The following is a 72,089-nucleotide window of genomic DNA, read 5'->3' on the forward strand; positions in this document are numbered from 1 at the left end:
GAAATATGAGCCAAGTATCTTATTTAACGATAGGTATCAGCAATGTAAAATTTTCTGTAGTAATACGAAGGAAAATAGGAAAAATTTAAAACGTCTTTGTCCTTTGAACATTAATATAGGTTTGATGACTAAATGTTTTATGTCTGGCTGTACCATTGATTTATCTTTGAATTTTCTCAATAAAAACCCTAACTGCAGAAATGTGAATCAAGCCATCCTGGTAAAGTAGTAAGATGGTTACAGTAAGCCATCCTGCTAAGGGGGTAACCCAGGGGGTGAAGGGTTTTAGGGTCAGGTGTTTGACTTATCTCTAAGTATAATTGCCTTGATCCAACCTATGGTGGTAAATAAGAAGAGGGGGGAGAGGAGACAAAGGTGAAGGAGAAAGTGGAAGCAGCAGTGTTTACCAAGCAGTTGAGTTCAACACCCAGAGTGCTTTTTTTTTTCCAGACAACACAATTATTTTATTTTTATTTATTAAAAACTTTTTTCCCTGTGCTATACAGTCGGTTCTCATTAGTTACCTATTTTATACATAGCAGTGCTTGTATGTCAGTCCCAATCTCCCAGTTCATCCCATCCCCCGCTTCACCCTTGGTATCCATACATTTGTTCTCTACATCTGTGTTTCTATTTCTGCTTTGCAGATAAGATCATCTATACCATTTTTCTAGATTCCACATATATGTATTAGTATATGATATCTGTTTTTCTCTTTCTGACTTACTTCACTCCCAGAGTGCTTCTGAACCCATTTTGGTTTTGGAAACTTTCTTCAAGTGCATGCTTACATGGAAGCCCTGTTTGTAAAAGAGATGGATCAGGAGTCTCTAGATCCCTGTTCTCTCAAGATGACTTCTGAGAGCTGCTGGAGCAGCTTTTCCTGTTCTGGTCTTCGGATAGGAGGCTAGGGAGGGATACTATCCAAGTGCACTTCTTTTGTGTGTAAGCTGACAGGCTCAGTGTGCGCCAAAGGCTCCTGGACTAGTTACATCATTAAATCACAAAGTATTATGTGTGTTCATTTGTACCATTTGTTTAGATTCCACATATAAGTGATATCACATGATATTCGTCTTTCTCTGTCTGACTTACTTAACCTAGTATGACAATCTCTAGGTCCATCCATGTTGCTGCAAATGGCATTATTTCATTCCTTTTTATGGCTGAGTAATATTCCACTGTGTGTGTGTATACATATACACACACACACACACACACACACACACACACATATACCACATCTTCTTTATCCATTCATCTATTGATGGACATTTAGGTTGCTTTCATGTCCTGGCTATTGTAAATAGTGCTGCAGTGAACATTGGGGTGCATGTGTCTTTTTGAATTACGGTGTTCTTTGGGTATATGCCCAGGAGTGCGATTGCTATATAGTACAGGGACCTCTACTCAATACTCTGTAATGACCTATATGGGAAAAGAATCTGAAAAAGAGTGGAGATATATATATATGCGGAAAGTAACACAATGTTGTAAATCAACTATACTCCAATGAAAATTTAAAAAAAATTTAAGAAGTAGTTAAGAATGAACCAAGTAGATAAGGATATGTACTTGTAACCTGGAAGAGATCCTCAGATTGTATTTAATAGGTAACCTTTTCCCTAAGGCATGGCCACATTCACTTCATCTAAACAGATAACTTAGAATGGTAAGTTATTCCATTGTTTACCTTGTAATGTTAATGAAACTTAGTAACCATCAAATAAGTTACTCTTCCTTCATACATATTGTGTAATTACCTGACACCAGTAAAATAACTCTAAATATCATAAGACTTTTCGCTTGTACTTTTTTCCTTTAATGTTATCTTTCTTTCTTCTTGACTGGCATACATTGTTTATTTTCAGAAAGAAATGGCAATTTTCAGGAATGTACTAGGATTTGGGTCAATGTTTGTGAAAATCACTTAAAATCTAAAGTTGTTTGTAATAACTCCGTTTATATGGACATCTGAATTATTTGCACGCCCTTCAGGTCATAAACTGAGTTATGTCGCACTGGCAAGAATCTTTATGAGATAAGAGCTATGGCTCGGATAGCTTATGATAAAAGGAACAGTGCATTGCATGTCTTAAAAATCACATGGAGAGAACCAGCGTATTCAAGAAGTTTCCTTAGAGTTTCAGCAGTTCAGGACCTGCTGTGCACATATCAAGGCAAAGGATCTTTATCACTGACTCATATTCTGAGAGGCATAGTGGGGTCTGCTTTTTTCTCCTTAGAGCCTAAGAAACGGTAGTTACACAGAACAATCGCAAAGCTAAAATTCTCTGCCAAATTGGCGATGCTAATTTGTTAGATGTGGGATGCAGTGCTCAATATTTACTCTGTGGTACAATTAAAGAGATATCACCAGTTTGTTTATTTTAATGTCTGCTTTATTTATGAGGAAGCATATAACTTACTATTAGGAAAGGGAAATACCATGTTCCTGATGTAATACACATTTTAAGTACTTGGCTCCAGTTGATAGCTCCATAATGAGGTTGGAATGCATTTATCTGTCGGTATTGTGAAAAGTCTAGATGTAGCTATGAGGGTACTGGCATTTGCCTTAGCAGACTTCTGGACCATTTTAGACCAGGCTGAATGCTGAGTCATTTCTGCCTTCTCCCCGACTGGGTGTGGGCAACTCAGTAGGGCAGCCAGGTGACCTGCTTCCTAATGAACGGAACTGGATCTGCACTGCAGGAGGACATCTTTAGTGTTGAATTAGTGGAAATAAGCCATGAGGCCTGTACATGTCCTTACAGGAAAGATTTCCTAACATGACGATGCAAATTCAGACACCCCAGGTATGTCCTGAGTTAGGATGCACATATAGGTTTCAGGCATGCGCTGTAACAAAGGATATTGGGGGAAGGAGTTTGGGTACTGAGCATATCAGAAGAGTGGTTTTGAAACAGAAGCCAGCTTCCATAGTATCTCCGTGGGGGCGGGCTCTAAGAAGACACGACAGGCTTTTCGGTTTCAAGAAGTAGTAGGCAAGCTGTAATTCCTATAGTTTTCCCAGAACTGTACGTATTTTTTAAAAAATTTATTATTTTTTTTGGCTGCGTTGGGTCTTTGTTGCTGCGCGCGGGCTCTCTCTAGCTGCGGCGAGCGGGGACTATTTTCGTTGTGGTGCGCGGGCTTCTCATTGCAGTGGCTTCTCTTGTTGTGGAGCACGGGCTCTAGGTGTGTGGGCTTCAGTAGTTGTGGCACGTGGGCTCAGTAGTTGTGGCGCACGGGCTTAGTTCCTCCTTGGCACGTGGGATCTTCCCAGACCAGGGCTCGAACCCATGTCCCCTGCATTGGCAGGCGGATTCTTAACCATTGCACCACCAGGGAAGTCCAGAACTGTACATATTTTAACCAAAAAAATGAACACCCTACATATGCGTGCATGTCAGTGAGTTGAGGGAGATTCCCTTTAGTACATTTTCTGTGTAAATACAACTCGAGAGTTCTGAGGGGCTGGGTCTCTGTGTGTTAGAGGTGTGCTCTAAGGCGCATCCAGTATTCAGGGGAAATTTGCTTCTGATACAACCATAAAAGCGAAGCTTCGGGAATTGCGGTGTCTGCCTGATGTACTGGGTCTTGGGAGAGGTCTTTGGGCTCTTATTTACTGCTCACAAGTCATGCTGAATTCCAGAGCTGGGATTTAGGTCGAGTCCTCTTTTCTGACTTCCAAATTTGTCTTCACTTCTAGTTCTCTAGTGTTTTTATGGTATAGACTGACGGGTAGTAAATCCAGAATTCTTAGCATTGAAAAGGAGAGGAAATTGGAGATATAAAATTATAGGGTCAAGAACTTGAGGTGATATGATAGAGTAGTTTAGGGGGGGAGGAGGGGCCTGAAAATTAGACACAGCAGGAGAAGATGGGGCTGCAGAGGAAGGTGACAGGCAATCAGGTGGCGTCTAAGCAAGGTGACAGGATTTAGGAGATGCACCTGGGGTGGGAGTAGGTGTCAGAGCAAGAAGGGACCTGAGAAAAGGCTGCAGGTAGAGATTCAGGCAGACATCTGGCATCCAGAGGCTGGTTTTGGACCAGCAGATTTATGACCATGGTTAACCGCTCCAAAATCAGACAGCAACTGTGGGGATGACAAGAGCAAGGTCAGGGCTGGGAAAGCCCGTCTTGCCCATTTGCCATCTAGGCTGAGACATGGCTTTATCTGAAGAGTCTCCGTTCAGTATGAATTTTTATTCTTGTTCATTCACAGCCCCTAATTGCTTTCAAGTCTCCCTCTCTTGTCTTGTATGGATATCTCAGGCAGGTCTACTTGCTTCCCCAACTAATTTTAGTTGGTAAAAGTCCAGTCCTGCCTGTTTAGAACGTGACTTTTCCTTTAGTAGAGGGTAGGGCTTAGGAACATAGACTCCTGGGGCAGAGCTAGAAACTTTTTTTGTTCTTTGCCAGTAGCTGTGTGTAGACTAAACTCTCTGCCCTCAATTTCCTGTTCTTTACATAAGAGCACTTGCATCTACCTCATAGTCGTTGAGGATGAAAGTAAGACATATAAGGCACTTAGGACAGTACCTGGAATATAATTACTCTGTGTGCTTGTGATGGTTCCTTTGGTTACCTGATTTAAATCTTGTTTCCTCTGCTGCCCTCGCCTGGTGGGGGACCTCGAGTGGGGTGGCAACACGATCTGTTGCATTTCTCCTCCAACTTTGGCATCTTGCGGTTGGGAGGTGGGTATTGCCTGGTCAGAGACATATTTTGCTTCTAGTTAAATGTCCTGTGTGTGTGTGGGGTGGATGTGGGGTGGTTGTGGATGTGAAATTGGGAGACGGAGACCATCTCGTGTCACTGGTCGCTGGCACTGCCTTTCTGGGTGACTTGCTAGCCATGGAGGGCCTTGGTGAGGCTGCTGTCCAACTGTGAGGTGTATGTGAATCCTTCTGAAGGTCCTATAGGCCTCCCAACTGCGTGCTGCTCTCACATGGGAGACCTGTTCCATCTCCCCAGATTTGGCCCCAAATACCCACATCCTCCTGCTGCTTATGACCAATGGTCTTTCTTCTTAAGCATCTTTCCTGCCTCATTCCCACCAACAAACAGTCTTAGTGTTTGGAATCTTAAAAATACAACCTTCAGGAAGTCTGTTTGCACAAAAGTCTGAGAGTTCTGTTTTAGAATATGAAGACCACGCTAATTGGAAATACTCAGATCCGCTCCTCTACGATGCCACTCTTACATAGTGAAGATGTTGGCCTAGGGCCATTTTGAAAAGGATGCTGTCTGAGAGGACTGTCTCTGAGGGGTACGTGATGTCACCTTGCCCCACCGTAAGCACCTGGTCAGAGGGACATAATTTGTATTAACGGAAAAGCTGGTGTGAGAATCCTTGTGATGAGAAGTTCTCCAAAGGATTGACAATATGTTCCAAGAGAGAATGTCAGATTTAGATACCATCTAAGCCCAGAAGCTGCTTCCAGATCATGATGGTACCAGGCAAGAACTATGCTGTGCCCCCAACTCGCCCCTCTCCCTTCCGCATGCTAACCCTAGAGGGTCAGAAGCCACAGTTGGCTCTAAATTGTGAAGGAGAAGAAGCCCAAGCCCTGGAATTGCAGACACTACCTTGCCCTTCCCTTTGCCATCATTGGCTTCTGGCTCAAAGTGGACAGAGCCAGGCAGGCTTGGGATGGAATTTATTTTTATTAAAAAATTTTTAAAATTTTATTTATGTATTTGAGCCATATTAATGATTTGCTATCCAACAATTAAGAATTTAAAAATTCAATATATAGCAAGAAATTTATTTTTAAATGAAGTTTGCTGTTAGATGAGACTGGAAAATGTAAATACTGAGCTGGGAATGTCCTTGGGATTAGATGTAACTTCTTGTTATTGAAGAGTAACCCAGACAGTTTTGGGTTTCACCTGAGATTTCACTCAGCCTTAGGGAGAAAGGAATAGTTGTGGGAAAGGATATAGTTGCTACGCGATGACACCCTTCCGTGTTTACTTGTTCACCGTAATGGTTATGTGCCCCTAGTTTTTAAGAATGATTAATGTGTCACTGATATTTTTATTGTTATTGCTGATATTTGTGGTGAATCTTAAACGTGAATTTGAGTTGGATGATTAAGTGACCTATAATTTAAAAGATGTAGGTACACTAATTTATCATCATTTGATAACACTATTTTGTTTGATTTTAAGAGACAGTAAGAAGAAGAAAACGTCTTTAGATCTGTGATGTTTTTCTGGGTAGTTGACCTAATTCTTCTGGGCTCTCCTTAAGCAGTTCTGCACCATTTTTGCTCCTTTCTATGCTAGCCCTTGTATTTCAGAAAACTATGTATCCAGGTACTCTTGCCAGCAGGGTTCTGTTTTGGTTCTGCCAATGAGAATCCTTCTCAAGAGATCTGGTGGATGGAGTGGAAGAAGAATCCATCATGCTGGCAGAGACAGCTGGTGTGTGTTTTGGCAGATGTTTAAATGTAGGGCTTCTTTAGACTCACAGACATAAAAAACAAACATATGGTTACCAAAGAGGAAAGGGGATGGCGGAGGGATAAATTAGGAGTTTGGGATTGGCAGATAAAAATTACTGTGTATAAAATAGATAAACAACAAGGTCCTGCTGTATAGCACAGGGAACTGTATTCAATATCCTGTAATAAACCATCATGGAAAAGAATATGAAAAAGAATATATATGTGAATAACTGAATCACTTTGCTGTACACCAGAAAATAACACGATATTGTATATCAACTATACTTCAATAGAAAAGATATAGGGTTTCTCATGGTAAGCTGTCTTGCTGGTGTGGGCTCCAGGTTTTGGCAAGCTTACACGATTTTGGGAATCTTCTTTAAGAACACAAATGTATTTTTTCAATGGTGCTTGTAAAATGGGGTGCTTATTTAGAATAGGCAAAAGAAATCACAACAAATATGGCTAGGTATAAAATTCTTGATTCATACCTCCGTGCTTCAGGAATTTGTGTGAACAGTCCCAGTGTCTTCCAAGGTTGAATATATCTGGAGAAGATGGAGGCCAGCCTGATTTTATTGTCCTCTTAGAACTTGACCTTTTCTTCTTGGCTGCACACATGATTCATTATCTTTAAAGTACACAAACTTTCCTAGACTATTTCTGATGTTTGCTCTTCTGGGTTAGTTTGTTTTGGGACATGATGTACCCTTTCAGTATACCTTCATGTTTTTCATTCAGGAATTAAAAAAAATTTTTTTTTTATTTTATATTGGAGCATAGTTGATTAACTATGTTGTTAGTTTCAGGTGCACAGCACAGTGAATCAGTTATACATATACATGTATATTCTTTTTCAAATTCTTTTCTGATTTAGGTTATTACAGAGTATTGAGCAGAGTTCCCTGTGCTATACAGTAGGTCCTTGTTATCTATTTTAAATATAGCAGTGTGTACATGTCAATCCCAAACTCCCAATCTATCCCTCGCCCCCCATCCTTTCCCCTGGTTACCATGAGTTCATGCTCTAAGTCTGTGAGTCTGTTTCTGTTTTGTAAATAAGTTCATTTCTATCATTTTATTTTTTTAGATTCTGCATGTAAGTGATATCATATGATTTTGTCTTTGTCTGCCTTACTTCACTTAGTATGGTAATCTCTAGGTCCATCCATGTTGCTGCAGATGGCATTATTTCATTCTTTTTTATGGCTGAGTAGTATTCCATGGTATATATATACCACATCTTTGTTATCCATTCATCTGTTGATGGACATTCTTAAGTTATGGCTCTAAGTGCTCAGCTCTACCTTGTATTCTCCCCCTTTGAGTAGCAAGTTATGCCTATGCCATCCCATAGTAACTGTCATTTTATTTCTAATTCTTTTACAACATTTACTTGCATTTCATTTTATTTACTTTTTCATTTCTACCCTTTATATCTCTTTCTGTATTTTCAACTGTGTCCTTTCTCCTTATGATTCTTTCAGTCTTGCTTCAACTTCTCTCATGGTGCTATTACCACCCCAGACCCTCTCCTCTCATTCTCTAACTCTGCTAGTCATGTTTCCTCTCCCCCTAATTTCTCCTCCATCTCTACATGAGTCTTTCATCTCTGCACTGTGCCCTTATTTCTTAGAGGCAGTTGCTTTTCTAAGATTTAAAAATTCATGGCAAAAGTTTTGGTGGCAGTTTTCATCTGCTTCATGGCCAATGGTTTCTAGTGAGAGCTGTTTCTTGTTTTTCTTGTTCCTTTTTTCTTACGACACCTTTCAGTAGATCCTGATTTGCTTTCTAATTATTCTATTTGAAAGAGGTGACGGTTTTCTGGAACAGAGGTTGCAGGATGATTAAACTGGGGAGAGGTCAAGGCCCTGTTAAGATTAGGTGGAATTTTTTTCATCCAGCATTTTTGTATGTGTAGGTGTGTGAGTTTGCTTAAACTTTACTGTTTGCAAGTCAGCATAAATAGGTGGTTAGGGAACTTCCTCCCCTTTTCAAAGTTTCTCTTTCCCTCCTGGCAGGCAGTACTGCTTTCAGATCTAGCTCATCTAAGGGGCTCTATCCTCTTTCTTCTTAGAGCCATATCCAGTCCAGTAAACTCCTGGCACTTACCTCTACATCCTGCCCTTCCTTTTCAAAAAAAGGGACTTAGATGGGAATTTCCTGGCGGTCCAGTGGTTAAGACTCTGCACTTCCCCTGCAGGGAGCCTGGGTTCAATCCCTGGTTGGGGAACTAAGATCCTACATGCCGTGCGCTGCGGCCAAAACCAAACAAAACAAAAACAAAAAAAGGACTTAGATTTTGCACCTCAGTATGTGTCCCTCAGCTTTCGGAAGTAGACTGTGATGGCACTCTGAGCTCCGCCTCTGCTCCCCACTTCGCTTCTTCAGACTTAGTGCTTTGATTTTCACTGCTAGCGGCAGCTCTTCCATATGTATGTGAAATTTGGGGTTTTATCTGGTTTTCTGGTTTCTGAGAGTCGAGTTTGTGTTTTTTTTCTTTTTCTCCTTTATGGAAGTGTTTCTCAAAATACAGTTTTCAGACCATGTGCGTTGTAATTACTTGCAGTGCTTATTAAAAATTCAGATTCCCAGGGTCCTTTCCAAGGCTTTCTAAGTCACAGCCTCTGAGGCTGGCTTCCTAGATTCAAAATCTTTAATAACCACCCATTGCCATTATGATTTTTATGTACATAGAAGTTGACAACCACTCTTTCAGTGATGAACGAATGATTACAGTTTGAGTGTTCCCTTTCTCCATCATATTGTTTGCAAAATTTTTCCCTAACACATTTCATCATGGGATTTCTACACCATTGTTTTTGTATTCCTCTCTATTGTATATAACTAAGGTCCATGGGATTATTTTCCAAGTCTACAAAAATCCACAGGGGCTTCAATATACTCTGGGGGTATCAGTCCATATAACATGCAAACTCTTTATCCTACCCACTGTCTGCAATTCAAAAAGTCTGTCTTATCTTGATTTTTCTCAATGCCTGGTGAGTGATGACTTCAGGTATAAATATTGGCAGCTGTTAGGGCTAAATAACATATCCAGGTTTCTTGAGCATCCCTTAAAGAACTTGTAAGATTTACTCACTGCATATAGCAGGTCTTAATTCTCCTGAGCGAAACCTCTGTTGGCCGGCTTACTGGAGCTGTGAAAATGGAGAGCCTTTCTTGAGAGTGGAAGGGGAGTTTGTAATTGTCTTTCATCTCCTTCTGCTTCCCATTCTACATATGACAGTAAGAACTGGGAATTTCAAAAGTCAAGAAGGTGGCATTTTGTGTTTCAGATGCCTTGATTTTTGTCATGCTCAGTTTGCTGTGAGCTTGTCACTTTCATGCTGTCTGGAGGTTGACATCAAAATGGCAACTAATTAAAAGCAGAAAATTTGATATATTTTGAACATGAGTACTTCTTCAGGGATGAGAGTGGTAGATGTCCTAGATTTATTTTAAAGTAATTTACTTTTAACTTCTTGGCCAAATTGAGCGTCATATGGGTTACTAGTAAATAAAGCTCACAGATATTTCTCTATAAGGCTATATATTTTCTTTTTGGATCTGTCAGTCAAAGAGTCTCCATCCTCAGGGTGTTTTCCCCATGGAGGAATATTGGTCTAAATATTAACTCACAAAACATCTAGAGGTCTTTGGAAGGGTATGTATAGGTTAAAATCTTAGATACCAGAACTCAATGCTACATAAGCGATAGCATAATAAAAAGCCTTTAATTAAAACAGAGTCTTCCTCCAAATGATTGCCAACTCTTTTTTTCCACCTGTCGAGGCTATCTTGACTCTCAGTGGATAAAGCCAGTATGCAGCAGCGTTTATCTGACTTAGCCAAAGTGTCTGCTAATGGGGAAGGGTGCAAGGCAGGATGCAAACACTGCAGATAGAGTAGTTTCTCCTAAAGCAGCTTTTTAAGTGACAGTGTGTTGAAGGTAAATTTGGCTGCCCACTGCCAGCCACTCTTGAGGACGGCAGTACAGTCCTGACTTACGTATCATGTTTACGTTAAAACATAGAATTTTATATGGAAAGATTCACGGCAACCATGCCTTGGGCCAAGAAAAGCAATATATCAGGCAATAGGTGGTTCTTTTTCGCTAACGGCAATGAGGGTTAGCCTTCAAAGAAAGTTATATTTGGAATTTTTCTCTATGCACAGATCATAAAAGGTGGGTGAGAGAAGGGTGTTCACATTTAGAATCCAGCTATGTCCCAGGCACTAAATTAGGAGCTTTTCATCAGTAGCCCTTTTTGGTATTACTGTAACATTTCAGTTGTGTCAAAACTGAGACTCAGAGGAGTTAAGTTGCCAGAGGTCACTTAGGTTGTAAGTGGCAGAGCTGGAGTTTGAATCCAGGTAGGACTGGTGACAGGACACCACACAATACTGCACTGTCCATTCGGACAAATTTGAAAATGGATCAAAATCCACTGAACTTTTTGCAGCCTCCTGCCAGTGGATCATCTTGGTTTATTTCTTTGGCAGGAATCATATTAGAATCTACATAATCAGTACATGTACATTTGTAGGAAATAAAGTTTGGCATGATTCTTAGGCTGTGGGTAGTGGAATGACTCTGGTTTTAGTATTCAAACAGACCTGGGAAGTGTGCCCTTGGGCAGGTTACTCTCCGAATCTGTTTTCTTGTCTGTAAAGTGGTGATAATAATAGCAACCTTTTAAGATTGTAGGATGAGTCAGAAATAATATATGTGAGTGCCCACTACAGTGCCTGGCACGCAGTAGGAGTTAAAAGTTGGGAGCAGGTATTACTACTGACATGCATTAGAATACATTTGTTGAGCAGTAGGCTTTTATGCTCATTATGGGCAATGATTGTTGAACTTCTAAAGGTCTGTGTCCACTCCTGTGATCACACTGTTAAGTATTCTCAGATCAGCACAGCAATTGAATACGGTAATGGCAATTCAAGTATTCTTTACTTGTATGGTATGTCAGTCAGAATTTCAGTATAACAATCTAGGTGGCTATATATGTTCTTGAAGAGTTCAGATAATTTCATAATGGCGAATTCTCAGTTTCATGAAGAAATTGATTTAATTAAACTCTTTTGAACATTTCAAACAAACACAAAAATAACTTTAGTATAGAGAGAAACACCTAGCTATCAGCCGGATCTATCTGATCATCAAGACTTTGCCACATTTATCTACCTTTTTGTTTTGGTTTTCTTTTTTTTTTTAATCTTTTAAGTATGTTAAAGAAAAATCTCAGACATCATGTTATTCATACCTATGTCTTTAAAAATGAATCTAAGGGCATTTTCTTTTTTCTTTCTTTCTTTTTTTTTTTTGGCCTGTGTCATGTGGCTTGTGGAGTCTCAGTTCCCCAACCAGGGATTGAACCCGGGCCGCTGGGCCACAGCAGTGAAAGTCTGGAATCCTAACCACTAGGCCACCAAGGAACTCCCAGGACATTTTCTTACGTGCCATGTTACATAGTATGTAGTATACATAACAAAACTTGCAATAACTCCTTGGTATTATCTAATACCCAGTCCATAATCAAATTATTCCAGTGGTCCCAAAGCCTGGGGAAATAGTGTCTCAATATAAATTCTACAGGTTGCATTTAGTTAAATCCCTTAAGCCTTTTTTGTTCTTTTTAATCTAGAGCAGACCCTTCTCCTCCTTAAGCCCCTTCTTTCTCAGCCATTGATTTGTGCAGAAATCGGGTTACTTGTCTTACAGAATGTTCCACAGTCTGGATTTGTGTTTTTGCTTTCTTGTTTCATTTAACTTGTTCCTCCGTTTCTCGTTCGTAAAAGTGGAAGTTAGCTCTAGGCTAGAGGCTTGATTATATTTAGGTTCAAATTTTTGGCCAAGAATATTCCAGGGTGTTCCTGGGTGTTTCACAAAGAGGCCAGTGTCCTACCTTGAGTGTTGCTGAGATGGAGTCGTCCCAGGTGCTGCCAGCCTTCCACTGATGATGATTGCCTGATGTCATTTCATTTAGGGTTACAAAGTGATGCATTTCCAGCCACCATTCCTTTTCTTTTAAATCACTTTATTGAGGTATAATCGACATGCAGTAAATTGCACACATTTAAAGTGTACAATTTGGGAAGTTTTAACGTAGGTACATCCGTGAAACCATCATCACAACCAAGAAAATAAACATGTTCATCACTCTGGAGTTTCCTCGTGCCTCACTGTAATCCTTCCCACTGCCTCTCTGTCCTGCCCCCATTCCCAGACAGCTACTGATCTACTTTCTGTTGGAACAGATTAATTTGTACCTCACCTGGTTTTCTATAATACTCATCCTCATGCAGTGAAAGATTAATTGTTTACAAAGAGGAATAATCCTAGAGAAGTTGTTTGTCAATCAGCATAATTCTAAAAGTTAAAGTAAAATTTTCTTAGTCACATGTGAAAAACACATTGAGCCTTCTTTTAACTGGGTAAAGTGTGATTGACACAGCAAGCATCGGAGGAATTAAATGGCTCCAGAGCTGCCCGGCACTTCTGGGGCATTAACATTTCCTTCTAAAGTTATTTGACGAACATTCCTCTTGCCCCAGACAACTTTTACAGATCCATAGGATCTGAAAGATAATAACAGGACGGGGATTTATTCATTTCCCTTTATTGCCTTAACTACGCAGGCTTGGCTGCCTGCATTACAGTAAAATATACAGGATAATTGCTGGCATCTACACAAAGCATTTTTCTTCTTTATGGAAACTATAAACAGAGTAGACTGTTCTTGCCCTTCTAGTTCTTGGATTTCAATTCCTTTTTAGCTAACTACCTTCTGAAGAGCAGAGTACAATGTGTCCTTATTTGGCAAGCACGTGAACTGTGGAGTAAAGATAGCAGAATGCATAGGACCAGTGACTTTTCAGGGAGTCCCCCTCAAGCCTCAGCCCAGGGAGTACATTCTAATCACGGGTATAGCTCGTGTAGATTGGGGTGCTACCTTTGTGCTACAAGACAGACACTTGGTGACGGGCAAATAAAATGCTACAAACTATTGGGAAAGATGATTTGACAGTGAGGTAGGAAACCAGTAATTTCAAAATGAATATAATTTCAACATGAATATGATGACAACTTAATTTTAAAACTTTCCCCAAACTCCTCTTACAAACCAAAGTGACTAATAAAGACAAGAAAAGAAAAACTCCATGGCTGTATTAACAAATTGGTAAGGGATTCCTCCCAAACCTCAGAGTACGTGTGTGGCTAAACTGCCGACCTCAGTGGAACAAGATGAATAGCTTTGCTGTGGTGAGAAGGCAGAAGTGGCAACATGCTCCTGTATTTTTCATAATTATATGGTGCCTGTCTAGCTCTGGTAGGGTTTTCTGTCCTAAAATCTATTTTGTCTGATACTAGTATCACCTAACAACTTTCTTTTCTTTGATGTTTATCAAGTGCCTCTTCTTCCACTTCTCAGTTCTCAACATTTATGTATCTGTATGTTTTAGATGTGACTTATGAAAAGAGCATCTAGCTGGACTCAGGGCTCTCTGGTCAGTATGATCCCAGTGGACGTACTGGTTATGACTGGCACAGTTCTGATTGGTTGGCAAATCTATTCTGATTGGTCAGTACCTATAATATACCAATTGTTTTTATTTTTATTATTTAAGTATAGTTGATATACAACATCATACAAGTTACAGGTGTACAATACAGTGATTCACAATTTTTAAAGGTTATATTCCATTTATAGTTATTATAAAATTTTGCTATATTCTCCATGTTGTACAGTATATCCTTGTAGCTTATTTTACACCTAATAGTTTGTACTTCTTAATTCCCCCACCCCTATATTGCCCCTCCCTCCTTCCCTCTCCCCACTGGTAACCACTAGTTTGTTCTCTATATCTGTAAGTCTGCTTTTTTTTTTTTTGTTATATTTACTAGTTTGTTGTATTTTTTAGATTCCACATAAAAGTGATATCACACAGTGTTTGTCTGTCTGGCTTACTTCACTTAGTATGATAATCTCTAGGTCCATCCATGTTGCTGCATTATGCCATTTTTTTATGGCTAATATTCCATTGTGTATATATATATATACACCACATCTTCTTTATCCATTCATGTGTTGATGGACACTTAGGTTGCTTCCATATCTTGGTAATTGCAAATTGAATGCAATCCCTAGTAAAATCCCACAGAACTAGAACAAAAAATTTTAAAATTTGTATGGAAACAGAAAAGACCCCGAATCGCCAAAGCAGTCTTGAAAAAGAAACACGGAACTGGAGGAATCAGGCACCCTGACTTCAGACTGTACTACAAAGCTATGGTAATCAAAACAGTATGGTACTGGCACAAAAACAGACACATAAGTCAATGGAACAGGATAGAAAGTTCAGAAATAAACCCATGCACTATGATCAATTAATCTATGATAAAGGAGGCAAGACTACAATGGAGGAAAGAAAGTCTTCAATAAGTGGTGTTGGGAAAACTGGATAGCCACGTGTAAATGAATGAAATTAGAATATCCTCTATCACCATATACAGAAATAAACTCAAAATGGATTAAAGACTTAAATGTGGAACCAGGTACTATAATAAAACTCCTGGAGAAAAACATTGGCAGAACACTCTTTGACATAAATTGTGTAATATTTTTTTGGACCCATCTCCTAAAGCAAAGGAAATAAAAGCAAAAATAAACAAATGGAATCTAATTAAACTTAAAAGCTTTTGCACGGCGAAGGAAACCATCAAAATGCAAAGAAAACCTAGTGAATGCAAGGAAATATTTGCAAATGATATGACCAATAAGAGATTAATATCCAATAGATATAAACAGCTCATACAACTCAACATGAAGAAAACAAGCAACCTGATTAGAAATGGGCAGAAGAACTGAATAGACATTTTTTCAAAGAGGAAACGCAGGTGGCCAACACACACATGAATAAATGCTCAACATGGCTAATCATCAGGGAAATGCAAGTCAAAACCACAATGAGATATCACCTCACATGTCACTGAAATATCATCAAAAAGAACACAAAGAACAAATGTTGGTGAGGATCTGGAGAAAAGAGAACCCTAATACACTGTTGGTGGGAATGTAAATTGATGTAGCCACTGTGGGAAACAGTATTGAGGTTTCTCAGAAAGCTGAAAATAGAGTTACCATATGACCCAGCAATTGCACTCTTGGGTATATATCCAAAAAAATAAAAACACTAGTTCAAAAAGATACATGCACCCTAATGTTCATAGCAACATTCCTCCCTATACTTAAACTGTTCTATCTGGGCTCATATAGCTTCTTCATGAAGTAGATCCTTTAGAAGTTCTTTCAGTAAGGATCCATTGGTGATAAATAGTTTTTATTTATCAATATCTGAAAATGTCTTTATTTTGGCTCTTATTTTTGAAGATTAATTTCATTGCTTATGGAATTTTAGGTTGACAGTGATCTTAGCACATTAAAATAAAATCTTACAGCTCTCTGACTTATTTTGGAGAAGTCAAGCCATCAGCCAAATGGCCATTATTTGGAAGATGGTTTTTTTTTTTTTTTCTGTTTGACTGCTTTTTAGATCTTTTCTTTTTCTGTAATGCTCTTCAGTTCACTGTTGTGTATCTAGGTAGAGATTTATTTTTAATTTATTCTTTTGGCATTTATTATTATATTTTAAAAATATTTATTTGGCTGCACCGGGTCTTAGTTGCGACATGCGGGATCGTTTAGTTGCGGCATGCGGGATCTTTTAGTTGCGGCATGCGGGATCTAGTTCCCTGACCAGGGATCAAACCTGGGCCTCCCTGCATTGGGGGCACGGAGTCTTAACTACTGGACCACCAGGGAAGTCCCTTGGCATTTATTAACATGAGGATTTATTTCTATCACAAGATCTAGAAAATTCTCAGCCAACATCTTTGTGTATTCTTTTTTCCATTCTATTTACTCTTAAATTCCAGCTAAATGAATTTTAGAACTTACTAGTTTGTTCATCCTGTCTCTTAATCACTTTTGTACTTTTTGTGTCTTGTCATTGAGCTGCCTTCTGTGTAATATTTTCAGATTTCTTTTCTAGTTCACTATTTTTTCAATTATGTCTAATTTGCTGTTTAATCCATCCTCTGAGTTTTAAATTTTAATTGTATTTTTTATTTCTAAAGTTCTTCAAGGATCTGCTTGGGTATTCTTTATGGTTCTTTATTCCTTTTTCATACTTATATGATTTTTTTTTGTATTTTTAACAAATATTTAACATACTAAGTGTGATTTTATATTTTGAGATTTTTCTGGTATGATTTTTGCTGGATGTTGTTTCTGTAGACTTTTTCTGACTCTTCATTTCCTTTATATTGTGACTTGTCTGTGAGCTGCTCAGATGTTTCCCAGACTGATGCTTTTGAGGCATGGGGTGAGGTTCTGTGCTCCAGAGAGGATGTGCATTTGCTACTTCCAGTCAGTTGTAGCCACTACCTACCTGTGACCACTGTCAACTAACCTCTCTGAAATATTTTGGACTACATCAATAGCATAAATTCAAGCTGCATACCATTGAGAAGAAGAATAAACGTCAAAGGAGATTTATTTTCCTTTAACTCAGAAAATGACAAACTTCCCCTTGGATACCTTGTGGTAGGCTGGATAATACCCCCCAAATGTCCATGTCTTCATCCCTGGGAATTATGAATGTTACCTTATATGGCAGAAGAGCCTTTGCAGATGTGATCTTGTTCAGGATATTGAGATGGGAGATTATCCTGGATTATTATGGTGGTATGATAATACAAGAGTCTTTATAAGAGAGACACAGGTGCAGTCAGCTAGAAAGTAGGAGATGTGGAGTTGGAAGCAGGAGGTCAGAGTGAAGGAGCTAAGAAATATAGTTGGTCTCTAGAAGTTGGAAAAGGCAAGGAAACAAGTTCTCTCTTGAAAACTTCAGTTGGAATTCATCCCTGGCAATACCTTGCTTTTAGATTTCTGACCTCCAGATTTCTAAAATAATAATTTTGTGCTGGAAGCAACTAAGTTTGTGGTAGCTTGTTAGAGCAGCAATAGGAAACTAGTATTACACCTCTTTTTATATTTTTTTGTGACCTTACAATGAGGGATGAATGAGCTTTGAGATGGCGCCTTCTCCAGAGGAACGAGGTAGCCTTCCGTGAAGTCACCCACCTCGGAAGAGCCTCGGGTTTGAGTGTCCCTCGTGGACCCTGTGCCACCGCCGGGAAGCGCTAGGTCCCCAGCTGGGCGGAGACTTGGTGGTGGAGAGTTGCTTTAACTCTCACTCACCACTGAGTTACATTTTATTGTTGGCACCTCAAGAGTCTCTCCCTTTCTGCCAGTTCAGCAACACTTGTTACAGAGCATGTTTTAAATATTTTATCCAGTGTTTTTAGCTCTTTCAGTCAGGTGGGTTTTTCGGGGTATGCAGTCTGTCATAATGCTGGAAATGGAAATCGAGGGAGCCTTTCACAGTTACTTGGAAAGAGAGTATCTCCCCCCCGGCCCCCGCCCTCGAAGGCAGGGTGCACAGGATTCATCACTTCAGATCTTCTCCACTGGCCCTCTGGAGCCTGCAAGTTCTAATGTCAGAATTTCTCAGGCAGCCTCTTATCTAGGAAGAGGGAGACCCTAAATAGTCATGACTTAACATCATGGGCTCCTTAGAGACAGGTTTTCCAAACAATTCATTATTTGCTATTCATAAAGTATTTCCTGGGAGGGAAGAATTTGGCAGCCACGTTGCACTTGAGTGAATGGCTGTTGAGATGGACCCTGTTTACACACTTGTATCATGATTATCTGGTGGATAGGTCTAAAAGCTTCTAGCAGTTTTCTTCCTTTTATCTTCCAAATGCAGGAGAGTCTGGAGTAGAGTTGCACCTGCTGCTGTAATATCTCTCTCAGCCTTTCTGTTCTCTTTTTTAGCGTGTGGATTCTTAGCTAATTTATGACTTTTCTGTGTCTAAATCTGTCAGAAAGAAACCTGGATGTCATTGAGGGAAATGATGAGGGACAGCAGATAAATTAGCTAGATGGTGGTTTTTCTGTTGCTACCTTAAATTATCCCCAGTAATAAGGATAACTTGGTTTCTTTTAGCATACCTTAAAGCCAAGCACAGCATTGCTAAGAGTTGCATTTTAAACACTTTATCTTTTTTGCCCATAATAGTATTGGTTTGGTAATGGCTTTAATAAGGAAGTCACTGAGGTTGAGTCACAGATAATACATTTTTTCAAAGTGCATTTTCTATAAGCATGTCAAGACAAGCCACTAAAACGCTTGAGAAATAGAAAGAAGCTAAAATCTATTAATACTTGAGTGGAGTCAGAATGTTCCCATTTTTAATACAAGTGGCAAAAGCCAAATAAATAATGTGTGGTTTACTAGCTTTGCAGAAAGAGTTGAGTGACATAAACTGGGAACACGGAGACAATGTAAATGAATATACTTATATTATTTTGGTGAACTCTAAGGGAATTTGGGAATCAAGGTAATTAGAAGGTGTGCTGTGGTTAAAATGTGTATATGTCAATAAATTGGGAGACACCAAATTGGGGTTACAGTTTATGCTTCATGATCATCAGAAAAGTGATTAGATTCTCTATTATATATTGGTGAAACATTTTGAAAAATCGTTGCTGTAGCAACTATAGCTCTTTAAAAACACTGTGTGGTATAATTACTGGCTTTTAATCTTGTTCGACAGTGAATATAAAAGATTATTTATATAAAAATGTTTGTTTTTAAAGACTGTTTTACAATTTTAAGTTCACTGAGAGAGGACCCTTATTAACTGGGAGAAATTTTCTGTATTTTTTCTTGCACCATTCACTATTTTCTATGAATCCACCTTGTCTCTTTAGATGGATTTTTATTTCTCAACTATTTTTATTTCTCAACTGTTTTTATTTCTCAACTAAGTAGCCTATTATTTCTAGTATTTTATAATGCTTAGCACAAAAATAACACATAAGTTTTACTGCCTGTTTGGAAAAAGGTTTTGTCATGTCCTTTATGATTTGAGGTTATCAAAGCTGAAGGCACTAGTCAGGAAAATAGATAATTTCAGTATAATGTTTTTGCTGTTGTTCCATTCTTAATACAATTGAAATTTCATTTATCCTTGAAATGCTTTTGCACCCTGTGCAAATGTCTTTGCCTGGAGCTGGTACGGCTGACTCAGGACCGTAAGTTGAATTATAGTTAAATTGTTCCTTCCAAAGTACATTATTATATATTTCTAGTTGGTGAATTTCAGATAGAACTTTCTGAAGATAGGGCTGATTTCCCGTCTCATCATCTCAGTGAATTGGAATAATTGTGTTACAATGGGAGCACCTTAACCAAACTTTGCTTACCCAGTCCTCTGGCCTTCCCAGGGTCTCCATCGTTCCGTAGGACATGGTTTGATGCCTTCAGATGATAAACCCCAATGGCTACAGCAGTGTATACCAGTAGATGCCCTTCTGCTCTCACCCATGTGTTTATACTTAACAAAAGAGTCCATTTGTTCTAAGTAAAATGTATGCATTCTAAGAAAAAGATTACAGTCCTTTCAAGAGAAAGCAGTCAGTAGATACATTCACAGGTAAACAAGATAAAAGATAATATAACGTAATTATATAGCAATTGAGAAGTGGGAGTAGATTCCTTAGAATGGGTGATCAGGGAATGCCTCTTTAAAGGCAGTGACTTCTAAACTGAGACTTGAATGATAAGGAAAGTTGAAGACGCTGAGAAAAGGATGATCCTCACTTGGTTCGGATGCCCTTATCCGCCAACCATAAACCTCGTACCTATCTGAAGCCGGATGGCAGCTGTGCCTTGTGGGCAGCTGGGTTCAGGTGTGAGTTGGACTCTCAGAGAATACTTGTGCCGAGTTTTCCTTCGGGTGGATTAGGCTTATTCCTGGAGTTGGAAAACCATTGTGCGTGGAGAACTCTGTAATTCCATGGTTTCCCTGACCATTAAGAGGCCAAGGAGGATTATGGATGGGCTGAGACTTTCCTGCCTCTGAGACTTGAGTATAGGGGATCAGAGAGCATGAAAGATTCTTCAGCAGAGGACTGAGCCTGCTTTTACACTATGGGTTCCGGGGCTGGAGGTGCGGGAGAGATTCTTTCACCCTCTTCTGCTTGCAGCTTTCCTGCTTTTTAGGGTGCTTCAAAAAAAAAAATTGTCAGTGTGCCTTTGAAGAAACATAATATGTAATGCATCTAAGGGAGGTTCAGAAACGAGGGGAAAAAAGCAGAACAAGCACATGGCCAGTGTAATAGAGCTACTGGAGGAGATGATTAACACTTGAGTTAATAACACTTAAGGAGATTTAAATACAGTGGAGACAAAAACTTATTGGATCTAAAGCCATAGTTTTTTCATCTGCATAATTAGAAGACTGGTTATGTAGAGATTCCAATTAATGGAAGATAAATTTCAAGGAGCACATCAAAGCACAGTGCAAAAATACAGAGTGAGGACCATGAGGGAAGGGATAAATGACATATGAAAGAAATGTAGGAGTCCTAACATGGATTAGGCATTCTAGAAGATAAAAATAGAACAAATAGAGAAGAGCAATAATTAAAACAACTGAAAATAAAACGTTCTCAGACATACAGAACACATATATTACCAAGAACCAGATTAAGACCAAACTTCTATGTTTAATCACAGAAATCACAAAAGAGTGGAATAACATTTACAAATGACAAAGTAAAGGATTGTATCAACAAACTTATACCCAGCCTAAGAATCATTCTCCTGTTAAGGAAAAAGAGAACTACTGGAGGCTGTGAAAGATTTCAGAGTATATATGACAATCAGGACAATTTGGGCTATGCTGTATTAACAATCTCCAAATCTTCCTAGCTTAACACAAAGAAAGCTTATTTCATATTTTTGCTGTACATTTCACATGGGTTAGTGTGAGCCTCTGCTCAGGAACCCAGGTTAATGGAAGATATATTTTAATGCTTTCATGACGACTGTACTAGTGGGAAGGGAATGAGCCTGGAAGTAGCACATCACCACCATTTGCATTTCGTTGGCCAAAGCAAGTCGTGTGGCCATGACTCAATTTAAAGGAAGCAGGGTGCTATAACTCTGTGACATGTCTGGGAGGAAGAGAACCTGAATATTTATGAAAGAGCCTTAATGGCTACCATTTGACCCATATATAGGGTCTAAGGAAAATAATTGACAAGATTTTAATCAATCAGGAGATGTACCCATAGACGTCAAGTTGAGGAAGTGAGCAGTACATTCTATTTTATGTGTGTCTCCGTGCATGTGTGTCCACTTGTGTTAATAAATTAAATATAAATGAATGAAGAAAAGTGTTAAGGAATAATACTGAAAGTAGAGAGATACTCTAAGGGAAATTTTAATAAGTATAAACGATCTCTGCAAAACCTACTGTGTGAGTGAAATAGAAGAATTTCAACATGCTTAGGAGAAGGGAAAGATAAGAGAGAGAGCCTTTATTTTATTAAAGTGGGGAAGGAAGGAGAGGAAAAGACATTTGTGGGACACAGTTTAGGATACGTTACATTATGGTGGAGAAAAGAGTTGGTATCTTATTTCAAGGAATTTTGGAGTTACATGTATTTGATTACTCATGCAGGCAGTCAACAATTAGTAAAATCAAGTTTGTCAGGATTTCCAGAGAAAGAGGAAAGGATTGAATGATGAACAGTTTGACCAAACCAGGAAAAAAATGAAAGGAAGGAAAAAGATGAAACTATAACTTTAAAAATCAGTATAAAAATAGAAAGAATAAATATTTCATATGTGGCAATACATGTGAATAGACTAAATTTTCTGGTGTGAGCGTTTAAATTGCAGGACATAACTCAAATCTATGCTGTTTACAAAAAACACAAAATTATTAGAGTGTAACAATAAAGGAAAAGAATGCCAGGCATTTTCAAACCAAAAGAAATCAGGATTCATAACGTTAATAGTAGTGTAAAATTTATGGTTAAAAGTATTGAACAGAATGACATAGAATATAAAAGGCAAAATATAGGAAGAAGTTTTATGTATTTATATACACAACACTGGTAGAAAAGTAAGGAAAATTCTGAAAGGCCATAAATTGTGAGAAAGCAAGAACCGGGGTGGGAGGAAGCTGCATTGTTCCAAGGATATCTGCTGATTCTTGATAGTTTAGAAATTACATTTTAATATGTTAAATATAGGAGACAGGAAGCAAATGTGGGGTTTGTACAAGTTTGAAGTCCATTAAGATAAAGGTGGAATCCGCAAAAGCTGACATTTTCTGTTAGCTAGGAATAAAAATATCTGACCCACAGAGGGAGAAGAGAGTAAAGGAATTTTTTTCTCAGCTCTGGTTCTGGGTGGAAAAAAAAAAAACTCTTCTGCCGATTCCTAACCATAAACTAACCCTTAGAAGAGTTTGGAGTCAAAGTTCACCCTATTTCTGTTATTCAAAAAACCCTAAACCTTGAAGTTTAGCTTAAAGTGGTCCTGGGCTATATTAAGTTTGAAATTGTGGAGGGTCTGAGATTCTACCTTACTTGCAAGTAGGTAAGTTAGACTGCCATAGAATTTTATAGATATTCTGATAGGAAACGTGAGGATTCTGGACCAGAGAATAGATGATTATTCACGAAGCATCTTAGCACTGGTTCCCTAAGGCAAGAGTGCCATAGGGTGACACATGGGGTGAGGTTGTATCACTGGAGAGGAGCCTCAAAATAATGAGACTTGGAGCTGATGTAGGACATCTGGCATGTCGGCCCATCCTCCCCTGTGGGTGGGAGGGAGACCTTTACTCTGAAATGTAAACAGATGGCTGTGGAGAAGACAAGTCTTCAGATCTCTCTGGAGCAGTATACTATCTGTAGCTTCCCAAGAATTCACTATTCTATTATTCTTTAATAGGGCTTACCAGTGTTCTTATTTCAAAAAGCCTGACTGTGCAGAAATGTGAGATCATTCATGGAGAATTGTCTCCCAGATACCTAGAGAAAACTACAGCAGAACACTTCTTGAGGAATACACGTTAAACCCAGACCTCAAGAATATTCAGTGAATAACTTCCCAAATAAAATGAGCTTATAATCAATTACAAAACTAAGGAAGAGAGACACACTGTCATGACTGGGTGAAAACAGCAAACTATGAATGAGGATCACAGAGTTTGAAAAGAATAGAATTCATATTCACACAACATAAACTATGAATGTCTAATATGTTTAGAGAAAAGGTATATCTAAGATTACAGAATAGGAGCTATTAAAAAAAAGATCAATCAGACAATAAAAGAGCCATATAAACTTGATGCAGGAAAAACTCCAATAATGGACATGAAAAATTTACTGGATAGTTTAAACAGAAGTGTAGGTATAGCTGAAGAAAGAATCACAAATAGAATTAATAGCAATGAGAAATATAATTTTTTAAAAAGGTTAATAGAATTTCAAAAGGAAAGAATAAGGAGAATGGGAGAAATAAAAGATAAGTTAATGGCTGGGAATTTTCTAGAATTGTTGGAAGATGTCTTTTCTCAGATTCAGGAAATCTACCCTGAGAAGAAATAAATAAGTAGACATGTAAACCTAGCGGTTATGTAGAAAAACTACAGAGTAGCCAAAGGGAGAAACAAAAGATGATACGCTGGTTATAGACTTTGTAAAAGCAATACAAATCACAGCAGAATGCAAAAATACCTTCGGAGGGCTAAGAGAAGGGGAAAAAAAGGGATATACCAGTAAGTGAAGTTTTCAAGAATAAGGGCAAGATATATTTTTTAGAGACATAAAATTGGATGTGTATATCAACTTGAAGCATATCTAAAACTTGTCCTTCAGTAAGAAATATTATTACAGAAACAAGCATCAGAAATGCAAGCGAGGAATGGCTAGGAAAGAAATTTATAAATAAATGGTAATTATAAACAAACACTGATTATATAAAGTAAAAATAATGCCTGGTCTGTGTGTTTTAAAAACAAGATAGAACTAGAATATGGACAGAAATATATGGGAAGGAGGTAGACGAGAACTAAAGGTTAAAGCATTTAAAGGTTGTCATACCATGTAGAAGCAGATAAAAATATTGATTCTAAATTTATAAGAGTTATATATGCTTATTGAATTAAGACAGCTCTGAGAGAATAGGAATAGAATAAAAATTCACAGAAAAAAAATGAAGGGTAGAACTCAAACTAAAAGATGACAAATGAAAAAAATACAGCATAGAAGCAGAGCAAATAAAAAGCATAATGTTAGAAATGAATTTGTACATTAGTAATAACCCTAAATATACTGTCCATTTAAGGGACAAAAATTATAGACTAGATTGTTAAAAACAAAAAACACACAAACAAAAATAACTATTGTTTACAAAAGGCACAAAACATTGGGACACAGCTATTCAAATATAACAAAATGCAATCTTTAAAACAAACAAAAATGTTAGAGGATCACTGTACTGATGAAGGATTCAAACTCCTAGAAGATAGAAGAAGTCTAAACTTATACACAGCTAATAGTAGCTTCAAAAATGGAAAGCAAAAATAGAAGCACAAAGAAAACAACGACTCTCACTATGATAGTGGGAGACTCTAATACAACTGTCTCTGTAATTGTTCAATCAAGCAGACAGTATATCAGAATATAAAAGATCTGAACAGTAAAGTTAGCAATATGGATCTAGTACACACACATGAAACACTGTGCAAAGCAATTGAACACATACGCTTCTCAAACACACAGCAAACGTTTACATAAACTGGCCATTTAGGAGGCCATGTGCCATCAATATATTTCAAATGATTGAGATTTTACAGACCACACTCTTACCACAATGTAATTAAATTAAAATGGCTAACATAAAGATAAACTCCTAGGCAGAGAATGCTAATTATCCCCCTGTGTATCCAGTCCCCCTTCTTCCTTTAGGACTGGAACTCTCTAAGGTTTATCTAGGAACATGGTGGTTCTGCTGCCCTTGCACCGGGGTCTGGAGATTGTTTTGGGGTGGATGTACTTGGTAAAACTTCCTGGTGATGTGGCTTAAAAAGGAAATGGGTTTTCAAAAACACTATTTATTTGTCTGCATCGGGTCTTAAGTTGTGGCATGCGGGATCTTTAGTTGCAGTGTGTGGGCTCTTCGTTGCAGCACATGGGCTTCTCTCTAGTTGTGGCATGTGGGTTCAGTAGTTGCAGCACGCGGGCTCTCTAGTTGTGGCGTGCGGGCTCAGTAGCTGCGGCACGTGGGCTTAGCTGCCCTGTGGCATGTGGGATCTTAGTTACCTGACCAGGAATTGAACCTGCGTTCCCTGCATTGGAAGGCGGATTCTTAACCACTGGACCACCAGGGAAGTCCCTGAAATGGCTTTTAATACATTTTTCTCTCTGCCCTGCCTGTGGGCTGGGAGGCAAAATGAAGTGTTGGTGAGGCAGCTTCCCCTTCAAAGGAGGGCAACACCCTAAGTGTTGGGAGAGCAGCAAAATGGACACACACTGGTGGATGAGAGCAGTCCCCACATCCGGCTTGCCCTCCTACCTCTGACAGGGAAATAAACTTCATCCTTTTATTTGAGCCAATTTATTTTTAGGTGGTTATGTTTTAGCAGCTCAGCCTATGTCATAATTAATTCAGGTTTCCACATACAGAAAAATTAAAAGCACACATTTCTAAATAATTCACAAGAATCATAATGGAAACTAGACTACAAATAGAACCAAAAAATCAGGAAAAATATATACCTTCGTGCGTGTGTGTGTATACATATGTTGTGTGATGCCAGTGAAGCAGTATTTAGATGGGAATTTATAGTCTCAGGTGCTTGTCTAAAAGAAAAGAAGAGAGGCTGAAATTTAATCTCCTACTCAGATCACCTCTTCACTCTGCTCAGTGTCTGACACCTTGTGCTGGCATCTCTGCTTTGTGGATGCCCTTCTCACCCTGCTGGGACTCTGACATCCTGCTTTGAGCTGCCAGGGGGTGCTTTCCTTGCTCTAGCCCACCTAACGGCCCCACCTAAGCTGAATTGTTGAGACCAGTAAGGGAAGGAAAAGGAAGGAATGGGAAAAGGAAGAGGAGTAAACCCAACTCCTCCTCCTCCCGCCTCCTAGCTCAGTAAGATCTTAGCAAAATCTGACAAATACATGAGAAAACAGGAAAACTACAGGCCAGTCCCTCATAAACATAGATGCAAAAACCCTAGGTGAAATATTGGAACTTGAATCAAAATGCTTTTTTAATAGGACATGTAAGTAGAGCATGACCAAGTTGGATTTATTTCAGGTGACATTAGAAATGGAATCAATATGATGCATCATGTTCAAGGAACAAATGAGAAAAATCATGTAATCTCAATAGATAACAGCAGTAGCATTTGTCATAGTTCAGTATCCATTCAGAGTCAAAAGTTTGCAAACTTAGTAACAGAAGTGAACTTAATCTGATAAAAGAGTACCTCAGAAATCCTACAGAAGACACGATAAGGTGGAAGTATGATGTTGAATACGTTTTCTCGGAGATCAAGAGCGAGACCAGAAGGCTTGCTCTCACCACTTGGTTGCATCATTGTATGGATTGTAAAAGTCAAAAAGGTAGGCAGGGGCCAGAACATATTTTCTAAGGACCTGCTATTTTAAAATGTTTAAAATATTTCTGTCAGATTTTTAAAAAAATGTAGGTTATCTCCAATCCTTTAGAGGAACAAGGTAGGTGTGGGAAATTAAAGATGGCTACAGATTCTTTGATTTTACTCCAAGTTGAATTCCTCTCTCCATGAATCTGTGCTGGGCTTAGTGAATACTGCAGTAGTGATGGGCTGGTACTTCCGAGGTTAGATGGTAAAAAAAAAAAAACAAAAAACCCCAAAACCAAAAACACCCCTTAAGAGTTTTGCTTGGACCTCTTGGAACACTGTCTCTGGGAGCCCTGAGCTATATCGTAAGAAGGTCCCTGAGACCTTCTGTATTGGACGGATGTGTAGGTGCTCAGGTTAACCGTCCAAACTGAGCCCAGTCCTGTATCTGTATCGAGGTGCCAGACATGTGAGCAAGGCCAGCTCACCTGACCAGTCCCATCACCTAGCTGAATCCCAATGATAGCCTCTGTCAGTTCCTCATGGAACAGAGAATTGCTGGATTGAGCTCTGCAGGATTTCTTGACCCACAGGACAGTGAGATAAAAGATGAAGTTGCTAAGTTTTGTAATAATTTATTTCACAACAAAAAATAACCAGAATATAGGTGTAACCAATAGTTAAGTGAAAAAAATGTATCTTCTAAATAGATACATGGATACTTTCTCTTTAAATTTTATTATGCCTGTCCTCTCTTCTTAGTTACCTCTTTGTGGATTCCTATACAATTTTTTTTTTAAAATTCAAGTTTACTCAGCTGGACTAAATTTTATTGTATCACTGTGGCAGGCTTAAAATAATTCGTCCAAAATGACAGAGTGTGTGTTTCTATTCAAATATTTTCCCTGAAAAAAGGCTTCAACCTAGAGTTTTGATAAGTGTTCCTTGATTAAACTCACTGACTGTACATTTCCTGAAATGCAGGGTTAGACTGAGCAGAAAGAAGACATAATCTGATAACGATTTCTCATGTTAGAAATGATTGAAATTAGTTCATCTGTAGGATCTAGTAAGGCTGGGCTTGTTGAGATAAATGTATTTCTAATTATGTGTTTAGAGTCCTAGGCGGGGTGTTGCGACCTCTCTGTCAAGACGATTTAGCTGAGTACATTATTCAAACATTTCCTTTAAAATACGGAGTGCCCAAGTCAAGAAGTAATGCATGAAGGACTTTGAAGCTTGGGGAAATAAACAATGTTTACTTAATTCTTTAAAATCTTCAGCTAAAATAGAATACGTGAAACATAAAAAAACCCAAACAAACAAACAAAAACAAAAGAACTTCCTGTGACAATTCTGAGCCTATAATCAGATGGAAATACCCAGACAGTTGTTCCTGGAATCAGGTCTGGTTTAATTATTACAGCTATAGATGGCTTTGGGGGGAAAGCTCCTTAGAGGTTTTGTATACACAATCTGACACAGCAAAAATTGTCTGAGTCTGAAGGTCCAGGTGCTGCTTGGGCTTTAGTACCTTACTCATATTAGTTGGCTTTAGGAAAATCCTTTCCCCATCTGGGCTTCAGTTTCCTCATCAAGTGAGGAGGTTGGGTTAGCATTAGGGGAAAAAGAAAAAAGGGGCCTGGAAGGAAGCCGAGAAGCCATCTAATTTAACTTCTTCATTGTACAGATGAGAAAATACCCACTCCCTATACATAGGGTGACTATATAGTTACAAACCAAAGTGAGATACTTTGAGAGTGAAATGGCGCCCTAAAGTAATTAAAATCATGTAATTTAAATATTTAATTTATTGATTAAAAATTGTATTGGTGGACCTAAAATATAGTTCTATTCAGAAACCATTTTTGAAAGTAAGATTCTTTCTAAAAAGTATATTTGTGTACATCAAAACAAAAGACCTGGGCTTCCCTGGCGGTGCAGTGGTTAAGAATCCACCTGCCAATGCAGGGGACACGGGTTCGAGTCCTGGTCTGGGAAGATCCCACATGCCGCGGAACAACTAAGCCCATGCGCCACAACTACTGAGCCTGCGCTCTAGAGCCTGTGACCCACAACTACTGAGCCCACATGCCACAACTACTGAAGCCTGCGTGCCTAGAGCCCGTGCTCTGCAACAAGAGAAGCCACCGCAATGAGAAGCCCGTGCACTGCAACAAAGAGTAGCCCCCGCTCGCCTCAACTAGAGAAAAGCCCGCGCGCAGCAACAAAGACCCAACACAGCCAAAAAAAAAAAAAAGACCTTTCAAAGTCATAATCTAAATATTAAACGAACATAAGCAGGATAATTATTCTTGGTTTATATATGTTTAATCAGTTCCTTTGAATCTGTCTCTAATGTATCAATGGTATAATTTCTAAAAAATGTATTTTTTTCCTCAAATTGTCTTATTTTTAATTTTCTCATAAAATTGAGTTGCATTTTAAGGTTAATACATTTTAGATTGTTGACACCTTCAATTGTCTCTTCTCAGTAGATCTTTTCAATTGTCCCTTCTCAGTAGATCTTATTTTCAGTTGAGTAAATTCTCTCTCTATAGGTGTTGGGTGACCTCAGAGTAAACTCTGCTAAATGATGACATTCTCAGTTAGCCTTTTATATTAATATGTATAATTATTTTAGCCAAAATATTTTTTACTGGTAATGTCTTTCGGCTCTGAAATATTTATATATTTCTTTGCAAATATTTTAATTTTATTTACTTTTATTGGAATATAGTTGATGTACCATATTATATAAGTTCTGGGCATACAGTATAGCGATTCACAATTTTAAAGATTATACTTTATTTATAGTTATTATGAAATATTGGCTATATTCCCCATGTTCTACAGTGTATGCTTGTAGCTTATTTTACACATAATAGTTTGTACCCCTTAAATAATCCTCTACCCCTGTAATGCCCCTCCCCCCTCCCTCTCCCAGCTGGTAACCAGTAGTTCTCTATATCTGTGAGTCTACTTGTTTTTTGTTATATTCACTAGTTTGTTATATTTTCTAGATTCCACATATAAGTGATATTATACAGTATTTGTCTTTGTCTGACTTACTTCACTTAGCATAACACCTTCCAAGTCCATCCATGTTGCTACAAATGGCAAAATTTTATTCTTTTTTATGGCTGAGTAGTATTGCATTGTGTATATGTGAGTGTGTGTGTGTATCTATCTATCTATATATCATATGTTATTTATCCATTCATCTGTTGATGGACACCTAGGTTGTTTCCATATCTTAGCAATTGTAAATAATGCTGCCATGAACATTGGGGTGCATATATCCTTTTGAATTAGCATTTTTAAAGATGTATACCCAGGAGAGGAATTGCGGGTCATATCGTAGTTCAATTTTTAGTTTTTTGAGGAAACTCCATTACTGTTTTCCACAGTGGCTGCACCAATTTACATTCCCACCACCAGTGTAGGAGGGTTCCCTTTTCTCCACATCCTCACCAACATTTGTTGTTTGTGATCTTTTTGATGATAGCCATTCTGACAGGTGTCAGGTAACATCTCATAGTGGTTTTGATTTACATTTCCCTGATGCCTAGCAATGTTGAACATCTTTTCATGTGCCTGTTGGCCACCTGCATTTCCTCTTCGGAAAAATGTCTATTCAGTTCTTCCCATTTTTTTAATTGGGGTTTTTTTTTTTTTTGACATTGTATGAGCTGTTTATAAACGTTGGATATTAACACCTTATTGGTCATAACATTCGCAAGTACTTTCTTCCATTAAGTAGGTTGTCTTTTCATTTTTTTGGTGGTTTCCTTTGCTGTGCAAAAGCTTTTAAGTTTAATTAGATTCCATTTGTTTATTTTTGCATTTATTTCCTTTGCTTTAGGAGACAGAGCCAAAAAAAATTGTTATGATTTATGTCAGAGAGTTCTGCCTATGTTTTCCTCTAGGAGTTTTATGGTTTCTGGTCTTGTATTTAGGTCTTTAATCCTCTTTGCAAATATTTTTAGTAGACAGATCCCATTTAAAAAGTTATCTCTATGATTAAACAATTTTTTCCCCAAATTTAGATAAATGTTTGAAATTTTAAGTCTAATATCTTTCTGAAGGTTTGGAAATAAAAATTTTAAAATTAAAAGTAGGATGTCTCTCAAAAGAGTCCTCCTGCAATGTGAGATAACCTTAAAGCACGATTTTTAAATTTCTAAATTAAATCTTGCCCACTCTGAGTTCTTCTCAAATTTTTTTCAGTCCGTCCTTGATTGCCTAGGGCCAGTTTAAATCCTTACTGTCTGTAAGATTTGTTTTCAATAATTACAGTTAACTAAAAACTTCAAAAGCTGAAATTTCTTGAAGCTCCATTTTGACTAAAGATTTCCAACTGTTTTTAAAATGTAACTAGCATTTAAATGAGTAATTAAAAAAAAAACAAACTTATTATGTGCCCTGCTTCCCCCACCCTGAGAGCCCCAGGCAAAGCATGACTTCATGCTTCTGGCTGGCCCTGAGACTCTGTGCTGTCACCTTGCACCCCCTCAGGCCCCTGTGCACTAGATGACTGATTTATATAAAAAAGTCACTGTTGGACATCTAACTTGATATACAAATTAGTTTTCCAAAGGTACAATTATTACTAAAATCCGGTTGATGATGGTCAGCAAAAAGAGAAAGCATGTACTGCCCTGCTGAAAAGTATTTTTGTATTCAACATCAGCTTTATTGAAAGTATGTTGTGAGTTTCAGTTTTTCTCCCTTAGGAGTCAGCAGACTTTTTGTGTTTTTTTTGTAAAGAGCCAAATAGTTAAGTATTTTAGACTTAGTGGGCCATATAGTCTCTGTTGCAACTACTCATCTTTGTCACTGTAGCATGAAAGCAGCCATGGACAACAGTGATCAAGTGGGAGAGGTTGCATGTGTGAGTTCCCTAGGGCTGCTGCAACAAAGTAGCACCACGAACTGGCTGGCTTAAAACAGCAGAAATCGATTCTCTCACGTTTTTGGAGGCTGGGCATCCTAAATCAAGATGTTGGCAAGGTTGGTTCCTTCTGGGGATTCTGGGGGAGAATCTGTTCCGTGAGTCTTTCCCAGCTTCTGGTGGTTGTTGGCAATATTTGATGTTTCTTGATTTGTGGCAGCACAATTACTGCAGTCTCTGCCTCTGTTGTCATGTGGTGTTCTCCCTGTGTGTCTGTCTCTGCATCTCTGGGTCTGTGTCTGGGTAGAAGAATACCAGTCATTAGATTAGAGCCCACCCTAATCCAAAATGACCTCATCTAAGCTTGATTATATCTGCAATGATCTCATTTGCAAATAAGGTCACATTCATAGATACTTGGGGTTATAACCTGACCATATATTTTTGGGGGACACAATTCTATCCGCTATGCTGTGTTCCAGTAAAAATTTAATTACGATTAGTGTGGAGGGCAGTTTTGGCTGGTGTGTTGTAGTTTGCCCTGCTCTAACTGAACTCTAAAGGTATTAAAATATTTGTAAATTTTTGCCACTACAGATTTTGTCTTGATTGGTAGAATATTTTAGCTTATTAGGTGCAGTTATAAATTACATAAGCCGTATAACCAATGCCAAGTACATGTCTGCTCGTAAATTTCTTAATTTAGTAAGAATGTTGTTTTACCATGATGCTATGTCCACTAAAATTTATATTCGCATCATTATGACATACTTTTATATGTATTAATTAACTTTTAACTGAATTTCAGTAACACTTATGATAATTTCAAAAGTTGTTTTATCTTTTATAGAATTAATCTCTGAAAGCTTTACCTTGATTTCTTGAATTGGATGAAGAACTTGAACCATGATTAGAATTAACTGATTTTTAAAATAATCTTTTGCATTACAAATGTTACAACTGATGTACAAGTATTGATACATTGTTAACTGAAGTATAGTTGACATTAAGGTTCACTCTGTGAGTTGTCCTGTTTTACGCGTTTTTACAAATGCATAATGACATGTTTCCACCACTACAGTTTCATACAGCATAGTTTCACCTCACTAAAAATCTCTTCTTCACCTAGTTTCCCCTCCCTCCCCTTGTTAAATGATTTTAAAAACCGTCTAATGATACAGATATAATAAGATGGGCATGATTCAGTTATTTACAAAGTTATTCTTTTACTCATGGAACTAACATATTAATAGCTATTGCTTCAGTATTTCTTTTTGAACAAGAAAACTTGGAATTGAAAAGAAGCAAAAACTGTCTTGGAAGCATTTGATCTAAATGAAAAGTCACGCTTCCCAGAGTGATCCATAAACTCATCCTGTGCCACTGAATGTGCTAAATCGTTGACACCGGGCACAGCATTATGTAATAGTTACTGTCTTCTGAAGCTGATGTTGGTTCTTCTGCAGAATTATGTCTTCCGATTTTCCTGTGGTTGATGATAATATCACTGTAGACCCTTGTGGTGGGTGGTAAATGCTGATATTTTGTGAAAGTTATACTTTATCATTTAATCTCCTTGCCAAATGGAAATTTGAGTAAATTTTGATTAATAATGTGCTTTTAAAAAACGATTGATGCTGAAAAGATTTATTGAAAAAAGCTACAAACCAAGAAATTAAAGTCACAGATTTACACCGTACAGTAAGTGATAACGTCACGTAGCAAGAGCATTCAGATTACATTTTCTTTTTTTTTTTAAAACATGTTTATTGGAGTATAACTGCTTTACAATGGTGTGTTAGTTTCTGTTTTGTAACGAAGTGAATCAGCTGTACGTATACATATATCCCCATATCTCCTCCTCCCTCTTGCGTCTCCCTCCCACCCCAGATGGCATTTTCTGCACTCTGTATGTAGTAGGACTGCTTAGCTTCTGTTTCTCACACACTTTCTATGCGTTTCTGGCCTGTGATATCGTTCCCACTGACCTCATCAGTGGCCAGCAGCCTGGTTTCCTGCCTCCTATACACCTGGACTGTGGTGTGAAGCACCTCTCACCGGGTGCAGGCAGCTGGCATGGGCAGCAGCACCAAACCCTCTCCCTTCAACCACCGTGACCAGAGGAAGGTAGCTGAGTTCGTGGCCTCTCCTGTCTGATCACATTTTGTTTAATTAGCAAGTGCCCTACATGCAGTCCTGGAATTGGAAAGGTTATGATGCATCTGCAAAGGGCCAAGAAGAGAGATGGGTTACCTGTTTCTTTCAGATTTTATAAAACTGTATTGAAGTGCGAACACCATTCACAATATGTGCATCTTACACCCTATCAAATGAGATCGTGGCAGAAGCTGTGTGTACAAAGTAGAATTGTACCAAACTAGAAGTAATACGATTTCACTTGAAAATCCTAAAGGAATGCAAAGTGTCCAGTACACGGGACAACAGGTGTCAGTTGTGTCTGTCTGGGTAACTGGAATGTACGATTATCCTTAGTATAATGTCATGTAGTAAGGAGTTTTAGAATCTTGAGCCTAACAGGTCACTTATTTTCATAAAAGTGTACTTTGGGCTTCACTTCTGCATGTTATCTCCTGTGGTATTTAATTTTCCCTACATTAATTTACCTAAAAAAATTCCCTAAAGTAATTTGTTCCTCCCTCAGAATATATTTGGCCTGAAGAGGGCTAAAGAAAACAGCTCTCTTCTGGAGAACACTGCATACTTAGTCCCTGGAGAAAAGTAAAAGATCTTTTCTTGAGCTAGTGGCTCTTAAACCCTAGTTTGTGTAAGAATCACCTAGTGTGCTTATTAAAACTGTAAATTCCTGGACTTCTCTGGTGATAGAAATTAAAAGTTCAATTACATTTGGGACATTTTAAAGGCTATTGACTTGCTGACTACCTATCCCCTTTTTACTTTCAAAATGTGTTTCTTTTCCTTTCCTCCATGTAACAAATACTTAGTGAGTTTTTATTTTGTATCAAGCTGTATCTGGGCATTCCTCATAAATTAGGTAAGTCCCTGGCTCAAAAAGGCAGGGGTCTCAGATTAAAAATAGGTAATGGTGAATGTTAAGTGTATCACCAAGAAGAAATCTAGATATTATAAACGTGCAATTATAGGAAAACGTAGCCTACCTTGAATTGTCTTGTACTGGAGGAAGTGATGTATTTTTTTAATTTTAAAATTTGTTTCAAGCACCTGGATGTGATTAAGGCAAGGACTTGAGGACACTGTCATGGAAATAATAATAGGCAGAGAGAATATTTTAGATGTGTTAAAGTGTCTAGGGCTAACCTTTCTGATCTTTAAGTGTATATTTCAAAATATCAGGAATTTATTTTTTTTCAGAGCTCACTTTTTCCTAACAATACGTTGATTTTCTTAAAATGGTTTTTTTTTGTTCTTTAGAAGATTTAATTACACCTTTCATAGCAATTACACACTGACAGCAAACCTAGCTAGTAACATATGATTCAGTAAAATTGAAAAATAAACTTTTAAAGTAACTGAGGGTACTCTATTGATAAAAAGTTGATGAAAATAAATGATTTTTTTTTGGTCAGTGAAGATTTGACTAAAATGGATGTCAATTTACTTCCAGTAAAATGTAATGGAAATGTACTATGCCATTATTTAATAAGCACTGTAAATCTATAAAATGATTCACCTTAGTACCACTTCTAGCTGCATTTATGTTTTGAAAACTGAAAACCCCTTTTTGTTGCAGTTCTCTTTTCCATAGAAGTTAGTCTGATGGCACAGTTCATCCCCATGAGTTAGTTAACTGTACACTGCTAATGAAGCAAAGACCAGTGTTATGCAGTTTACTTGTGACTGCTAACCTAGACAGTGGCGTGGCACTCGTCACAAGAGTAACATCTGTTTGAAAGTGTGGAGGGAGCAGTTCAAATTCATGCTCACTCCTGAAAATAGCTTGAGTTTTATGTCTTTCTGTTGATAAGTCAGCATTTTTTTTTATCACTGGTAGAATAAAGGGAGAATAATTTCATTCTAGGGATTTGATTTGTATTTTGAATTCTTAATCTCTTAAAAAATATGAGTGGGACTTGAGAATTATTTAGACACCAGGTGGAAAGCTGTGAGGAAAAGAGATGAGAGCAGGAAATGCCAACAGTTAAAAGATCTCAACCCAATGGTCTACTGGATGCAGCAAGGGTTTGCTGATATATTAACCAAATACCCACATTCAGTGGCCCTAGCTGAGCCTGGCTGGGAGGTCAGTTTTGGAAGAGTGATAAAGCATGCTCTCTACATGTGGCTCCCTGTGCCAGCTGGTGTACTTGGTAGAGGCAGATGTACGTGGGAGGTGGGGAACTGTCCGTGGTCGGGGAGGTCTTGAGTGGCGAGAATGGAAATGACACAAAGGGTAAGTAGGAATTGCATTCTTCCTGTCAGAGCACCAACTCGGGCCCTTTGGGAGCCAGTTGGCCCTGGTCTCATGTCCGCCAGTGCAGCTGGCCACAGGGGAAGCACACTTAGCAGTGCACAGCTTTCCTTTTGCACCAGAGGTGTGGCACGATGTCATCCCCCCTTGGTTCCTTCTCGTTATCCCATGACACTTCCTCCACTAGAACAACTTGACAGCAAGCGCTTCACTGTGTCAGAGAAAGAGCTCTACTCTGGAAGGCAGAGAGAAGGCTCCATGGCCTCAAGTCTAGATTCTAGGGACACTTATAGCCAAGGACAGAAAATGACCAAGAGGGGCTTCCCTGGTGGCGCAGTGGTTAAGAATCCACCTGCCAGTACAGGGGACATGGGTTCGAGCCCTGGTCTGGGAAGATCCCACATGCCGCGGAGCAACTAAGCCCATGCGCCACAACTACTGAGCCTGTGCTCTAGAGCCCGTGCTCCACAACTACTAAGCCCATGTGCCACAACTACTGAAGCCTGCGTGCCTAGAGCCCGTGCTCCACGCAATGAGAAGCCCCCGCAGTGAGAAGCCCGCTTGCCGCAACTAGAGAAAGCCCGCGCGCAGCAACGAAGACCCAACACAGCCAAAAATAAATAAATTAAAAAAAAAAAAATGACCAAGAGCAAGGACTTCATGCCTCTGAGACCAAGTAAATATTTTCCTGTTTGGGGTCTGGAGAAGCGAATAGGAGGTGATGTGAGGAGACCTTAAACTCTGGCAGTTCTCTGAAAAGGGTCTTGATGATTATACTCTATGGCTTGGTAAGAGGAAATGATGGAAGCCTGGAAGGGTTTCACAGATCCCAGAGCAATGGGGACTTAGGGTCCTATTCCCCCAGGGAGGAGCTCAAGGAGGTATAAAGAACCAAGGCCATTTGCCCAGCATGCGTTTGGGACAGAAGAAGGACCACCCATGACTGAGCTTGGCGTGGAAGGAGCAGAGAGAGTCCCCACTCAGACTGAGGGCTCTTGTGAGCAGACACCAAAGACAGAGCCAGAACAGAACGTCTCTGGGAATGTAGCAAGGACAGACGACTCTCAAGGACAAAATTCCCACGCCCCCTCACCAAGGACTTGGAATTAGATGTAACTTCAGGGAAAACTTTGTAGTTGTGGGAAAGCTATGAATTGACAGAGATTAACTAAGGGACTCAGTGTAGAAATAAAAGTGAGCCATTGGTCACCTGAGATTGTGGATTGTTTGTTTCTGCTACAGATATTTAATTTCTTGATAGCAGAAACTCCCATCTTCCTGCCACGCAGTATGTTTGTGCCTGCTAAGTGCTAAGGAAATTAGAATTAGCTGTTGCCCTCAAGGAAATTCCCTGTTAGACAGCACAATGTATGAGACATACACATGGGCAAATAATTGCAATATGGTGTGATAAGCACCACAGTAGAAATGTGCTCAAGGAGTAGTGGTGGCACAAAAGAGGTGGTGATCTACTTTCTGAGTGGAAGAGAAGGCAGGGAGTACTTCAGAGGAGACAGCCTTTAAGCATCTTCTGAGGATGAATAGGAGCTTGTCAAATAGTCCAGCAGAGAAAAGGTTTTTCAGGAACGGGAAACTTTGATAAAGGCATATGGTCAGAATAGAGCTGGTTTTTGTTTGTTTGTTTGTTTTTGTTTTGCAAAGAGAATGGAAGCAAAAATTACTGTTTTTTGAGCATAGATATTACAGTACTTCCTATCTGACCTGAAATTGTGGGATAGTGGTGAGACTCAAAATAATGTTTGAAAAACTCTTCAGAAACCACACAAATATAAGGTTGTGGTATTACTATTTAATAAGATACTTCCTAAATAAAGATTAGTAATCTAACTTGTCCTTTAGATCTTTGTGCTTTGTTATTCCCCCTTCCCCGACTTACTTCTTTATTAAAAAAAAAAAAAAAAAGCCTCCTTTGGAATCTTAAATTTTCCTACTTGTTCTGCCCCTGAAATGAAAATGTCCTGTCATTGACAAAGTTTTTAATAGTTTCCAAGGTTGATATAAAGGAAAACAATCTTTGATTTCTGTGCTAATAGCCGATAGGCATAAAATCATTTTCCTAGAGTTTTTAAAATGGGTTCTGGAGAATTTCAAATTGCATACAATTAATTACATTGTTTGCCTGTTTTAACACGGGAAAACCAGAAGCAGTCAGGACATTAACTTTGAACATTGGAATAAACCTGTAATGGCAAAGTCAATAGCAGTACTTGACAAAACAGAGGACCTAAGAGGATGCCCGTTAATATCACTTGTAGAAGAATGAGTATTAATGCATTATTTTAAAAGAGGAATTTAGTCTATGTTTCAAAACTAATTTAAAACAGTTAAAAGACTTACTGCTTTCTTTGGCATGTCATCTTATCGACATTTGGTTTCTAGAAGACTTAAAACTGATTGCCTACTTGCTTTCATACCACATAAGTTTTTGTTTCTGCTTGATCACATTTGTCTAAATTGATAAAACTAAAAAAAAATTAACATGGGATTATAAAGACTAAAAATTTAAGGTGAACAGGGGCAGTAAGTCAATTTGAAGAAGCTTACCTTTTTCCTTTTGATTTTTTTAATAGGATTTTCAGAAGTAGAGCTCAAGCATCACACTTAAGAACTAGAGATCTTCAAAATCCTTGTTTTCAGTCAACAAGGATAAAAACAGAATGGACTGCCTATAGAATTTAGGAAAATCTAGAATGATTTACACAATCCAAAGTTTGGTAGCAAATATGTATCTTTTTTTATACAATCCCAAGGAAAAATGTCAAGTATTTATAGATGTACTAGAAATATTATATCATAAAAACAGTTTTGCTGATATAAACTTTAACATTTGACATTTCTAATTTTATTAGAAACCTTTAAAATATTACTGGATTCTTCCCACAAAGAAACTGGCAGATTTCTAATCTTCAGATATATTTAGTATTTGGCTCTTTTGACTGTTGTTGATTTCCTTACTACTGGGGAACATTAATTTATATTTGGTATATCATTGGGAACGAAGGTAGATTTTGCTTATTTATTTATCCACTCATTAATTCTTTCAGTATTGAACATAGAGGCTTCATGTAAGGATTTGTAACTCATTACCAATGGCAGTAATTCAGAGAATGGGCTTGGAGGGAGATGGATAAGTTTTTGCAGTTTTAGCTCTACTACTTCTGTGTGACCCAGTAAGTGGTATTAATGTCTCTAAGCTGCTTTTTCTTCATCTGTAAACAGGAGGGAATAGTAGTATCTGCCTTCTGTGGTTGTACAGATGAAATGAGAATACTGACTTGTATTCAGAAAGTTACAGTTTGACTCTCACTGAGGTCACTTAATCTTTTTGTGTGTATTATCAATTTTTTTAATTAGTAAAATAGATTAATGCTCCTGTCTTATCTAACTCGTTGTAAAGACAAAAGTTAAAATATACTAACTCACTTTGTGAATCCTACCACACTAGAGTGAGAGGCCCCATTATGTCTACAATCTAGATCGCTGATATTGTACAGACCTGGGCTGGGTAAGGTGATCAGTAAAGATTTGTTGGGTGAGTAATATATTCACTCATTGATGAATAGGATCTACTTTCTCAGAAGGTTGTTGCCAGAATTAAATAAAAATGCATTTAGAGTGTTTGCACCATGCTGGATACTTGTCAAAATATTCAATATATGGGAACTGTTGGTATATTATGGCTGTTGTACAATATAAATGTAGAATAACAGTAATGTAGACAAGAATTCTTTTCATCTTAAAAAGGCACCAAATATGCAGTAACATACGGAAGCATTTTAGCTTTAGGATTGGAGAGCACATCGTACCCCTTTAGCACGATCACATCCTGCCTTACGTTTTTCTTGTGTGCGTGTGACATTCCCTTCCCCTCCCCCAGCCTCCGGTTTTAAGCTTTTTGAAGTTTTACTGCATCCATTCTGATGCTTAGAGGACTGTCACTGTCTGCAGCCTCCTTTTTCATCCTCAGGAAGCTCGGTTAAGATTCAATACTTCCTGTGAATACGACTTGGTTTCCGTCAACGCCAAACCACCCAACTTTTCTCTAGAAGTTCCCAGCCAGCACTGAGTGGGCATATGAACAGTCACATTCAGGTCAAAATTCTCCCTTAACCTTCGGTTTGTTTAGTACAGCAAGTGTGTGTCCTTACGAGCATCTCCTCCAGTATTCTAATGGGAAAATAAATGTAAGCTTCGCAGCAGGATAGAGGCTCTACAAGGGCAAGAGGATGGGTCTTATCTGAACTATTCACTATTGTCTGGCAGGAAAGAAGGAAGGTGAAGAATTACTGTCATGGTGTCGTGTAAACCTAGAATGCTGAGTACATTTATTTAATTCTTGTTCACTTTTAATGGTATCTTTCACAGTCATTATTCAGAAACTTTTATGTCCTTAAGTTTCCAATGCTATGCTCATATCTCTCACTTCCAGAAAAAAAGAGTGGATTGAAAAATTAAGTTCTAGACTACAAGAGCTTTGCCTCCTGAATCAGAGTAGCACATGAACTCTTTCCTTAATGCCACTGGGTACCATTATTAGCTTCTTACCTTGGTAGCATAATCCATTGTTTTCACATTCCTCAAAAATTTAAGAACTAGGAGAAAGGTTTGAGGTAAGTCATTTTGTGCAGGTAATGTGTTGAGACCAACTAATGAAGGAGATCCATGCATTAGAGGATGCCTTCAGGTTTTCAGAGTTCATCTGATTCCAAGTCAGTTGACTAAACTTTTTTTTAAAAATTTATTTATTTATTTATTTATTTATTTATTTTTATTTTTGGCCGTGTCCGGTCTTAGTTGCGGCATGTGGGATCTTTCATTGTGGCACGCGGGCTCTTTGTTGCGGTGCTCCAGCTCTCTCTAGTTGTGGTGCATGAGCTCTGTAGTTGCAGCACGAGGGCTCAGTTGCCCTGGCATGTGGGATCTTAAGTTCCCCGAACAGGGATCAAACTCGCGTCCCCTGCATGGGAAGGCGGATTCTTTACCACTGGACCACCAGGGATGTCCCGACTAAATGTTTTTTTTATTTTTTTTATTTTTAATTTTGGCTGTGTTGGGTCTTCGTTTCTGTACGAGGGCTTTCTCTAGTTGTGGCAAGCGGGGGCCACTCTTCATCGCGGTGCGCGGGCCTCTCACCATCGCGGCCTCTCTTGTTGCGGAGCACGGGCTCCAGACGCGCAGGCTCAGTAGTTGTGGCTCACGGGCCTAGTTGCTCCGCGGCATGTGGGATCTTCCCAGACCAGGGCTCGAACCCGTGTCCCCTGCATTGGCAGGCAGATTCTCAACCACTGCGCCACCAGGGAAGCCCCCCGACTAAATGTTTTTAAAGTTCCTACTTGTCAGGCTGACACAACTATATCATTCAGGAGTCTACGGTGTAAGGGCAGAGGCATATGAACAACATCTATTTGAAGGTCCAGAGAAGGAAGCTGTAGAGATGAAGAGAATCATGTGGTTCACACGGGCCATGATCTTTGAAGATAACTTGGTGAAGGAAGGGACACAGGGCTTGAGTTTTAGGAGACTTCCTTAGTAAATGTGTGGGATAAAGGAACGTTACCAGCAAAGATTCAGAGAAATAATAGAATGATTGGACAAATACATAGTGTCATGTAAGTTAAAGGCAAATGTTTGAAGAAGGGTGTGGTGAAAATAGCATATATAACAGAGATGGCAATTGGGTTTGGTTTGAGAAGAGTGACTGTGACGTTAGAAAGAAAGCATTTTGTGGAAGTTGATAATGAAGGCTTTAGATGCAGGGGTTAAAAGCAGTGAGGAAATGGATGCAGCAAAGGTAGACCTATCCTGAAAAGAATTTAACCAAGAAAAGGGGAGTGAAATAGACCAATAGTTGAAAAAGGTAAAAGGCTCAAATGAAGTTTTTTTAGTGTGTAGTCAATTCAAACTTAATGATCATTTACTCTAAGTTTTGGAAGAGCTAAACCAAGCACTTTAACTTCCTGCAATTACTTAACTATGTTTGCTGGCAGCTTTTTATTTGCCAACACACTGTTAATTATGGTTTTCATTGGTAAAAGTAGTTAATATAGTTAATGAGTAGCCTGTTAGAGGTAAATGGGGCTTGTTGGCCTTTGTCTTTGGATGCAACCATCAAACAAGTCACTAACTATCACTGATGACTAATTTCTTAGAATTGCTACTTGTTTTAGAGCATCAGGGTGGTTACTTCCTGGATCTTCAGTGGGTAAACAGTAAACAGAACAAGTTACTAAATATAAGAACTGGGATTGTACATTTGAGTCCTTCTACAATACTGAATAAGATTTTGGAAGGAGCAATTAAACCCATGGAAAGGTTGATGTAAACTCACCACTAGGACGCACTGTCTCTAATGGCTAAAATCATCATTTGTGAAGAAAAGACTACAGAGTCAGAGCCAGTGGGGTCAGAAAGTATCTTTAGACAGCTGAGTGGTGGCATTATCTACTGTTTATGCAGTAAGAGGTGAAAGATTCTTCTCAAATAGAATTTCATGCTGTGCTGAATTTTTACAACTCAGAAATACGGCTGTTGCCATCTCAAGAGAACTTTATTTTTGAGGCAATGGCAATAAAAGGCAGGGACCGTATGATTCTTCAGGTTGAGGGTTGTTTTGTTTTGATTTAGTTTCTGAGGATGATTTGAGTATTTCCTTCCTTCATTGTTGCTTTAAAAAAGAAGCACCAGTTCCAAAAATCTAGGTTTTTCAGGTACTTAGGGAACTCTAGGACATACCAGGGTATCCTCAAAGTCTTTTCCGTATCCATCAGTCTGGTGGAAATCAGACATTTTCCCTTGATTATGCTGCACATCTCAGTGAAACAACACTGGTTTTTGTGTTGTTGGTGGTGGTTTTTGTTTTTTTCTTTTGTCTGGGATGTCGTTAATCCCTTGTTAATAAGAGCTCTGGTGGTTAAACTTAGTTTGTTAAAATATAACTAAATGAACGTTTACTTAATAAATGGATTTATAAGGAACTATTTTAAAACATGGAATTTATAAGGAGTTAAGAAAAATATACTTAATGAAAAAGTTGGGAGGCCAGAGTTTCTTTACTAATGTCGTAGTTTCCTGTCTCTACCAAAATCAGTGAGTTTTCTGAATTCAAACACTTGTATAAAAACCTAGTCAAGTTACTTCACAACACACCAAGCAGCCTGATGTATAGAACTGTCTAAGTTGCCAGATTGCATTTTGTAGACACATGATGGGGCGTGGGAAGCCAGCCGTTTCCGGGGCATTTTGGGGAGCTGCCCGTCCCAGTGTTACCTGCAGCCTTGCCGTGTGAACTCATGCTGCAGATGCCGGGGGAGGATCGGTGTCCCCAGGGAGACGCACTTTAAACAGTGTGAATAACTGGGGTTTTATTTACTGCTGAGGAATAAACACGTGCTGGCATTTTAATTTCTATTCAGGGACTCGTATGCATCATTTTCCATGATTGCTGTTGCCCAGCCGGGTTGCTACTTGGGCAGTCTGGCAGAGAGAGAAGATGTTATCTCCTTGCAAATTCACTTTTTAATTATCAGGGATTTGGAATTCCAATCCAAGAGATTAAAGTTGTGAAAATAAATTGCAAAAAGAAACAAAAACAAAAAAAACACAACACAAATAACACCCCCCCAAAGTCAGTTCCTTGTTTTATTTTTAAAAGAGTTTTCAAAATCCAGATCACTTCAAGGTCATTTCTCTAATACAGCAGTGATAATATTTTATCATATCGGGGAAAAATCTATGGGCTTGATTTAATTTTTCCTTTAAAAAAAATTCTGAGGTTATTAAGATGAAAATGTTAATTTGCTTTTACTTTCTAATTATCACTGAAACCAGAAAAATCTGGGGACATGAATGCCCAGTAGCACTTTTACCCAGGGGTGTTCAGATTTTTCACATCTTGCTAATTATCAGAGAGGTAAAAATGCATACCACATTTGCTGAAAAGACCATGCAGTACATCTCTTTAAAAATACAACCCTTCATTAACCCTTTGAGATTTCACATAATTTTTGCCATATGGAATGGCAGAAAATTGAAGTGGAAATGACCTAATTATGAGTTATGTGTTACTCGTAGTAGCTCTAGGTCAAACTTTCTCTATACCGTTTAAAATACTGGTAAATATTGAGTTTTAAAATACTAATTAGAATCTTTTTCATTTTTGTTCTGTAGCCAGTCCCTCTTTCCCTTTATTAATTATATCAAAAAAGGACTCAACAGAAGTTTCAGTCTTGCTGACTTCCGAAGTTTAATACCTCTCCAGGTACATATCAGCAAAAATCAAGTATTTTTGGAGACGTAGAATGGTTAAAAATTAGGAAAAAATATTGGCATCATGATATCCTGCATTTGGTGTTAAAATACTTGTATTCCATTCCTGGGTTTTATTTATTATCAGTGATGTGAGCTTAGTTATGTCATATAACTGCCCAGAACCTCAGTTTCTCCAGATCCAAAATGAGGGGATTGGACTATATTGTATACAGGATTCTTTTCAGAGCTACCTCTATGTGATTTTATTTTTCTGCAGTTGTTCACTGGAAGAAGGGTAGGCTGTTTTAAGTTGTGTTATAATTTGCCTGTTATATTTGTGAGAAATGGTTAAGCGTGTGCCTGTGTTTGAATCTTGCCTCTACCATTTAGTAGCTATTTAATTTGGGGGCAAATTTTTTATCTCTTTGTTCTTCAGTTTCTTTCCTTAAAAAACCAAGATAACAGTAGGATCTGCTTCACAGGATTGTTAGAAGATTAAATGTATCAGTGTACACACAGACGTAGAACAATGCCTGGTACATAGTCATGCTTCACAAGTAGTGCTTTTTGTTGTTATTCTTAAATGTATATCCATTAGATTTCAATACAGGATCTAGGAACCACACTAGGAATTGCAGACAGAAAGGGGTTTAATACAGGAGATTTGGTGCTCATGAAATGGGGCAGGGTTGGAGGAGTGAGGGTCAGGACTGGAACACTGGTTCAAGACACACAGTCACAGCTGCAGTTGGATGAGGAGGAGGGGCCCTGCTGTCACCACTGAGGCTGCCTCTCCACACAGAGGGCTGAGTTTGGAATGACGCCATGGCCATGCTTCCAGCACAAGCAGTAGCAGGGGAATCACCTCTGACTCACAGGCATTCAGAATTTCCTGGTGTATCACGTCGGTGGAGTTTAATTTGTATCCAGCATTCTGGCTGCAGAAGTCCTGAGGAATGGAGCATTTACTGCTTTTAGCCCCTGCCGTGTAGGGATACCACCTATAGAAGACAGGATAGATGCTGAGTGCCAATCAGCTCTGTCCAGGGCCAGCTGCCTAACAGCCTCAACTTCTGCCCAGTGGCCCCTTTCCAGATATATTATCGCATCAATCCTGACAGCACCCCTATGAGCTACGTTACTATTCTTATTATCCCTGATTTCGAGAAGAGAACAGGCTTACATCAGTAAATGACGTCCCCAAGCTGAAATGGTAGAACCTAGGCGATCTGACTCTGGATTCTGGGCTTGTCTACTGTGCTGTGTGTTTTACGTTTTAGAGTTGTGCCTTCATGCCCTCTGAGGACTTAAAGGAATGAGCCCCATTTAGTCCAGCTTTACGTATTATACGAGATGACTTGGAAACTAGAAATCTTTTTAGTGAAAATGTTGAAGTTCTTGAGGATTTTAATCAAACAGGTTGATCACAAACCATACTGTTGGATAAGATGGTTCTGGGTGGGTGCAGGGGTATGGAAAACAGCATCAAAAAGGACATAAATAACATTCATATTTAGTACCTATGGTCAATTAAGTCCTTTTGATCTTGTCCCAAATGAGCAAAGGCTGATTATTTGAAGATGTGAACACTAACAACTGAAAAATGATCACTCATTACCGGGCATTTTAGTACATTTTCCCATGGAATACAGATGCTTCTGTTGGATTTTCCCAATGTTCTAACATAATCCTTCTAGGATTCCAGAAGATAATATAATTTGGTAGTATTTCATGAAATAAATTGAGCATGGGTTCTTAGAACACTTTCAGGTGTTTCTTCATTAATTTGTTCATTCTTTGAGCAAACACTATGTGTTGAGTACTGTCCTGTGAGTTGGTATTACATTTAGTGAACAAAAAATGCAAGTTCCTATTAATGACAGTCCCATTCTGTGGGGAGGGCAGGCAACACATATGTAAACAATGAACGGACAGCATACTTTGAGGGTGTGAAAACTACTAAGAAGAAAAGGTGAAGTTAGTAAAAACTAAGGGGTTACATTAGCAAGGCTGGTGCTGGAAGGCTTTTCTGAGAAGTGACATTTGAACTGAGATAGAATGATGAGAGGGAGGTGAGGGAAAGACTGATACAAGCAGAGGAAAAAGAAAATACAGAGGCCAGAGGTGGGGATGACCCTGGCGTGTCTGAAGGAGAGAAGGAGGCTCTGGCCACCCTTTGTGGTCAGAGGATGGTGAACAAGGTTGGGGTGATAGAGGTTCAAGTTAGTGAGCCAGGTTCACATCATGTAGGACCTTGTCAGCAAGGTGATACATTGGGCTTTGACTTTACTTGCATGGGAAGCTGAGTTAGACTGTGATTAGTAGGGGAATGATATAACCTTATTTTTGCTTTATAAAGGTCGTTTGGCTATGGTGTCAGAAATGGACCCTTGGAAGGTGAGAGTGGAAACAGAGCTCACCAGGAGGCTCTTAGTTTAAGTGAGAAATAATGATGTCTTGAATTAAAATTGTAGCAGTGGAGATAGTGAAAAATGGTCAGGTTCTGGGCTTATATTTGGTGTAACTGTCACAGTGTCCTGATGGACTGGTTCGGGAGTGTGAGGGGAAAAAAAGAGGAATTAAGGTTGATTCCAAGGTCAGAAAATTTCGTCTCCAAGGCTCTGTGTGCATGGTTGGAGCCTACTCCTACGTAACCTTCCTGCATCTCGATTTAGAGATTCAGGATGAGAGTTTCTATCAGCAAAACTACTGTTATTCAGAAGGATAGTGTAGCAGCCTCAAACTATTGTACTACCTTATGGTATATTTTGGCTGATTTGATTAATCGAAAACCATACTGTTTTTAGCATAATTGAACAATATATCTGGGGCAAGCTCAGGTGAGATCAAGTGGGCACTGAGTGCCCTGGTTTGTAGGTGGCTGATGGAAAATTTGAACAGTTTACAAAAATGAAGTCCTTTCTTCAAATTATCAAGCAGTTGGTTGAATTATGTTGGCATTCCTGGACACTAATGCACATATGAGAGAATACGCTCTGTTGTGCATGACATCTGGATTGGGAACAAAAACAGAATGTCAGCAGATACAGTAAAGGTTACGATAATGGTTACAGCCAATCTGGCTGACGCTGTTGTATGTTCTTTTGACTGCCTGTGTGTGAGCAAGATGATCCTTGAAAAGCAAATAAACACATGAACACAAGATAAGCAAAGTGTTGAGACAGTGCCAACTTGCAAATGTCCTGTGTCAATTCCTCCCAGGGGTTGTGCATTTGGGGAAGGTATGTTTTGGGGTATGTCAGTAAATTCACTGAAATGTGGGGCTTTCTTTGCTCTTCCCCACGAAGAGAAGTTGGAAACATTGTTTAAGGTTTAGTAGCTCATGCCAAGCTGTGGATGTTGACGTCCTGGTTGTTTCCTGACTCCCCCTCTGTGAGCATATGTTCAGCTTGGCTCATCCATGTTGTCTGGAGGCGGCTTCCAGAGTGGTTCTGGGCAGAGCGAGGCACTTGCTGGAGAACACCTGATCCCACTCCATTTCCCAGTAGCCTGGCCTCCTGCGCCAGTCACCAGTGGGAAGCTGGCAGCTTGCATTTTGGCCCTGTCCGTAGAGAGAGGCACCGCGGTTGCTGCATGTCAGAGATTGTGCTTGTGGATTATTACAGAAGATAGCTCAGCCTGTTGTGCTAATAATTGAGCAACGGAGAGATGCCTTAGATAGTCCGTCATCTCAAAGTGAACACCAGGATGACTGTCAAAGATGACATAGTGTGGGACTTCCCTGGTGGCACACTGGTTAAGAATCCACCTGCCAATGCAAGGGACACGGGTTCGAGCTCTGGTCCGGGAAGATCCCACATGCCACGGAGCAACTAAGCCCATGTGCCACAACTGCTGAGCCCTCGAGCCACAACTACTGAAGCCCGCGCGCCTAGAGCCTGTGCTCCACAGCAAGAGAAGCCACTGCAATGAGAAGCGCATGCACTGCAACGAAGAGTGGCCCCTGCTCGCCGCAACTGGAGAAAGCCCGCGTGCAGCAACAAAGACCCAATGCAGCCAAAATAAATAAATAAACAAATAAATTAAAAAAAGATGACATAGTGCACATGAAAACAGTTTGTCAACTGTAAGTCACACCCTAAGGAATTAGTTGTTACTGTGATAAATATTAATGTCTCTCAGTGGATAGGAATATTTACCGCAGAACAGGGATTAAAAGCTCAGATGTTTCAAGTTAAGGAAGAGAACATGAATGTCATTGGACTAGGATCTAACAGAAGTAGTAGGCCCTGCAGAAAACGAGGAATGCACACCCAGCTATAGACATTAAATTAGAGTGGAGGAAAAACATAATAAACTCCTCCCCCCCCAAAAAAGAAGACCTTTGTGGGATGGGTAGAGCTTGCTAACTGCCAGCTAGTGACATAGGATCATAGAATAAGAAAATTTTCCAGGTGGAAGGGAACTTTGAGATTATTTTGTTAATTCTTCATTTCACCAATAAAAAATTTAGGTCAAGTTTCTTGACCTTTCCTAAAGTCACACAGATTCTTAGACGCAGAATTGGGAATAGAACTCAGAAGATGGGTGTCTTCAGTGTTAAGCTGCGTCAGGTATGTGGGCTCATGAAGCCAAAGACCAAGGGTCTTAAGCAGGTGGTGGTGGTGTTTAAACCTTGGTAAAAGGTGTGGTGCTGTAATATGTTTTTCTTCTTCTCGGAAGATAACAGTCATTCAGTACAACACCCATTTTGCCTTGACCATAAAACTTTTTGAACTAAACAAATTCTGATTTAAATAATGTCACGGGAGAATATATTCATGGTAGTCCCAACTTGTAATCATAGAATATGTGGGAATTGGGAAAATTTGCACATGCAAGAGGGCTATTTATAAATGAAAATTCAATGTCAAACAGTGAAGAAATAAACCAAAATGAATTACTAGTAGTCATACAGCATAGACTCCATGTTGCAGGGAAAATATGACCAATGTTTAGATAATATAATGTTCCTTTTAAAAAATGAGAACTTTTATATTGATGTTTGATGTATCCATTGGTAAAACCATTTTGGAAAATAGTTTTGCATTTCCTAAAAATATTAAGCAAGTGCACACCTTAAGATGCAGCTCAAAAGCTTGGTGAAACCTACACATGTGTATCAAGAGACCCTTACATCAATGTTTATAGCAGAATATCCTTAAGAACAAAAGAAGTTAAAACAAGCCAAAAGCACATCTACATTTACAATGGATAAATTGTGTTGTATTCATACAATGGAATAATACATAGTGTGAAAATATATTACAGATGAACTATAGCTACCTATATCAGTGAGCAAAAAAGCAAGCTGCAGAAAAAATATATGCAGAGTTTCATTTTATAAAATTCGAAAAAGTTAAAAGTGAACAACATGCTGTTGACTTAAAAAATTTATAGGAGTTTAAATCATAAAGAAAATTAAGGGAGTAATTACATAAAAATAAAGGATAGTGACTACCTCTCCAGGGAGGAAGGGGATAAGGGAACATGAGGGCTTCAGAGTTATTGATGGTGTTCTCTTAAGGTAGCTGTGGGTTCATCAGTGTTCTTATTCTTTAAAAAATATACTCATCTTTTGTGTACATTTTAGGAATAAAATTAAGTATAAAAACTAAAAACAATAACTGGTTACAATATTTGAGTGATTGTTTGACCCTCATTCTTGAAGGATAGCTAGGTATTTAACCCAACATTAAAAATCATGTATGTGTGTACACAGTTGACCCTTGAACAATACAGGTTTGAACTGCTGGGTCCACTTATACACAGATACTTTTCAATAGTAAATACTACAGTATTACAGTGTCTGTGCTTGGTTGAATCTGAGGATGTGTAGGAACCTGAGAAACAGAGGGCCAGCAATAAGTTATACTTGGATGAACCCCAGAGTTGTTCAAGGGTCAACTATATTTATACCTGTATATATATGTATACATATATTTAACTTTATTAAAATTTTTTGTTGTAAGAAGTATAACGACGTTTACCAACTTAACCATTGGTAAGTTTTTGGGTTTTTCTGGATTCTTAATTCACTTTTTATTCCAAAACAAATTTCAGATGGAAGAAAAATCAAAACATTAAAAAGGAGTAAAGCAACCCTTAAAACATATGAAATCATGGGAGAAGAAAAATGTTAAGGGTGAATCCTTCATAAACCCAGAAGCCAAAATGTGAAAAAGAGATAAATGTGACTACATAAGAATGTTTTAAAGTCTTGCAGAGAAGAAAAGTACAAAAAGTGAAAAACTTGGGGACTTATTGGCTACACATGAGAAGCAAAGATATACCCAAGAGTACCATTAAGTGTACACTTAAGTAATATTAAGTATATTCATATTGTTCAGTCAATCTCTTGGAAGACTAAAACTTTTATATCCATTAAACAGCCACTCCCAATTTCCCCCTCCTCAGGCCCCCGGCAACCCCCATTCTACTTTCTGTCTCTGAATATGGCTACTCTAGGGACGTCATATAAGTAGCATCATGTAGTATTTGTCTTTTTATGACTGATTTATTTCAGTTAGCATAATAGCCTCAAGGTTTATCCAGTTGTAGCATTTGTCAGAATTTGCTTCTTTTTTAAAGCTGAATCATACTCCCTTGTATGTACTTGCCATGTTTTTGTTCATCCGTTCATCTGTCAGTAGGCACTTGGGTTGCTTCTACCGCCTGGCTATAGTGAATAATGCTGCAATGAACATAGGTGTGCAAATATCTCTTGGAGATCCTGCTTTGATTCTTTTGGATACATAGTTGTCTCTTGGAATCTGCTGAGGGTTGGTTCCAGGAGCCCCTGTGGATACCAAAATCTGCAGATGCTCGAATCCCTCCTATAAAATGGTGTAGTACTATGAATGTAGTTGGCCCTCTGTATTTATGGATTTTGCATCATTGGAGGTTGGTTGAATCTGCGGATGTGAAACCCATGGATACAGAAAGCCGACTATATACCCAGAAATGGAATTCCTGGGTCATATAGGGATTCCGTTTTTAATTTTTTTAGGAACTGCCATACTGTTTTCCGTAGCAGCTGCACCATTTTACGTTTCTACCAACAGTGCCCAGGGTTCCAATTTCTTCTACATCTTTCACATTTCCTTTCTTTTCTTTCCCTTCCCTTCCCTTCCCTTCCCTTCCCTTCCCTTCCCTTCCCTTCCCTTCCCTTCCCTTCCCTTCCCTTCCCTTCCCTTCCCTTCCCTTCCCTTCCCTTCCCTTCCCTTCCCTTCCCTTCCCTTCCCTTCCCTTCCCTTCCCTTCCCTTCCCTTCCCTTCCCTTCCCTTCCCTTCCCTTCCCTTCCCTTCCCTTCCCTTCCCTTCCCTTCCCTTCCCTTCCCTTCCCTTCCCTTCCCTTCCCTTCCCTTCCCTTCAATAGTAGTCATCCTAATGGGTGTGATGTCTCATTGTGGTCTTGATTTGCATTTCCCTAATGATTAGTGATGTTAAGTGTCTTCTCATATGCTTGTTGGCTGGTCGTATGTCATCTTTGGAGAAATGTCTATTCAAGCCCTTTGCCTGTTTTTTAGTTGTTATATGTGTTTTTTGTTGTTGAGTTGTAGGCGTTTTTAATAAATTCTGGATATTAACCACTTATCAGATACGTGATTTTTAAATATTTTCTCCCATTTTATAAGTTGCCTTTTCACTCGGTTGATTGTGTCATTTGCACAGAGTTTGTAGTTTTGCTTTTACTTTTTGGATATCCTATCCAGGAGATCGTTGCCAAGTCCAAGGTCATAAAGCTTTTTCCCTATGTTTCTTCTAAGAGTTTTAGGTCTGTCTTTTAGGGCTTTGATCCATTTTGAGTAAATTTTTGTATATGGTATAAAGTAAGGGTCCCACTTCATTCTTTCGCATGTGGATATCTAGTTTTCCCAGCACCATTAGTTGAAGAGACTGTCCTTTCCCTGTTGAATGGTCATGGCATCTTGGTCAAAAATCATTTGGAGGTTAAGAATCATATTTTGTCAGTACCTTGAAGATTTTGTTCAGCTGCTTTTGAGTTTCTATTTCAGTTTTTGAGGAGTCAGCTTTCAGTCTCATTGTTCTACTTTTTTTTCTGGTGGCTTTTACGATCTTTTTATTCCCTCAGGTTCACCATAACAAGTGTAGGTATGGGCTTCTTTCTGTTCACCTGGCTTGAGGTTTTTTGGGGATACCTAAATCTGACAATGGGCTTCTTTCCTTAGCTCCCCATCAATATATCTTCAGTTAGTGTTTCTGCTCCGTTCATCTTAGAATTGTTTTCTGGAAATCTGACAGATCTAAATACATCTGCTCAGTCTGAACTTCATTTCCTAACTTCCTAAACTCCGTATTTTCCGTATCTTTGTCTCTTTGTGTTACATTCTGCATTTTTTGTGTTACATTCTGCATTCTATCTTCAGCTCTATCTTCCATTTCATTAATTTTTCTTTTGGCTGTGTCAAATAGGTTATTTAACCCATCCACTGAGTTTCTAATATTTCACTTTTCATTTCTACATACAGCGTTTCAGATCAGGTTCATATTTTTGATAGTTTCTTATCCTTTGTCATATTCTATTACTATCCTTTTTCTTTAAAATTATTAACATTTAGACATTCTGTGTCTGATGATTTAAACACATGTAGCTTTCGTGGCTCTGATTTTTTGTTTTTTTGTAGAGTCTCACTCATGCAGGATTGTTGTGATTTTGCATTTTTATGAGCTTATGATAACTGAGACTTTTATCTGTGGGAATTCTTGGAGGTCTGGGGTAGAGGTAGTTTCTCCAGAGAGGATTTGTGTATATCTCTGCCAGGCATCTAGGGGCACCCCAATTTGAAGTAGTTTAACTTAATTCTCCACTTGAGGTTTTTTCAGGCCATGAAAGTGCTGTAAATTCTGATTCTTCATTTGTTATGAAGTTAGGCCTCTTGTTAAGAATTCTCAGGGGAGATTTTATTTCTCTCCACCCATGGCCTGTGACTTTTCAGACAATTTTCCTTATTGTCTTTCTTTGTTGGGTGCTTTTATTTGGATAGTTAATTTCTCTATTGAGGATCGTATTTTGGGAACCAGCCTTTGGAGGGTTGTGATCTGACTTCTCATCTTTTGGATGCCTAAGCTTTGTTTTTCAATTTCATATTCCACAAGTTAAAAACAAGTGACCTGGAGATACTTTTTGGAGAGCCACTGGTTTCAGCACTTGGTTCTCCCTCTGGATTTATTTTTTGTCATTTTTGGCCTTTGAAGATTTTCCCACTCTCTTGCTAAATCAGATGAATTTTGAAAGATTTTAAAGTGTTTAGTTGGAGGATATCTAGCCTGCTATAATGCTGGATATAGAATTACTACTTGGCTTATATTTGAAACTCATGCAAGTTTAAGTTTCTGTGCATTATAATTAGAATCATTTATAGTTTAATGTGATATATCATATTTATTCAAATAGATTATATCTCCCTGTTCATTTTTTGTATTAAGTGGGTAGTTTTAAAAATTTGGTTTCATGGAATGTTTTGTTATATTCATGTTAGCTGCTATAATTGATGAACACTAAACTCTCAGTGTCTTAACACAAGTGAAATTTATTTCTTGCTCACATAAATTCCCCTGGTGGCAATGGAAAGAGGGTGATAATTCTCTTTTATGGAGTATTCAGGCACACAGGCTGATGGAATCACTGCCAGCTTTAATACATGACTTTCAGAAGGCAGTGGGGGAGAAATGCTTTAGAAGTTTTGGGGGCCAGGTACGGAAGCTTTATAATCACTCCTGCCCCTATCCCATTGCCTTGGTCTTAGTTACAGCGCCCACCCCTGAGGGGCTGGAAATGTAGCGCTTGGCTAGGTGTGAACCTGGGAAGGGGAGCCTGAGCCCTTGGTGGACAGTCCTCTTCTCTAGCCATCGGGTATCTCTCTCTGTGCATCTTTCTTCCCACACCAGAGCACACTGCTTCCCCAAAGGAGAAACCCTGAAACCCGCTACGCTTCCAGCTCCAAGTTTAGGGTCCCTCTGTGATGTTCAGCCTTCTCAGGGCTTCCAGTGGTCTGGCAGTCTATGCAGTAAAAGGTTAGTGTTTCTGGGAGTTTCTTAGATGTGAGAGGCTTTACAGGAACCTCATGAATTAGTCTGCCAGTCATAACCTTGTCTTCTCTGACGCCACTTACTTCTCATAGTTCTTCTTAACATCTTCTCACTTCACTTTCCAAAAAAAAAAAAAAGGAAAATCCTGCTGTTTTACCCCAGTCACTTTTGCTCTTAACTCTTTTGGTGCCAGGAATACTCAGCAGTTTCTCTGAAATGAGATAAACACTGATTTCCTCTGTGTCATGGGGAAATGACCACCTCAGCTTCAGGATTTGCATCCCTGAAGTGTTTGCATTTGGTGGGACAACCCTCTCTGCTTCAAGTCTTTCTTCTTTACCTGGTGCCCAGCTCAGGGGCCAGGCTCCCCTTCCACCTGCCACTCCGGGCGTGGAAATCCCATTCTCTGCCTCTAGCTGTGCTGCCCACTCTGGTTTGTGATTTCAGAGTCCTTATTAGTTTCTCAGTTCTCTCTCTGACGTGGCTTATGTCTCAGAGCACCCACCCTCTGCCCCAGTACTTCACATATATCTGAAACCTCATCAGATACATGCTTAAATCTTGCCTTTACCTAGTGCCCCACTTCCTCTCTGTGTAAAGCAGTTTGTATGAAAGCAAAGCGGAACAAAACAAAACACTCAGTTCCTTTTGGGAAGAAGTATTACCTAGTTCCATTTACCAGAATACCTGAGTTTCAGCTCTTACCCAAACAGGATAACCTAATACTTAGTGCTTTGCTATGTTTCATGGTGACAATATGAAGTATTTACTACAATTATTTCTTTTAAGCCAAAATGTCCCAAATGCATATTTGTGTAGCACTAAGAAAGAAGGAAAATGAGAATGGTGTTTGGGGAGAAAAACCTCTATCAAACAATCAGTTAACTTTCCCCTCTGCTTAGACCTGTCTTTCCGTAATGTAACCAATACCGGGCATACAGCATGTGGAGCTGGTAGACCAGCACGTCTGATAACTTGACTGGGAGCATGACTTTGAAGTCAAAGCAGGACTGTTTTGCATAAGATGAAAAACTGGGCCCTACATGGAACCAAACCTTAACTTGGGAAAATAAAAACCAGATAATTTGGGATTCAAAGACTGTGTCTTGTTCTATTCTCTGCACCCTGTGTTTAAGATTCTCCTGGATCAGTTAGAAACTTCAGCCTCTCTCCAGCTTTTGTAAGGTCAGAAGCATGCTGAGAATTTTATGATACCAGGAATGCCACCTGGAGCTTTTGTATTCCAGGAAAATGTCAGAAGGAAAAGAGCCAGTCTCAGTGGTTACTTGCTTTTATTTTTGGATCCACCTCTTTCTTGTCATCTCTGCCCTCTCTTCTTCCACCCATAACACTATAAAGATGGCAGATAGGTAAGAGGCGTAGCTAAGGTTGCAGGAAAAAAAAGGGCTAATCTTTACTCAGCTGAAGGGAACTGCTAGGCAATCAGAAGTTAGCTAATGAGTACAAATAGACCATCTATTCTTGAAGATGCAATGAAGAAAAACGTCTAAAATAAACTCTGGGGGAGGAGAAGAGAAGTAAAAGATTCACACGTTCCCATATTCTTCATTTCCAAAATGTTGAGAGAAAAGTGAGGGATTACTTGAAAAATGAGGAAGTTAAAGCTTGAATAAATTATTTTGACAAAGGGAAGCTGTTGATAAAAATATAGAAGAGTTTCAGGAAGACAAGGGAGAGAATGAGCTTTATATGTGTTCTAATCATCAAAAACTTACAACTGGGGTGCCATTTTAAAAGTTATAAAGAAAAAGTTGTTCAGAAGAAAATTCTAAAATGCTAAGCCAAAAAAATAATTATTTATCTCATAACAATCAGTGTGAAACCTGATTTATAATCGTCCAAACAGATTTAATAATTCAACTGATAAATATGAAGTGAAACTTCATATTTTGAAACTATCAGTGTTTGGGGGATTACTGCACTGATAGCAACCATTTTTCAAAATCTTTTATTTAAAAATCTTACCTCTTCTCCAGCTATCCAAATCACTTAGGGGGAAGAATTCCTACTGGCTGCTCAGCTCCTGGGCTTTCTTTCATTCTAAAGAATTGGGATGATAAGTGAAATAAAGAGAAAACTATGGGGCTGAATCCATCTAGATCAGTAATATGGCAAAGGGGTCCAGAACTCTCTAGGGCCAGAGTAGGGGGGAGAGGTTTGAACAGACACAATAACCTTAGCATATGCAAAGAGGAAAGGAGAGAAAGGAGAATTTCAGGCCTGTGACTGAGTTTAAAGTTAGGTTTTTCTTTCAAGTGCTTGGAGGTGCATAAGTATTGGAATCCATTTTCCATATACTTTGGGGTATTCCTTGAATGCAGGGGGTGGCCATTGTGCCACATGGAACCCCTCCCACCTGTAGGTTAGAGCCAAGCAATGAGCCCCACAATGGGATCCTTTAGTCCTGAAGATCTTGGATAGCTATGTCATAACTTTTGTAAAAATTCATCACTGAATTACTTAAATGCTCTGAACGTTCGATAATTTGAAAATGATTAGTTTTCTCTCATGGTCCTCCTGGCTGTAAACATAGTTAAATGAGGTTAAATGAATTGGCTTTTGTAATTATCTGTTGGACAAGGAGTAGAGGATAGGAGATGATGATTTTCATATGTTCTTTAGCATCTTCCTAGAACACGTCTATAATGAATTACATTACATAGTCGATTTGGGTATTTGTTAAGCATGAAATGTGTAAAGTAGGGAATATGACTGTTACGACTCTGATAAAGTATTTTTATGGTTTCTTGAGACCTCTGGGCTCTGTATTTCTTAGGCACTGAAAATTATGCTACTTGAGCAATTCTTTGGGAATGCCTGGGCGTCAGTCCAGGCACCTGCAGGGCTGGCTCATGCGAAACAGAGAAATACAGGAGATTTATCTCTGGCATATCCCTGTTTGGTGTTCCTCGTTTCTTGCTGTGCCTCAACCATATATCCTGCCACTAGTGCCCATTAGGGGTAAATGAATGTGACCCTGTAGGGATAAGTTTTTTGGATAGGAGGCCCGATAGGACTAAAAAAGCCTTTACCAAGAAACACCATTCGTTCTTCCATCTATCCATTCAATTCTTGTATAATGACCAGGCAGTAAAAATAATGAGTTCACTTGCTCTGAGCACTGAGCACATCCCAGCAACTGTTCTAGGTGCTTCACTTGTGTTATAAGCTCATTTCACCTTCACCTCACTTTTATGAGTCCCTGTTTTACACCTGATACACTATCTCAAAGTCATTTTTGGGGTAGGGAGGCCAGAAGTCAAAAAAAGATTAGATACATCTCCAGGTGAAAGTAAGGAAGCTCTTTTCAGGGGCTGCTTTGTGCAGAACTAAAATACTTCATAGAATCCTTGCTTTATTATGTGCTTTTAAGCTTTTCAAAAAATAATTACTATCAGTGACACACGTGCCCGATGAAGAGTTTAACGTCCAGAGTTGTGTCCATATAAATGCTTTAAATACCTAGTTTTGAACTCTCAGTAAACCTTCTGAAATCAGTATTTCTCAAATGTTTATGAAGCAAATAATTATTACAATTGCTGTCATCAGGTCAAATATCCATGAGATCAAGGTTCAGATGCACTCAAAGTGTATTCCAGTGAACCTTTTTGCCTCAGGCAACTGTTTTCCAGAAAATACTTGCAGATGATTTTGCCAGACTTTGTGGAGGCTCTTCTTCGATTTCACGTTCTTGCCCAAGGAAGACATTGGTATGATGCAACTGGTTGACAGCAGTATTTCCCAGCTCTGGCTGCATATTTTAGTCACCTGAAGAATTAAACAAATAATAATTAATGCTATTGCCTGGGGCCATCCACAGAATTTCTGATTATATTGGTCTGGGATCGAGTCCTCACATCAGAAATTTTTACAAACACAGCAGGGAATATGAATATGCTTAATGGCTACTGGATTAGGGTGAAAAATAATTTCATTTCCCTCTTTCCATGTCTTCTCCTGTCTTTACTACTCTTAAGTTTTCATTAATTAATGTATCGTTCTATTTTTTTAAAAAAGAGCAAGAAATGAACCCCAGATAGAAATGATTTGTAAGTGATCGATAATTTTATACTTGGCTCATTTTTAATATTCAAAGCAGAGCTAAATGGTATCATTAGAATAAAAATCAAATTATAATACAGCTGTGTTAGTTATGAAAACAGATTAAAGCTTTAGTCCTCCTCATTTGGGTTCCTTATTTTGAGTCAGGCTTTTGTGTTTCTTTTCTCTTCCACTCCCTACTCTCACCCCCTCCCTCCCACTGCCTCTCCTCTCTCTCTGTTTAGCATTTTATTGGTATCCAGACGCTTGACATTATTGAGGCTTCCTCAAGGTTTTTCACAGGTGCCAGGAGACACACTTTGCATTCCTTATCTGCAGTAAGGCAAAGTGGGAAGAGTTAGGAAGATTAAAAACAAACTTTAATGATACTTATCCTCACTTTTGGATTTAATCTGTGCCTGAAGATACTGTGACCTAAATTACAAAATATAGTTTCAGAAAAGGCAGCTGCTCAGGTTCACTCTTAGCAAGTTCAAATTGAACTCCATGGAATATGAAACAGCAGAAATTATTTACAATCTATTCAGTTGCCAGCCCTTCCTTTGGGCTGAAAAGAATATACATTTGTATTCCTGTTATATTCTGTTGTGTTCTTCCATCTTTCACCATCCCTTAGGACAGGGAGAGAGTTGGAAGGAAGGAAAGAGATGCTTGCTAAGCTTCCAGGGTTCAGGCAGAGTGAATAATGTGAATAAAATGCAAGTTTAGCTCAACAGTCCTCCTTAAGTGGTGCATAAATAAATAGCATACAATAACAGATTTTGTATGGTGCAATTATTTTTATTCAGAAGTGTAGCTACATGGATATACAATATCTAAAAATGCAGGAAATTCCTTTTCTTTCAGAAAACCATACTAGCACTTAAGAACAACAGGACTCAAAAAGATTGATGTGGAGGCCAAGAATATGACTTGAAACTATAACAGTTTTCTTTGTTATTACTATGAACTGTTAAAAAGAAAGCAGGTTTAGTGGCTAGTCGTATCATGAACATTTTCATCTGACTGACCATGTAAAGCTGCCTCCATAACGAAAGAGAAAGTAGAAAATTAGTAACTTGCTCTGAAAAATATCAGGATCCTTAAATTTTTCAGCCTTGTTTTAAAAATAGAAACATACACATGAAGGTCTTACTTTTACCTTTTTAATGTTTAATAATGAGAGTATTGATCTATTTCATAATATCCTTTGCTGCTGATACATTTCGCAATTGGTGTCCCATTACAACACTAGAATATCATGTTTCTGTAAGTGGTTATGATACTCTACAGCTAATGTTTACAGTTAAAATCACAATTGGCAATTTCTTTGGTCATGAACCAGTGCATTGCATAGTTAATTTCGAGTGGCGTCAATAATACTGCAAACTGGGTACCATTTTGGTGGAAAAGTTTGCCGTTGGAAGTGATATTTTCAACCTGCCTTAAAAATTGCTGCCAAAACCATTATTCCTCACCTAATGAGAGGCTTTCCTGGACTTTTAATGAATCAGGCCATTCCCCAGCACAGAGTTCAATACTGACTTGTGGACTGTTCTGTTCCAGACCCGAATTGAAATTCATCAATGGCTGTCTTATTGGTAAAATCATTAGGAAGCAATGCATTATTAAAGAGTTTTTCAGACACATAGGGCTTGGAATTGTTATTGATAACAATGTTGCTAATGTTTCCCTGTAAAATAGTCTTAGTGAAAAGCCATGGATCTAAAGCTTCAGGCAGTTTGAGAGCATGGAGAGGAATATGTAACTACTTGTGGTGGGAACAGACTTTGAGTGATGACTACTTTGCCCATTACCTGGAAACACGTAGGAGTTGAACCACAATGATGGCACCTCCAGAAAAAATATTGTAACACTGAATTTCTTTCCCGCAAAGAACTTGGTAGTGTTAAAGGCTTTTCATTTAGATCAGCTATTCTCCTGTCTTTATTGAAGAGCCCTAGGTCCAGAGGTCTGTAGTTCAATAGAGCCCTTCAGTGGCTGAGTTTGAAGTCTGCTGATTTTATGAGCACCTGGTAAGGAAAAGCAACATAGCTATAAAAAAGTACAAACAACTTCAAATATCATTGTTGTATCTTCCAGGATGTATAATGACTCTACTCCTTTTCCTGTCTCTGGCTTTTACATATTTGACCTGACCTTTTCAAAGCTCTGTTTTGGTAGTCAACATTTCCATTGTTGTAGATTTTAAAAATTTATTTTTATATTTTCATGCGGCTTTCTACTGTGATGGTGAGGGATTTTATCCAATTGCTTAGCTGTATTCCGCACTGATAGTTACAGTTTAAATGGTTTTTACCATACCCCAGTCACACCTAAGCTGAAAATGACTACCAGTTAGTTGACCTGGGAGGTGCAACCACAAAACAGACACTCAAATAAAACTTTTGCTTATTAATTACTCAGTTCCCTCTGAGTCATTTTAGACCTCATTTATAATTGGAAGGGGCTGTAGCAGATGGAACGTTTGCTTGCAGGGGTCTCATGGAAGGATCTCTTGAGTTCCTAGGCCATGTCAGGAGCTGTAACTAGAAAGCTAGAGGTATGGAGAAAGAAGCTGGGGGCATAGCAGCAGTTTGTAGAATACTCAAGGTTTGCCATGACTCAGGTATCTTAAATGTTGTCTTTCTCACACACTCAAAAGTCTTGGGCTGGCCAAAAAGTTCGTTCTGGTTTTTCCATATGATGTTACAGAAAAACCTGAACGAACTTTTTGGCCAACCCAATAGAATTTTAAGTAACTGATGTTATTTTTAGCACATGTGCCAGGCTCTGTCTAAGCACACACACATATATGTAATATAAACTAACTTAATTCTTCTTAATTAAAAATTAAAAAAAATTGAACTATAGTTGATTTACAATATCATGTTAATTTCAGGTGTACAGCACCATGATTCAGGTATACATATGTATCTATTCTTTTTCAGATTCTTTTCCCTTATAGGTTATTACAAATATTGAGTATAGTTCCCTGTGCTATATAGTAGGTCCTTGTTGGTTATCTATTTTATATGTAGTAGAGTGTATATTGTGACTAATTTAATTCTTATAACAGCCCTATGAGGGTAGGTACGCTGCTTACCCTCTTTTAAAGAAGGAGGTTGTTCTGTTTTGTCTTTATGCACATTGCTTTACATGGAGAAGCAAGTGGGGCACCATGGGGCAGGATTTTAACCGTGTCACACCACTGTTAGATTTCAGATACGCAGCGAACATTTGAACAATATGGATTTGAACTGTGTGGGTCCACTTATCCATGGATGATTTTCATAAGTATGTACTCCAGTACTACACAATCTGCGGTTGGTTGAATTCGCAGATGCAGAGCCGTGGATCTGGAGGGCTGACTATAAAGTTACATGTGGATTTTTGGCTGCACAGAGGTTCGGTATCTGTAAGCCCTGAGTTGTTCAAGGGTTAACTGTATTTGAAGGAGGGTAGGAAACTTGTCAGGATTTGAAATCATGCAGTTGAGTTCTAGAGCCCTCACTCTTAAGCCTGTGCTCTGCAGTGGTACCCTACTGGGGTTCTAAATATGGGAGGGGCAGAAGAAATTCAATACAGAAGTCTTCCCGTATCCGAGGTTTCACTTTCAGAGGTTTCAGTTACCCTGGGTCAGCTGTGGTCCAAAAATGTTCAATGGAAAATTCCAGAAATAAGCAGTCCATACATTTAAGAGTCCGGCTCTGTCTCGCCCAGAATCGCCAAGCATCGTCATCATCTGCTCCCGACATCAAACCGTCACGATCACCTGAAGCAGATAATCCTCCTTCTGACTTACCCTTAGAAGGTCTATAGCCTAACGCATTGTCACAAAGCCTGCGTCCTTCACCTCACTTCATCTCATCACGTAGGCATTTTATCGTGTCACATCATCACAAGAAGAAGGGTGAATACAGTACAGTAAGGTATTTAGAGAGAGACCACATTTCCATAAGTTTTATAGCAGTATATCGTTACAATTGTTCTATTTTGTTAGTTGTTAATCTCTTACTGTAGCTAGTCTATACATAAAACTTTATCATACATATGTATGTATAGGAAAAAATCACAGTATGGATAGGGTTGGTCCTATCTGTGGTTTCAGGCATCCCCTGGGCGTCTTGGAACGTATCCCCTGAGGATAAGGGGGATACTGTACAAATGAGGAAACTGATGTGTGAACTTGTAATGTAAAGGAATTATGTAAATAAGCAGTGTGTGGCAAAAGAGAGACTAGAATTCAGATCTTCTAGCACTTCAGGCAGTGCACGGTGAAGGCGGAGCTGGGAGCATGCCTCTTCCTATTCCTCTCGTGTGGCTGTATTGATGTGAAGCCTGTTGGGGGTGAAACACCTCGGTGCCATGCCTGCCTCTGCCACTGTCTGGTCTGGCAAGCTAGGTGGGCTTAGTCTCCCTGGAACTTTATTACTTTTTCTTTGGACAAAGAGTCAAAATAATCTCTTAAATTCTTGTCTTTTAAAAAGACTTAATAATTTAATATTTTAGAGCCGTTTTAAGTTCACAGCAAAACTGGGGGGATGGTACAGAAATTTCCCATATACCCTCTTCCTCCACACCTGCCTCTCTCAGCCTTTTCACTTCTGAAGTTCTATGACACAAATTTAGTTTTTCTTCTCTTTAGGATCTCTTCCCTTAAGTTCTCACCTGTCATGCGCCAACCATTTATGTAAAAGAGAACATTAACGTTTTCTAGTGGTGGGTAATTTTATCTGAGAAATAGTCATTCAACATTGCATAGAAATTTGGACCGTAAAGGTTTTTCCTCAGTTCATGCACAACATCGAAGTTTGGTTTAGCAAAGGCAAATTATAGATCATAAATAGAAAAAAAGCATTAATTAATTTTTGAAACTTCTCCTTTTAAAAGTGAGATTTTAAACCTTAAAGCATTTGTTCAATATAGCACCTATAGATTAATGTAAAAATTTTCTTTCCCCTTATCCTGTATTTATTCTTTTTTTTTATAGCACCTCCCAGTACCTAAAAATGTGTTATGTATTTTTATGTATACTTGTTCATTGTCTGCTCCCCACTAGAATGAGTTCCGTGAAGGTGGTGACTTGTTGTGCTCATATGGAATGTCTTATCAGGAGCGCAAGTCAACAAACTGTTTCTTTAAAGGGCCAGATGCTAAATACTTTAGGCTTGGTGGACCATATGGTCCCTGCTGCCACTGCTCAGCTCTGATATTGTAGCATGAGAACAGACAGAGAATACCAAAGGATTTAAGTGTGGCTGTGTTTCAATAAAGCTTTATTTACAAACAAAGGTGGTGGCCAGCCGGTCATAGTTTGCTAATATCTGATCTAAAGCAGGTCTTGCCCGATAGTTGAAGCTATTTATTCATTAAATCAATGTGCTAAAACAGTAAACACGCATATTATAATTTAAAAAAATGTCAAGAGTTCTAATGCTTCTCTGTGTATCCTTATCACCCTCTGGGCTAAAGCTCCCACCTTGGAAGACATATTTCTCTTCAAAACATTCTTCTCTGCAAAACTTCATTTATGTAACATTTGGACTTGTGGACACTTGGTAGGGTCAGATCAGCTTCCTGTTTGCCTTCAATAAGTGTCCTTTCTCTTGTTTTCCTGTCCTATCTTTTTATGAACAGTCTTTTATTGATTTTTTTCTCTGACATTTCCACCTTCTAAGCTTGTACTGTTGCCCCAAAAATCATGTTCCTGGCTTAAATGATTTCTTGAGCATAGAATCTTGAACTTTGGAACTATTGTATATACCCCTGTGATTCAAATAATTCAGAGAAAAGTTCTTCAGGGTTATGATTTAGGCTTTATTTTGCTTTTAAAAGGCTTGTTAAAGTTTTAATTTTCTGTTGAGGAAATAGAAAGAAAAAAGAAAGGGTGTGGTTTAAGATTGATAGAGGTCCTTTAGGATCTTTAAACTTTTTTTTTTTTAAATAAAAAGTTGAGCAGGGAATGAAAGCAGATCTAGAAATCTAAGGATTTTCCATGTTGCTTTTCATTCCAGATTTTCCATTTTTTAAATAAATTTTACTTGGCTAGAAACTTAAAATAAAATTAAAAATTAATTGTCATAGATATTGGGTCTGTGATTTGATATTCCCCTACTTAAAGTTAATAAGTTAGTCTGTTACCATTTCATGGATGCTGGCAGAAAATAGAATACTACCAGGTCAGAGGCAAGGACTTCATTGCTCTTGGTAACAGCCAGCAGCAAGAACCTCAGCATATTTGTGTTGGGTCACCTGGACCCCAGGTCCCGTGAAAGTGACACAGTACAGCTCTGATACGTACTAAGCACACAGTAGGTTTGCATCATGCCTGAGGAACACTGAGTTTGGGGAATCTGCTGCTTTTATAGCAAGCAGTAAATACAACCTGCCCTTTGTCCAGGGATGCAGGTTGTCTCAATTGTCAGGGTTACTCATTGCAGGCACAACCCTGAGAAGTGGGCTGGGTAAAAAGCGATCAGGACCTTGCATTCTGATAACACCCAGCATGACATTTAGGAGAACAACAGCCCTGTCTTCCCTAACAATAGAGGGAATCACTGGAAGCGAGAACTCACATGAGAACAATTTGGAGCAGCACAGGCTGACTCTGGTCAATTCCTAGAGTAGAAATAAGGATGAGGAGAGGTAGGTCTGTTCAGCTGTGCAAGATCTTAGAGGCTCACTGGAGTCCGTGTGGTTATTTCCTAGAGACTATCCCCACCAGAGAATGAATATTGGCCTATTTCACCTGATTGTTGACACCATAGTTTAAACTACTCATACCTAATTAAAGGGATGATTTCTGATTAAATAAGAACTTATTTAGCAACTGAACACTTGAACTTTCATAGTTAGGTTCTCTACAGTTCTTAATTTCACAGCTATTTAATCTCTGAATCCTAAACCTGGCTTACCAAAAATAAAATAGAAAAATAAAACAACAGCAAGAAACTTTTCATTTTGTTGGAGTGTTGTCAATATGAAACTCCCATAAAACTTTGTCATAGAATTTAAAGGAGCCTGTACCACTCGTAATTATTACAGAGTTTTTAAACCTTAGGGGCGCAGAAATTGGTATGGAGCTAGAAAACTGGATTTTCTTAGTATCACTAATACTATCATATGTCCATTGCCATTGCTTAATCTGAAACTCAGCTTGGTTTACTAGATGAAAAATGAGGGAAAGCTCTTTGTGCTTTTGGTTCTTCCCCAGACATTAAAATATGAGCATAAAAACATATGAAAAAGGGCAATGAAAACTTCTCTCTTACATTCTCTTTTTAAAAAGGAAGGAAGAAAACACTCTGAATAACATAAAAATTAAGATAAAACTATTTGGAAATCTGCACATAAGAGCTATGACCAGGCAAGAGTTATTTTGGACAAAAACATTTATTATTATTTTTCATGTTGTTTGAATAGAAATGGTAAAACTAGTGAGGAAAACATAATTAAAGTATGCTTGAATTTTGAAATGCTGAGTATGCATCAAGAGGAAAAATTCATTTCTGATTATTTAATTTAAAACTTTGGATGATTAACTGAACTCAGTACTATATATATATATATATATATATATATATATATATATATATATATATATATATATATATATATATATATATATATACATACACACACACACATATTTTCTCTACTACTGTTAAGCAGTGTTTAGATATTCTTTTCCATATAAATCTCAGTTTGGTATAAAGTTGGTCCTCAGAATACTAACGATAGATTTATAGAGTTAGTCTAATGGAATACATTGGGTTCCATTTCACGCTGGCCATGACAATCTTTCATCTGATTTTTTTAACAGATGTTATTGGGCCCTTACAATATGGAATGTATGGCTTTCTCTATCAGGAGTTTACAGCCAAGGGTGAGAATATACATATGTATAATAGAAGGCAAATACAAACTATAAATTCAGATAATAAAGAGCTGTAGGAATTCAGAAGTTCAGGAAATTGATGTGATCCACTGCATTGATAGACAAAAAGAGAAATATGATTATTTTGATAAATGCAAAACAAAACAAAACAACAACTGTGATAAAGATCGATACCATTTGGTGAAAGACTTCTTAAACCTCAAGGTGGTAGGGCGCACTGTCGTTAATTTGATACTTAAGGTTTTCTCTAAAGTTTACCATGTACACAATTATTGGGAAGCTGACAGAATGGGGAAGACATTTGCAAAGCCTATGCTAATAAGGAGTTTACTGTCTAGACTATAACAAACTCTTGCCTATCAACAACAGAAAAGAAAGAAATCCAAAAGGGTACAAACAGGTAAGTCACAAAAGAGGAAAATCGAAGGGCCAGTGGGCATATGTAGGATTGCTTAAATTCAAGTAATCAGAGAAATGAATATTAAAACAGTAATGAAATGCCACCTCTTAGTGGTCATAAAACTTTTTCTTAAAGGGTCAATAGTGAACATTTCAGGCTAGGCAGACCATACCACCTCTGCCACACTCACTCAGCTCTGTCATTATAGCATGAAACATAGACAATACATAAATGAATGGGCATGGCTGTGTTCCAATAAAATTTTATTTATAAAAACAGGCTGTTAGTCCACAGGCCATAGTTTGCCAGCCCTTTGATTGCCAACAGTTAGAAGTATGGACAGTGTCAAGTTTTTCAGGGATGGAGAAATATTGAAACCTTTGTTATGGTGCAGGTAGGAAGATATATTGATATGGCAACCAGGCTTTACCTTGCCATATTAAATATTAAGTACCCTACAACCCAGTCTTCTTCTGGACAACTATTCCACATTCATTCACAGATTCACGGGAGACACGTCTGTGCTGTTTGTGATGGTGAGAACTAGAAGCTGTCAGTTACAGAGGCTGGATGGCTATAATGTAGTGGATTTACTTAATGGGGAACTGAGCAGAAGCTCTATTATACCACGGGCTAGATGAACAGACAGTTATAGGCATGGAGCTTAAATACAGTTCTGAGTTGAAAAGGTAAAATTGGAAGGAAATACAAAGCAAAGCTCCATTTATGTAAATGAAAATTTATGTACACAGTACAAAAAACAAAACACAGAATTTCAGAACACATACAAACAAAAGTATGCATTTAAATGCATCCGAATGGTTCCTAATGGAAAAGGAAAGTGGGGAATGAGGACCAAAGGAAACGGAACATATGAGAGAGGTTTAGACCAATAATGATAGGGTGCCATGAACTCCGGAGAATAATAAACTCAACTCTGTAATGGAGAGAAAAAGGATGGGAAGTGCTTGAAGAGGCATCATTTCTTTTCCAGGATCTTCTCTGTTTGAACTGATGCCATTGGAAAGCTTCCCTGGCTCTGCTTCTGGTTCATGAGCCCGATCCCCGCCCTTACCAACTGGCTCCTTTATGCTAATCCAGGTTCAAGGGCCTTTTGAGGACCTGTTCTTGGCACTCTGCCTGTGTCACCTTTGTATGTGACATTTGTTTTCACCTGGAGTACTGTGTTTAGTTCCTGCTCACTCTTATTTCACAGCTGCAGCTCGGCCTCAGTCAATCCCACTCCAGCCGTGGTGCCTCAAACTAGACTCATGAGAGGGTAGATAGGGTTTTAAAAACCAAAAAATTTCCTTTTATTAATGCAATCTGCAAAGAGATGTCCCAGACTTCCCCTCCATGTCAGTCCATGAGTGGCCAAATATATAACATACATGAATGAATAAAGGACGCAAGATCAAAGATCCTTAGAAATTTTACTTTAAAATTTTAAGTCCTTATGCAAACTTTTCCAAGTAAAAAGTTGACATTTGTGTATGTGTATGTAAAATTCAGCGTTGTTTTGCAGTAAAAATAGTCTCATCCTTGTCAATCCATGCACTTTCTATCTGGTGTTTCAAAGAAGGTATATATAATTATATATTTTTAAATATATATATGTATAAATAATGAGGTAAAATGCTTCCTAATCTTTTTGGAGGCTATTAACAAGTAGAAAAGAAAACTGGATTTCTGAAATGTTTTAAGTATTACCTTGTTTGAAAGCAGATAATACTTGGAGACTTTCTTCATCTACCTGCTTGAGAATTATGTATCCTGAAGCAAGATAGCCTAATATTCGACAGTACAGATTGATATATATAGAAGGTGTATGCTACTTTCTTTAATGTAGGATCTTCATTTTTAAAAAAGGCCTTAGCATAATATTTTAAAAAAACAGTAATTTCTCATAAGAATCTGCTTTTGTTGAATTATGTTCAATTTCATATATACACACACATATATATTAAAAATTAGGTAGCCATTTTTCTCAAATGCATTCTAAACAAGTTACACTTTGTAGGCACGTACAAATGCTTCTTCATCTTAAAGAGTATTTCTTCTTGAGACTGCTCACTGTTGGAATGACTCATTGAATAACCTCAGCTTATGTTCACATTTCCTGTTGGTTGTAGTAAAATAAATGGCCTGTTCAATAAGAAAGCGAAGACCATAAGGAGATGACTTTTTCATGGTCTTATAGAAATGGTTTAGTTATAGTTTATCTAATTCTTTTCAACCACTAGAGCCATTAACTATATTTCATTCTCCCAGATCCCAGCCTTAAATCTCCTCCTGCCCTAATGTTTGTCAGTATCACAGGGCATCTGGACCAGCTGGTGGTCAGATGGCACAGCCAGAATTTACATAGATTTCTCCACATCGCACGATCTTTGTTTAGCAGTCTTATCCTGACCTTGGTATTATGATCAGCAGACTTCTTCTCTCTTAGTGACAATCCATGATCAATGTCAAAGCTTTGAGTTCCTTGCTTTTTGTGGGTCTGCTCTGCAGAAATCTCTCCTTCATTACTGCTTGATTTTTAGCCTCCTGATTGTGTCAGCAATTATTGACTTTTTGGTGAGTGTGAGGAAAAGTTTGATTTCTCTGGATGGAGTAGCTGGATGCTGATTCCTTTTTATTTTTTCCTTTCTCTTATAAAAGTAACCATTTCTCCTTTTGACAAAAGTGATCTGACTGCCTGCAATTGTCAGTTTACTCAAGCTGTGCAGATGGATGAAAGGATGCAAAAGTATGATTGTGTCAGGGGAACGGTTCTGGTTCTGCAATCAGTGTACTTTCAAACGGTTTTAAAAATTAATTTACCATTTTTATCAGAAGAAAATGTACTTGACACATGGGTCTGTTGGAAAATATGTTTTATAAATATAAATAAACATATATCCTAAGTAACATAAACCAGCTTGACTCTAGTATATCAAGAAAAAATACTGACTATTGGATTTATATCCTAGGAGGATTTCTTAAAAAAAGATTTTTCACATTCCAATCTTTCAAAAACATAATCCTCTAGATTTAAAGGATTCACTGCTGTTTCAAGGAGGGTCTGAGCTATTAAAGATCTCTTGGGCAGCCAGAATGCTGAAACCTCTGAGTGGGTATGTGAATCAGGAAGATGTTATTTTTTCCTTTTAGTTTCAATGCTGTGGGTAAAAGCTTTGCTTACATGAGTCCAAGGGGAGTCGGAAATTGGAGATGAACCCTATTTTAGTCAAAAAACTAATTAAGGACAAGAGCTGTTAGCTTGTTTCTTTACCGTGTAAGGCAAGAACCAAGTACAGTGCTAGGTGAGTACCCTTAAGGCACTTAAATGTTTGATGACTGACTAAAAATACTAGAGAACTTTGCTGCCGCTAGAAAGAAGAGCCAAACTATTGTCACTCACTTTGGGAGGCTGGCATCTTTTGATGGGAGAGACTTACAACGCCAGCTGTTCAGCTTGTGTACCTATGTAACTTTAGCAGGATCACCCATCGCAAAACTCCTGCTATAACTCTATAACTCAGATACGCAGAAAAAATGTCCTTTGTTTTGTCTATAGACAATCTGATTTAAAGGTTAGTGTAACCTAATGATTGAAGCAGTCCTTTTGGATAGTGTCCAGTCTTTCTTGGATAAGAATGTTTACTCTCTTGGAGAATTCCAGTATGCATCTATGAGGGAAGGGATCTGGATATACAATATGAGGAGACAGAGGACTTGGAGCCCATGGGTAAGATGTCTTTGGTCTCCTTTGGTGTCTGGGGCAATACCTCTATTTACTTGGGTTCTTTAACCTGTAGGCATTTTGTAGATGAAATAGAGGCTGATATAACCACTAATCTGCTCTCTTTCAAATTGGCTTCCACTAGCTACAGGTCTGATGGTCTGACACGTCCTACAGCCCACTGGTCCTCCCTTCTTTTATCCAGCCCAGACTCTGCAGGGGGCCCTTTTGCTGGGCTCTCTCGTTCAACTCCAAATCCAGCACATAGAGAGAAGGCAGCTGGAGAAAGCAGTCCTCAGTGTTTCTAGCTCTCTGACCACATAGCCCGGCCACGGTTACTGTGATGGGTCTTGCTCAAGGTTAAGTGGCAGCTCTGCCCACCACATTATCCTCCTTTTATTATGGGGAGCTGTGACTACTCTACTTTTCTCCCTCCTGTTTCTCTTTCCTTCCTCATAATGCTCAGGAACAGAATTAGAGTGATCCACCATCCCTGTTTGCCTGGGGCTGAGGGCCTTCCTCAGATGTAGGACTTTTAGTGTTAAAAGCTGGAAAGTCCCAGGCAAACTGGGTTGAGTTGGTCACCCTCCTTTTCAACTCCAATCTGTTGAGTAATTCTTACTGGTAAATAAGGATATTTTCTCTGCACATAAAACTCTATGATCCAAATTCTTTATACCTTGTTAATGATATTCTGACGAGGGAGATAAAGGAATATAGCAAATCCTTTTTTCAAGACTTGGTTCAAAATCCTATTTATAAATGTTCGACACTCAGTACGTAATCTCACTCTTGTAGAATTCTCGGTCCCCATCCCAGAAGCAGGATATCTGGAGCCAAATCTAGTGAAGATCACACTTTTAGAAAAATTAGAGAAGAGCATGAAAACTACTACCATCATTATATGACAACTCTTTAGATCAGAATAAGCCTATCCCATTTAATTGAAGTAGTGGCTTTCAAAGCAAAATTATATGATAAAGTTTTAGTGGAGCTTTCTCAGGGCTTTGGTTCAGCATTCACTAAGCAATGTGTGTATACATATTTATATATATGTATAGATGTTTATATGTACATGCATATATTTACATATACATGTGAAGAAAAGACTTTATTAAAAGTCAACACACATTCTCAAAATATTCCTTAAAGTACTACCAAATGGCACAAAGTAGGCTTTCCAGAATTATTCATTTTCTGATAGGTATTTTATGCATTCTAACTTCTCTTGCCAGAAGTTGAAACAAATCTGTCATCTGCTTCATAGATCTTTACATTTTAAATCACTGCATGTGAAGAGAGACTGTTTCTTTCTGGTGTATTTTTTAATCTCCAGTGCATAGTATGGTTCTCTGTCCATGGGCAA

Source organism: Eschrichtius robustus, chromosome 3 (genome assembly GCF_028021215.1).
Source record: "Eschrichtius robustus isolate mEscRob2 chromosome 3, mEscRob2.pri, whole genome shotgun sequence".
NCBI lineage: Eukaryota > Metazoa > Chordata > Mammalia > Artiodactyla > Eschrichtiidae > Eschrichtius > Eschrichtius robustus.